A 71581-nucleotide genomic window follows, 5' to 3' on the forward strand; every position below is an offset into this window, starting at 1 on the left:
TTTCTGTGCTTCATTGTTGTATGAGGACTCTCCGCCTGAAGGAGTATTCTAGTGTTTTCAACTTCCTTAGATTAACAACCACATTGGTTGTAACCAAGTAAATATCTTGTGCCTCGTTATTTATGATTTTAATTATTACTTTGCTTTATTTATGCAAGTGTTAGCTTAAAGAGTTCGAGAATGGTGTTCTTGTTTTTGTTTTTTACAGGACTACTCAACAACCCCCTTCTAATCGGCCGCAACGGTTGTACAAGTGGTATCAGAGCAGAGTACGCCTCAGGAGGACTAACCGCCAATTGATGCAACAAAATGATGACCGGAGCTAGAGAATACCCACCAGCATTCGAGGGGGAGTTTTCTTTATGGAAGAAACAAATGGAGGTATACCTAAACACTGATTTTGGTATTTGTTTAATAATGAAATCTGGTTATGAAGCACCAAAGACAATGAATGGAGAAGAACTTGATAAACGCCTCTAGAACGAGAAGCAACGTAACGAGTATATGGCAAACGTTCGGGCGGAATTTCACCTTCTAACTGTAATACCAAATGAAGATATCGACAGAGTCGGAGAGTACGAAAGCACAAAAGAACTTTGGGAAAAGTTCTTGAAACTCTACGAAGAACCTTTGGAAGCCGACAACTCAATGGACACCGAGCCGCCGACAGAACAGCCCGAGAATGAGGAAACTGCCGAGACAGCCGAGCTCCATCCCGAGGACACGGAAAGCTCATCCCAGATGAGCATCGATGAAGGGGGAGGGACTTCAGAAGAAAGCAACTTGACAGGGGGAGAATCAACTGCTGACAAGATAAGTCAGGTATGGTCTCTACCTTCTGAACAATTAGTTAAATCAATCGAAAAGTCGCCGAAAGAATTTTGCAAATTAGAAATTGAATCATCGAAAGAATTTTTCGGATTAGAAAATCTTCTGTCAAATAAATTTTACAAATTACAAAATATTTTATCGAACAAATTTTGCAAATTAGAAATACTGTCGAAAAAATTTATCAAGTTAGAATTTATATTATCGAAATATTTTTTTGAATTAGAAATTCAAAATATAACAAAAAATATTAAGTCAAAAGAAATAGTTTGTCGATTAAAGAATCTCGACAAACTAATAATAGAAATTAACATGATATAATTTTTTGCATGTTTAATATTGGTTGCTTTAAATCTGAAAAAGTGTGATTTAAGAAGTTATGATAAATTAAAATGAAAATTTAAAACTTTCTATAAAAGCATTAGAATTAATATATATATATATATATATAAAATAAATGCATAGAAATTTGTTTTAATTTTTTTTAAATGTTCTCAATTTTTTTCATAAAGTTTTCGGCTTATAAAGTTCTTAATTCTTGATGACGAAAACTTAGAAATTTTTCAAAAGTTATGTTTGACTTAGAAATTTTTTCTTGACTTAAAAAAATTTTCTAGAAAATCATTGAAATAGAGTTTTATAATTATTCTAAGTGTCAACCCTTAGATTTTTCTTGCAACCCCAATTTTTTATGTGATCAAAGGGGGAGAAGAAAAAGTATAAGTCTAGAGGGAGGTAGAAATTGAAAATTAAAATTTTTTTGAAATTTAATTGTTCTATCTTGTTGCACGTTATTGAAATTGAAAATTAAAATTTTTTAAATTTAATTTTTCTATCTTGTTGCACATTATTGCAATATAAACTGTTTAATTCTCATGTCTATTTTTACCCTAGCTTAATTTGGGTTGATCACATCAAAAAAGGGGAGATTGTTGGAACCCCAAGGTTGTTTTGGTGTGATCGACAAGTTAAATTAGGTCATGTGTGTTTCTAACCCTGTGTCTAAGTGTGTAGGAACTTAGGAGCACAGGTAGTTGAGCAGAAGACGCAGTTAGCGAGAAGGACGGCACGCGGTGCATCCAAGGGACGAGGCGCTGCGGAAAAGTACCCCGGTGGACGAGAAGGAAGCGTGCGGTGGTTCTGAGGGACGAAAGCCAGAGCGGAAGATTGCTCGGGGAGCAAAAGACGCAGCTAGTGAGAAGGTCGACACGGGGTGTGACCAAGGGACGAAGACTGCGGATGAGTACGCTGGCGGACGAGAAGGAAGCACGTAACGATTCCAAGGGACGAGAAGTCGGAGCGGAAGCCTGCTCGAGAAGACCGGAACTTGGGTTCGGATGAACCTTTTTCCGGATGGCAGAGATCACCCAAGCGAACGGAGCAGAAGACCCGGGGCTGGAAAAAGTCAACGAGGTTGACTTTTCCCTCCGAGGCACCCGAAACGTACCGGGGCGCCCGGAAGTCGAAGTTTGACCAGAACGAGTCTTTTGCCATCTGGACGTTGGGGGATAAAGTTTTATCCCTCCCAGGGTGCCCGGAACCCTTCGGGGTGCCCCGACCAAGGCTATAAATATAGCCTTGGTCCAGAAGCTTTTTAACGAACTCACGAATTGTAATTCCAATACTTGTGTGCTTTAGTTTAGAGTTAAGCTTCTGTTTCTGCGCTTCATTGTTGTACGAGGTTTTTCCGCCTGAAGGAGTATTCTAGTGCTTTCAACTTCCTTGGATTAACAACCACATCAGTTGTAACCAAGTAAATATCTTGTGCCTCGTTCTTTATGATTTTAATTATTGCTTTGCTTTATTTATGCAAGCGTTAGCTTAAAGAGTTCGAGAAGGGTGTTCTTGTTTTTGTTTTTTACAGGACTACTCAACAATCCCCTTCTAGCCGGCCGCAATGGTCCTACAGTTTCCTTCTCTGCTTCTGATCGATTGAACTGTACCGAGTCATCAGTGTTCGGTTGATCGATCATATGATTCGGTCGACTGATCAATCTTTGATCAACTCTATTTTAGTCTGAACTTGTATCTGCTCTGAGTTGGCCTTGTTCAGTCGACCGATCCTTCGGTTCGATCGACCGATCAGGCCGAACATGCAAAACAGTATTAGACAATAATCCTACAAAACAGATGTTAGCACAGTAATAATACATCTAATGCATGAGTAAAAATAGACAGTTTAACTATCTTGATCTCAACTTAGAAGCCTTCCCGATTTCTTCAGTTGGATCAGCGACCTTAGGTTGTTCCCTTCAGGAACCCGACCTCACTGTCACTCCTCCAATTGTTTACCTCAACTTACCTGCCAAACATTGGTCCTCCAAACTTGTTTGGACTTTCTTTGCTCAGTGTCTGATCACTTGATCCACTAAGACTTTTCCTGCAATACTACATTAGCCAGCAGCAATAATAGTAATACAGAATACTATAGTAAAACTAAACTTAGAATCACCAAAATTCACTGGTCTTGTCAACCGCTCATGGTCGACCGGAAACCATCCGATCAACCTTGCTTGGAGTTCACTTCTCTAAGACTTCTCGTTACCTAAGGTTATCTCCCCCCTAGGATTTTCTCCATCTAACTTCACTCACCATAACCTAAGGTTACCACCCTTTAGGATTTTCTCCACCTGGCTTCATTCACCAAGACTCAGTATTCAGCTACCGAAGGATCAGGTCCTTCAGACCTATCCACCTGGCTTCCACGATCTACGGAGATTTCCCTTCCCTAGACTACCACTAGGACTCAGTATTCGACTACCCAGGGATCAGGTCCTCCAGACCTATCGAATCCACCTGACTTCCATGATCTATCAAAATTTTTCTTGTCTAGCCTACAACTAGGACTTTCCATGATAAGCTCTATTAAACATACTTAAATATATTTATCGGACATTAAAACCTTGGAGGTCGATTGCACCAACAAACTCGTATCTATTGGCGTTCGTGCTAATATAGTATCACCCTTAGTGAATTTTCAAGAATTATGTCCACATAATGATACTGACTAAGAATAAGTCCTTCTGTTGTTCTAAAATTTTATGTCAAATCTTGAGTTCAACATATCTTTAGTAGATTTGATTATCTTATCATTACTCCTAATGATAAGTATATCATCTACATATATGTACAAGATGACGTAGTCATTATTTATAGTTTTCATGTAGACACATTTATCACATTTATTAATATTAAATCCACATTCTTTCACGGCATTGTCAAATTTCTCATGTTATTGCTTTGATGCTTGTTTTAAGCCGTATAATGACTTCATCAATCTACAAACCTTGTTTTTCTATCCTGGCACAGAAAACCCCTTAGGTTGCTCCATGTAGATTTCATCTTCTAAATCCCTGTTTAGAAAAGTTGTCTTTACATTCATCTGATATATTTCGAGATTTCATAGAGCAGCTATAGCCAACAATACTCTTATAGAACTTATTCTTGACACCGGAGAATATGTATCAAAGTAATCAAGATCTTCTTGTTGTCTATATCCTTTGATTACCAATCTAACTTGTACTAATCAATTGTGCCATCTGATTTCATTTTCTTCTTGAAGATCCACTTGCACCCTAGTGGTTGACTTCCCGAAGGAAGATCCACAAGTTCCCAAGTGTGATTTTACAAGATAGACTCTATCTCAGATGCAATTGCCTCTCTCCAATGAGGTACATTAGAAGAGTTTACTACTTCTGAGTAACTTTGGGGCTCACTTTCCAACATGAAAGTGATAAAATCTAATCTGTAGAATTTTTATACCTGAACTCTTTTGGTCCATCTAAGCTCAACCTCAACTGGTTAATCATTATCTTCTTGGTTTTGTGTTTCATATGTCTATTTTGGAGAGCTAGCATCCTCTCGAGTCTTATACGGAAACACATGCTCGAAAAATGAGACATTTCTCGATTTTATTATCGAGTCCTTGTGTATATCCAGTATTTGTGACTCATACACAAAAAACTGATACACACTGTTATTATGTGCATATCTAATAAATATACAATCAACAGTCTTTGGTTCTATCTTAATACTTTTCAGATCAGACACCAATACTTTGGCAAAATACCCCCACATTTGTAAATATTTATAGGACAGTTATTTTTCATTCCACAACTCATAAGGGCTCTTATCTATCTTCTTTCGGGGCACCTTATTTAAAAGGTAATTAACTGTTAATACAGCTTCCCCCCATATGAACTTTGGCAGCCCAGAGCTCAATAGAAGAGCATTCATCATCTCTTTTAGAGTTCGGTTCTTCCGCTCAGCAACTCCATTTTGCTGAGTGTAAGGAGCTGTTGTTTCATGTCTAATCCCATGTTCAGCACACAACTCAGTCAACAGTGATACATATTCACCGCCTCAGTCACTTTGAACCACCTTAATCTTTCTATTAAGTTGGTTTTCAACCTCATTTTTATAGAGTATAAATTTCTCTATAGCTTCATCTTTACTTTTGAGAAGATACACATAACCATATTTTGTGATATCATCTACAAAAATGATGAAGTATTTATTCTCACCACGTGTTGGTGTACCTTTAAGGTCGCACATGTCGGTATGAATTAGCCCGAGTGGTTCGTTGCTTCTTTTAATATGTTGAAATGATGACCTTGATATTTTTACTTTAACACAAATCTCACACTTGTGCTTTGGGTCAAGATGGAATGTAGGTATACTTTACATATTTATTAATCTATGCAATATATCGTAATTAACATATCCTAGTGTATCATGCCACAAACAGGAAGACTCAAGCATATAAGTAAAAGAGCTTTTATCTTTATTTATCTTAGGTCTAATGACCATTATATTGAGCTTGAATAGCCCATCAGATAAGTCTCTTTCTGCGAACATTCCATTCTTAGACAGTACAACTCTAGCTGACTCAAAGATAATGTGAAAGTCATGCTTGCTTAATAGTGATCCGGATACTAGATTTTTTCGAATCTTCGGAATATGCAATACATTATTCAGAGTAAGGTTCTTGCCCAAGGTCACCTTCAACACTACTTTTCCTTGACCCATGATATCCGAGGTTGTTGAGTTCCCCATGAATAGCTTGTCTCCATTGACTTCTTCAAAGTTGTGGAGCAGCTCCTTATTACAGCAGACATATCTGGTGGCTCCAGTATCGATCCATCATTGTTGCAGCTTTGAACCCACCGGGTTCAACTTAGAGACCACAGGGCAGAGGTCGTCCATTTTTTTGTCCCTCGTTCAGATTGACCTCCTGATTCTTCTTTGGCTTTCTACATTCCAAAGATTTGTAATTGGCTCAGTCACAATTGAAGTACTTTCCAGAGAACTTTTTTTTGTTGATGCCTCCTCTGGATACCATCTTGGAAGACTTAGAGTTCTTCCGTTTCTAGCTTTGACCGTGCTCGACCACGTTGGCTTTCACAGTAGCCTGAAAGAACAGCTTTCTCTCTAAACCCTTTTTATCTTCTTCGATGCGAAGTCTAACAATGAATTCCTCCACATTCATCTCCTTCCACTTATGTTTCAAGTAGTTCTTGAAGTCCTTTCAGTTAGGGGGCAACTTCTCAATGATAGTAACCATCTGGAATGTTTCATTCAAAATCATCCCTTCTGAGTGGATCTCGTGTAAGATCACCTGAAACTCCTGGAACTTGGCTGATCACCGTCTTGGAGTCAACCATCTTGTAATCCAGAAATCAGCCCACGATGAACTTCTTGGCCCCTACGTCCTCCATCTTGTACTTCTTATACAGGGACTCACACGGCTCCTTAGCCGTTCTCTTTATGCTATACACAACGTACAACGAGTCGGTAAGACAATTGAGGATGTAATTTCGGCAAATCGAGGAATGCGATTGGACGGGCAGAAAGATCGATCGGGCGAATAGAGAGGCCGACCGAGTTAGCAAAGAGACCGACCGGATGGACAGAGAGACCTACCGGACAGGTAGGCCGTAGAGGCCGAGCGAGTGTGTGACTGGCGTGATAGTGAGGCCAAATGAAATAGCCAAGTAGGGTGGAGAACCAAGCGTTCGAACGGGCGAGTTCCAGTGATCGCACGAGCAGCCTAGCTACTCGTTAGCACACAGCCGCAACTCGCTTTTTCTCCTTCTCTGCGAGTTCTCTTTTTATTTTATTGTTTATAGAGATTTTTTTCCTAAAATGATTGATATTCTTTATCTTTGTTCCTAAGTAAATTAACCATTTATGATCATGACATCGTCCATTCAATCAGCTTTACGTGGCTTTATTTCTTTCTATTATTCTATGATCACGATAAGCACCATAAAAAAAACAAAACAAAAAATTATTGTAAATTTAGACCTGCAACTTTCTGTGATCGTTGCAGCCATTTTTGCGGCACGATAAGTTTTTATCCTGTAGTGCCGACACATAAATAATTAATTTAAAGTATTAAAAGAAATAGATGAATTGACAAAAAAGAAAAAGAAACTGGATCTGTAAGAATCGCCAAGTTGACTTAGAGATCAAATGGTGTTAGTTATTCGACTAAGCCAGGGATCTAATCAGTTCGCGAGTTTAGTTGACTTGCGAGTAAGGAGAAATAGTTGATTGAGAGATTGAAGGGGTCAAAAAAATATTCATGTAAACTAAAAAAAACATAATTTCGTTTTATTCTCGATCTATTTGAAGAACCATCTCACTCTTTCCAGACTATTCGGACAAGCACCCGACGGAGAGGGCATAATCCTCCCGCCGACCAGACTCTCCACAAAACCCACGTTTTAACGCGCCGTTTTTTATAAGCTTACATCTAGATTTTTTAGTGCGCCGCGTTCACACCGTGTCGGCCTGCGTCGGCCCGTCCCCACCGATGCGATACCCGCGTATTCCGCGCTGATCTGGCACCCTTCGCCATCGGCCACAGCGAGCTCCCAGCTACTCCTCGACGTCCGTCTCCTACATCCAGAATACATTTGTCCTCTTCTTGTATCGCTGCCGCCGTCGCACTCCATTAATTCACCTTCTCCCGTGGCTATAAATCCACCCTACCTCATTGTTCTTATCCCTTCAGAAAAGGAGAAGAAGAGCACGAACCCAAAAGAAATCACCAAATCTAAGACAAGGGATGGGTAATTGTAGTGGCCTGCAGAAGCCAGTGACATGGGTCGACGACGAGGAGGACGGCTGGGGAGTCACTGAGAGCTTGCTCTCGGTGAAGCTTCAAGAGGAGGAGGCAGCATCAAGGAACGCTAAGAAGAAGGTCGAGAGATCGACGGATGTCAGGATCAGGATCAGGATCAGCAAGAAGCAGTTGGAAGAGCTGCTTCACCAGGCGGACGTGCAGGGGTTGCCGCTGTGCCGTGTTCTCGCCGGTCTGGTCGGTAAGCCAGTGAGACTGGAAGAGATAGAAAATCATTGGAGGCCGAAGCTGCTCACTATACCGGAGGTCGCAGAGTTAGCTTATTGATGAAGATGATTATGCAGTAGAATGAGATATAAGTTTTGTTCCTCAATTTCTCCAGTTTTTTTTTTTTTTTTTTTTTGAAGTTGTGTTGATAGTAGATCAGGTTATGTAAGTCGATTAAGAGCAGAAATGATGGCAAAAATGTCCTTTTTGGAAATTTTTCTGTAAACGGAAGGTGCGAATCAGGAGAAGTGCTCAGTTTGTGATCTGCCTGTAAAGCGCATAAAGCAATCTAATTGACTGAGAAATGATTGGTTTCAACCAGAGTATCAGTACCATAAAGAAAACCTTGACGACCATCTTTTGTTATTACGTGTCTTGACTAAACTATAAACATGTTGACGTTATAAGATCTCCCTTAGTTCCATCAGCCCGTGCAAGAATCTTCTTTAGATTATCTAGATCTTTTCTTCGAATACTATGTTCATCATTGATATGGGATGTAATGAATAGATTAAGAGATGGCGAAGAGATGAAATTCAAGAAAAATAAATATTTTCCAAATGATTTTATTATTCGTCTAGCGCTAAGGTTTATAGTGTCAACCTAATCAGATTATAAGTCGTTCAGAATATGATCAACCGGCTCTTAAGTAGGTCGGACATAAAGAGTTTAATGCTCTACTCTTGAATTAGGAAGCTAGCATATTCGGTCATTCAAGACGACCGATTTTAAGGGATGTCCGACCCACCTCACAATTGATCGACCATAGGTCTGGTCGAGAGAAAGGTCAAACTCTTTACTCTGTAGGAGAGCTCTCTACACATGCCTGGTCAACCCTATTACTGGTCATCCCTATGAGTTACCACACGACAATATGCCTGTGTAGCCGTTCGATAATAAAATTGGACAGGTTTAGGTAGCCCTATTACCCGAGCCTGAGGCACTTATATATACTCAGTCGGATAAAAGGCTAATCGGATCTGAAACACTTAGTTTTATATTGCTTCCTAGATAGATTTCTAGCATGCAACGATTATCATATTGCTTCTTAAATGGATTTTCAGCATGTCTAAGGTAGGTTATTATTCTCCGAACATATTACTAACACCATTCAACACATAACTCATCATCTTAATGCAAGGACAAACATAAAGATGGTCAACCTTATAAGTCAGCCAAAATATACCCAGCAAGACAACGTGAGCAGGGAATTCAAACAACCTATTAAAATACTAAACATATGTCAAAGAATATTCTTCTAAAACTTTTCTCGGGGATTATCACATTTCTCATCAGCCAATCGCTTATGACAACATATTCCTTCAACTACTTCATCAATGGCATAAGTTATAAACGACAAAAGAGGTACACATGTGGGTAAGGGAAGATTTCTCGGATAATTATTGCACAGATTGTCCACTTTCCATTACCTAACAACCTCTGATATTCTTCACCACCTCATGATTACAAATGTTATGAGAGGTGATATATAAAGGGGGTTCTCTCCGTTGACAATGTATATTTTTCAAAATATCTCAAGCTTACTCTCGCACGAGCGATACTGTTCTTCATTCACCTGACCAGAATTCATATTGACTTGAGTGTCAGAGGAGTTCGTCAATGACTCCCTCTAATTTTTGGACACTGATATTTTATTTGCTCATTTTATTGTGCACGAGATTAAAGGAAAATCTTTCCTCAAAGTAAAAAGTCTTATTCCAATCAACAACTAAATCATCGTTACAAGCAGTCATTTCTTCGTTTTTCAGACAGGAACAATCATCCTCCTGGCCTTTGGGACATGGCTGCTATCCCAAAGTTAGTTTGCTTTAAATTATGCTATCACTTCTTCTGGTTGCATATTATGCCTTTTTTTTCTCCCTCAATATGCCACAAGCTTCTCTAATTATTGTGTATATTTCATCATGAAGAAAAAAAAAGCTTCTCTCAATTTTTAATTGAGAGATTTGTTCTCTTTTGGATACTTCAGTGCGGCTTCAAGTGACAGCTTCATAGCTACTGAACATAATTATTTTTTCATCCATTTTCCAATGCTTATTTAGCTATTTACACACGCTACAAAGTTTGATCTAAAGTCGTTTTCAAAGGCATGAATGCTTCCATCATATATATATATACAGCAGCAGCAGCACTCACTAATTAAATTTCTTCAGATGATCGATCGGCTTAATGAATCAACAGTTTACACCACTTAATAAATATTTTCTTTTAGCCTATTCATTTAGACTTCAACTCCTATTAATTTAGTCTACTATTTCAACCTCCAACTCAATCTGTAATCTAACACATGCTTATTATCCTTGACATCAAGGTTTTAAACTTCAATCTATTCGTGTACTGGTGAAACTTATCATTCCACAAGAGAAGCTATCGTGCTCTCGGTATGTGAGTGGAGGACAGAGGGTCGAATTGAGGGCATCTTCTACTATTCCTCATGAGTGTCTTTCTCAATCGTGTCTTCCTCAAATATGCTGATGCAATTTTGCAGAAGACTGTGACTCTGAGTACATGAAATAGCAATTTCAGATTGACATATTTATATTTAAAATATTAAAATGGAAACCTTCTCATACAGTGAAGGCATATTTCAGTGGGTGCTATTGCTGTTCTACAAATACAAATCATATATTGTCGTTGACTTCAAGAAAACTACAAAGAACATGACTGCATGCGTGGCCCATCGAATCCTTTTTCTTTTTGACAATTGCATCACTGATCACACCAATTATATGTTTAATCATTTGCTTTAAAGAACTCGTAATTGTGGCTCTTTCTCTTCTCCCTCTATATGTAGCTAGCTCCATGAGTCTGTATTCTATTCAGAAATCGAATTATTTTCTTTTACCTCATCAATGGGTGTCTTGAGGGGTCATTTCTCTTACGCGAAACTCAACGAGGAAGACTCCGAAGAAATGCAGCACCTGAAAGCAAGCTTTCTGATACACAAGATGTTGGAAGAAGCTGAGGCACAGCAGAGGAGATCGCATTCTGCAAGGCTGAGGGTGTTCAGAGTGAAGAGAAGGATTGGGGTGAGGTTGAGGAGGCTGAGAGTTGCCATCTCCAAAGCTAGACGCTGTGTCTGCTACCAGATCTTGAAGCAACTCAGGCACTTGAAGCTTGTTCTCCTCACCAGCTAGGAAGCAAAATGGCGCTGCAGCCAGCAGCTTGAAAGACCACTCCTGTTCTTGCAGTGTTCGAGTACCACCACTGAATATAATCAATCAGTGGCGAAGTTGGATCAAAAGATTTCGTGATCTTCTTTTCCTGTTCCTGTCCTCAATCTGGCCACTTTTTGTAGGTGTGTGTAGATTTTCGACCTTGCATCCTGTCTCTGTGAGTGTTTTTGTGGGTAGGAGGTGGCTTGACTTTGTTGTTTGTGTGCAAATCTTCCATTCTTCTTGGATCCTCTGAGTTGACTTTGTGATAATTAATTGCTGGAATTTTATTGACTTCGGTTATGATGTGATTCATCGACAATTTAAACAATACATTTAAAATTAAATCCCGAAGTGATAATATTCATGATGATTCTTAGGGACGTTTATGGATTTATGCGGTGAGAGATTTTTAAAGAGATTTGTAAATGAAGAAGTTGAAAAAAACTTTAATCATATGGACGAAAGTTTTGAAGTGTCTAGTTTAAGAATGACAGTTAAATTTTAAATATACTCTTTTATTTTAAAATTAATAATATGGATGAGATCAATAATAATTAATGATGTATAAAAAATTGATAATATAGAGATTATATAAATATTATAGAGAGATTTTTTTATGACAGAGAATGATAATTTTTTATATTTTTTATGCAAAGTTGAGATGGTATATTGAAAAAAAATTATATAGAATTCTAACTATCGAACATGGCCATGATAAATCTGGTATTGAGCATAGAATTTGTAAAATTTTCCCTTCCAACGATGGTAAAAGATGAATATATTCATTCTCAGCGCTCCTGCTAATCCATCTCAAGGTCAATACGGAGGAGGTAAATCACGGACGACTACTAGCCTTTGGAATAGTGACTAGTACATAAGGAAGATATTTATCTCGACTTTACCGAGATTTAAACCTCAGACCTCATAGTGACAACATCTCATGCGCTACAACGAGATGACTAGCTACTAGATCGAGGGGACAAAATTTCCCCTTCCAGTGATGGCAAAAAAGACGAATATGTTCGCCTCCAGTACCCCTGTTAACCCGTCTCAGGGCCAACATGGAGGAGGTAAATCACGGACGACTACTAACTTTTAGAATAGTGACTAGCACATAAGGGAGACATTTACCTCGGTTTTACCGAGATTCAAACTCCAGATCTTATGATGACAACATCTCATGCACTAATCACTAGACCCATCGAGTGGACAAACAAAAATTTTGTCATAGAATTAGTTTTTAAAAAAAAATTAATATTTAAACGTGTTGAAGAAAAAATATCCTAATAAAAAATAGGAGATAATTTTTAAAATGGTTAATTTTTGGAGTTTTTTGGAAAATTATCCTATTGAAGATCCGGGATGAAGGAGACCAAAGTGGACTGGCGGATGGAGTTTATTGGGGCGACGATTCTTCTCGTGTTCTTGTGTCCGTCGGCGATCGGAGGCCGGAGCGGTGAGGACTATGTCCGGCCGCTACCTCGCGAAACCCTAAGCCTTCCGTGGAGGCCTGTGCGCTCCTCCGATCCGCAACAGGTGATTGTAGGACTGATTTGTTCTGCTTCAGATTACTCTCTCTTTTTCGGAGGAGCTTTAGTTTATTGCCTTTATCTTTCCTGATCTCCTGTTGCTCTTCGTCTTTAACTTCATTTCCTTGAGCGGATTTTTAATTGATGGCTCAAGTTTCCCACTTCTTTTTCACTTGTATTATTGATGTTCGTTTACGCAAGGTAAATATTGAGTGCTCGAGATGGGAATTGTTTCTAGGGATTTTAGATTTCACTTTTGATTCTTTTGACTGATGTAGAGAAAGGCCTTTTGTTAAGTAGTGTCCAAGTAAAATTGGTACATGCATTGCTAGGGTTTGGAATGCTATGAATCAGCAGCAAACCGATTTATAAATTTTAAAAAGTAAAATAAACGGCTCCCTTTTCTCCAGGGACAATAGTAATCAATAATTTTCATGCCATACTTTGAATGCCTGCTTGCATGTTTAGTTCAGAGTTTCAAATAGAGGAATTTCCTTTCTTTGATCTAAAGTATATTAAATCTTGACTAAATGGTTTTGGTTTGATTTCATCCTACTCAGCTTAATTTTAGTCACAGCAAATTTGTACTCGGATAAATGTTCTAAAAATTGCTATGTGAAAGGATATCATTGTTCCCTGCACAATTACACCAACAAGGACATGTTAACTCCAACTACTTGTGTCAATTAGTTTTACTTGTAGGAATCTCTTCTTTATCCATATTAACTATTCTCTTATTTCTTACTTCTCATATATTTAATTTTATTTACACAACTTAAAACTGTCAATTTGTAAAATTTCTTTCTTAATCCGAACTTGAAAAACACCGAGGTAGTTTATTCTGAATATGAGTGATAATGAAAGGCTCATCTAGTTGTAATGTGAAAAAAGAAAAGTCCATAGAGATCTAACTCTAGAAACTAAATTATTATAGATGTTCTTTTATCATATTGATGTAATTTTTAAAAATTCATTTCTTTAAAAAAAAAACCATCAAATAAGAAGTATCTTGAAACTCTGCTTCTTTGTTCTATATTTTACATTTTGGTTGTGCGCCAATTTGTTGGACCATGTGTTAATATTCATAAAAGGACGGATCTTCTGTCTATACCAATTTTTTCTTATTGCAAATAAGAATGTAATAATGGTAACTTGTAAGACCTAGCAAAAGAAATTTCAACTTATTTCATGTGCTAGACTGGGCTCCTCGATAGATTACTTTAAATTTGTAATTTGGAATTTTATTATTTCTACTCTTATTCTCCTCTCAATTATCCTTTCCCAATGTTCTAAAGTATTGCTTCATAACTTAATTTTCTATAATTAGAACTATATTGTGTGCTATCATTATTGTAAATTGCTGCTATTTTTTTTCATCCACTCATATCACATTTTATAAGACTTTTGTGTAATATTTTTACTAAACAAATTAATTTTTTGAACTCCTAAACTTTTCAACATTCAATAGGAAAATCATACTGGCATACATTTTGCATGTCTTTATTTTTCAATCTTTCTTTAATCTCGTTTGTTCAAATACTATGAATAATTCAATAATGCATAGAAATATCATAATTTTTAGTCTCTAAAATTATATTTTTCGAGATATTTCATTAAATAGATTATAAAAATCGGTAATTTTTTTCTTCTCTCCTAGATTAATTATTTTGACCAGTAAAAATCTTTTACCTTTGTAGGTTCATATCTCTTTGGCAGGGATAAATCACATGCGAATAACATGGATCACCGATAACAAATCTTCTCCATCTATAGTCAAGTATGGAACTTCACCGGGAGAGTACACTTCCTCATCTCAAGGGGAGAGTACATCGTACAAATATTTATTTTATAACTCAGGGAAGATACATCATGTTGTTATTGGACCCCTTGAGAGTAACACGACTTACTTCTACCAATGTGGGGAACAAGGTCCAGAGTTCCAGCTTAAAACCCCACCTGCAGAGTTTCCCATAACGTTTGCAGTTGTTGGTGACCTTGGTCAAACAGGCTGGACAAAATCAACTCTAGATCACATAAGTCAATGCAAATATGATCTACATCTTCTCCCTGGGGATCTCTCCTATGCCGACTACCAGCAGCATTTGTGGGATTCTTTTGGAGCACTGGTGCAGCCACTTGCTAGTACTAGACCATGGATGGTGACCGAAGGAAACCATGAGAAGGAGAGTATATTGTTTTTTGAATCGAGATTTCAAGCATATAACGCAAGGTGGAAGATGCCTTATCAAGAGAGTGGTTCGACATCCAATCTGTATTACTCATTTGAGGTGGCAGGGGCTCACATTATTATGCTTGGTTCTTACACAGATTATGATGAGAATTCAGAACAATATGCTTGGTTAAAGGTCAGTCAGCTGTTTAGTTATTGTCACTCAAGTTTAAACTCCAAACACTTAATACTTCACTCATCCTTAGTAATAATTAGCGATTCTTTTTTAGTAGTTTTTAACCGTGCATGAATGTTAAAATAAACTATTAAAATAGGATCATCAATTTAAGAATGCAATACAAACTTTATAACTACCATACAATTAAAAAGTTAAATTGATGAAAATAAATATTAACATTGAATTTTAAATCAATTTAATTTTTCAATATTTTTACGATTAACCAATATCTAATAATTTCTTGATGGAATTTCAATGGTTGAAATTTAATTTTCAAAGATACTTTTATATAATTTTCTTTAGAATTTTTATATTGATTAAAAATATTGAATTCTATCAAATTAAGATTAAATAATTGATTTTTAGTTCTTTGTATACGATCAATAATTTTAGCTTTCCATTTCAGAAATAACCAATGATTTTGATTTAAAATCACTTCAACATGTTAATATTATATATCTAAATCTGTGAAACTTTAAAATTAATTCATCACATTAATATTTGAAAAGTTACTATTTTGGAAAACTTAATTCTTACTGACTTCCAAATTTTATAATTTTAAATTTGTATATAATTTATATTGTATCTTTTTAATATTAATATCACTTAAGGTTTTTTGTTAATTTTATTGTTTCTTATATGGAAATCAATACTTATTCAATTTTAAATATGTGAATGGAATTATCGAACAGAAATTTAGGAAGGATTTCATTCACAGCAACATGCGACATGACTTCATGAAGTCCATGAGGTTTTGCGTGCTTTAATAATATTGCATAGTAGCTTTGCCTGAATAATATTAATTATACCTGCATGCATAGTAACTACCTTCACAATGTACTTTTATAATTGACTTGGATATTTTGGATTTCAGAGTCCTTTTGCAGCCTGCAAATTCATCTTCTTAATGGTAGTTATTAATATTGGAAATGACTTTTTGAACTAATCTGTGGGGTTTTTTCCATTTAAATCTCATTATACGATGTACAGATTGAAATATTGTAGCTCAGTTGTCCTACATAATTAGTATGCTTCTGAAGAGCATAGATGTTTAAATCTTTTGTTATCAGAATTTATACTTTGATCTTGAATGTTTAACTTCTGCTGTTTGTTGGCTTGCATTAAGTTTCTAAACCTATTATGTTGTCCAGCAGCCCAAGTGTTTTGTTTGGTTTTTGCAGGCTGATCTTGCCAAGGTAGACAGGGAAAAGACACCGTGGCTACTAGTTCTATTACATGCACCGTGGTATAACAGCAACTGGGCGCATCAAGGCGAAGGAGAAGCCATGATGGCTTCCATGGAGTCATTGCTTTATGCTGCTGGGGTAGACATATTTATCGCAGGCCATGTGCATGCTTACGAGAGAATGGTAAACTGATAGATCTAAGCATTGTGTAATTTCTATGATATTTATATGACATAATGGCATTCTTTGCTCAATCGACTTGTATGCATTATACTAGGAGCGGGTCTTTAATGGAAGAGTAGATCCTTGTGGCCCTGTGCACATAACCATCGGAGATGGGGGTAACAGGGAAGGTTTAGCTCAAAGGTACACTTTTTAATTACTCAATACGATACCTTGTGAGTGATCGAGCATATCCATTTATATTTACTTGGATCCAAACATGCAGATTTTTTAAGCCAAAGCCAGAGTGGTCAGTTTTCAGGGAAGCAAGCTTTGGTCACGGGAAACTGAAGATTGTGAACTCAACTCACGCATTTTGGAGTTGGCACCGAAATGACAATGATGAATCAGTTAACTCAGATGAGTTTTGGATCACTTCATTATCCACTTCAGGATGCATTGTCAGGAAGGGCTGGAAAATTCTGATGTCACCTTAAATCATTCCAGTCTGAGAGCTGTTTGGTTTGGAAGTGTTGGTGTAGATAAGAAATCAAATCACAGTACGCTAATGTGTGCAAAGGTTGTTATGCATGAATGCGTTGCTTAGTCAATTGGTGGTGTTGGTGTCACGATCGTATCTGTGTGATGTGCATTATGGTTTCAGAACTACTCAGGACACCACCAGTATTTCGTCACTGTAACTTGATAGATATGATTCACGGAATAAAAGGATACTCTGTTTTTTGTTTGATTATGTGGTTAACACAAGCTTGTCATTTTGGTTAATAGTAAGATCATGTTAATAGAAAAGGTTTAGTTTACCGTGGACGTTTAGTTTAAATCTCATTACACAGCAGTGGATAAAATTTCAAGTTCCATCCAAATTGGAAAATCAAATATGAACTAATCTGTAAATTTAGATTTTCTAAATTTCAAGTTAGGTTCTAGAAACAATATTAGATGCCACAAGTTAAATAATACAAATTATTAATACGACACGTACATAAATAAACAATAGAAATTAAATAAACTCTAATAAATTTCAGTGTTTGCATAAAATTTTGAAACATTGTTAATTATCTATTATATAGAATTATTTTTAGAATTAAATAATTACTACAAGTAGAACGATGCCTAGATGAAACGACAATTGAAGATTGAATATTTACGCAATGGAACTGAACAGCAAAATGTTACTGAAAATCAAGACAGGGACAACTTGATAAACAATGGCACGATCCAGTAAAAACTAGTTATTGTAAATATCCAGCAACAATTAGCTATTACACACCGATTTACTACTAACACCAAACCTAATCAGTGTGCATATTTAGAACTTAACAAGCTCGTAAACAAGACTAGAAATTTTCTTCAGACCAGGTTAGAGTGTAGCTTATTTAGAACTTAACAAGCTGTTAAACACGACTAGAGAATTTCTTAGCACAACTGAAATATCATACTTATGGATCATGATTATCCAATATTAATTGGAGAAGGTTTACAGCATCTCCGTGCCTGCGGACAGCCTCATCCTTTCTGCCGGCTTGAGCAGCATTCCTAAAATAGTTGAGGTAATAAAGTGTTAAGAAAAAAAAAACATCAGAAGAACGATGGGGAAATCATCCATTCGATTACCTCTTTTGCAGCTCTGACTTCCTTTCAAGATCATGTGCAAGAACCTTGAGTCTTCGTATATGACCTGGCAAATTACGGATTGTTTCACAACCTTGAGGAGTTGAGCATAGGCACTTAAGAAGGTCGCAGGCAATAAAATATCCTTCATTTTTGTTCCTGCATGAAAGAAGACGAACCATATAGAAATCTCCAGTTAATGGACTTGCGAATACAATGGGAAATATGCAGCAACACCGCAAGCAATTTGCGTAAAATTTGTACGTATTCATTGCGTATATAAGGCATATGTGCAGATAGAAATAGATCATTTAAGGCTACATATCTATACTAAGTTTGATAATATGTTACTAGGCAAACTAACCTTAGGACTTCTTGGAATATTATCTCTGCCGACCGAGATGTATCTACAAAAGCTCGCAAGAGTCGTGGATGTTTAACAATGTTCCTCAAAATTGATAATACGTGCTTTAAAACTTCTTGATCTGGAAACCCACGATTCAGTGCACCAATTTGCTTGAGCAAAATGTCAATTGCACCAGCAGCGACCAATGCTTCACAGTTTCCCTGAGAATGCTGTGTGGCATTACCTGTTTTCCATGAAAATAACTGTTTATTGCCTCTGAAAGAGCCATGTCATCTATTTACAAATTTAAATTAAAGTGAAAATACTAATCATAGATCTAAAAAATGTACACAATCATTATCCGAAAGATTTCGAAGTACTAAATATGTATATGATAACTGTGTGGATTTATCTTCCGTGGAAACAATATTTAAGTAAAAGAAAACACAGAAAATATGATAAATAGCGGAATCCAACTGATATAATTGATAGAGGTCATTTGCATAATTATTTTTTTTAAAAAAAAAGGCAATGCTCGGTGATAATGAAAACAAACTTACTCAGCATTGCACAGATATGACGCAGATTACTAATAGTTCTACAAGCAAACAGTTCCGGAAGTGCTGCTACAAGTCTGTTAATTGGTTGCACACAGCCTTTGACGTGTGCATTGCCAATATTTAACTCGCACCGTAGGTCAAATATTTGCTGCTTTAAACGTTTCCTTGCTAAATAGCCCTTCCAATATGACTGCAAAACCAAACATTACGTGATATGAAAGAAACTGAGGGAAGAAGCATCAGGTACAGTTTGCAACAAAATCTAAAAATACTAGTAGTTGTATTGTAGACATTTCTCTTGCAAATAAATATATTATCCAACAATTTAGTTTGATCTTTACACAAAAACTATCTTAGGTTTCACAGATCATGAGACAGTACAATGTATCAATTAGCTAAAGTGATAATACATAGAAATAAATTCAAAGAAATACAATTATTTTTGTCATCTTGTATAATTTCCATAATCATATTATCATTTTAATTTTTAAAATTGCAACACAATTCCTAGCAAAAAAAAGTATAATTTTCTTGATAAATTTGCACTGACACATAATTAATTGTTATCATAATTATAATCCAGAAATATAGTTGATTTTTAAGAGCTTGTTAACTCAACTGTGAGCTAAAATACCTATTGGTATAAAATACAACAAACATAATTTTTAAAATTTTGAAATAATATAATGCTCAAATTAAATTATAAAGAATAAATATATAATAAATAAGTAATTTAGTGAACATGCATCTTCACTTTTGCCTTTAAAAATATAGAAAGGAGAAAAATTCTGTTTACTTGTACAAGGACAATGTAGTATTTGGTTCGACTAGTGGTCTTTCGGATAATCCAACCACGAACATGAGCCTGAATAATGATTGTTGATCTTCTCCTTGATTCATGAAATAAAATATCTCTCCACCACCTCTGTAGTTTAAAGATCTTTATTAAAACAACGGCCTAAAATGCAAACATACAAGCTTTAAAAAAAAAAAATGGAATACCTGAATGATGAAAATGCTATGACACAATTCATTAGAAGCTTTCTTGGCATGCCAACGACGAATGAAGGATTGAATAAATATAACCGCCCTCAGTTGTCTTCTCTCAAGCAAAATTTGCTTCCACCATCTTTGTATCGTTAAAACTGCATACTTAACTATTTTCAGTTCGTGATGTTTTATTGTACCAGAGATAGGCACATTGGGTAGCCCAAAAGATCTCCTGTATCGAAGAGAGGAAGCACCTGTATTGATTAAAATGTAATTATTCAAACTTTGTACAACATATTGCTTGCATAGAACAATTTCTGCATGCTTCATTTACCAAAAATGAACTGAACTGTTTCAGAGAAATATGAAATAGAAATTCAAAAAAAGTATAGTCTGGGGTATAGAAACTATTATTTAACGAAATTACCTAAGTTTAAACATTAATATTCTATGAGAAAAACTTAAAGTGTATGAAAAACACTATGCCACAATCCAGTGCTACCTTTGTAACGCCCGAAAATTCTCAAACTTGCAATAGAATTATTCTATGATTTTTCTGGAATTTTTCCGAGTAGCGGAAGTAGCAAAAATAATTAGAACCGCAAAATAGCTTAGGCGGGAATCGAACCCGAGACCTATGGTGTAAGGGATAATGCTAGTAACCAGTTGAACCCAGCAGGGTCGTGCTGAAAGAAGAGGGAATCAATTATATTTATAATTGATTTTTGGATGAATTAATTAGTAAATATAAATAAGGATTTAAGTGAGAAGTTTTAGATTATTTCTCACCGTAGTTTTTCCTCACCCGAAACCTAAAACCGCCGCACCTCTCTTCTTCTCCTCTTCCTCACGCACGGCACACCAAGCCAAGGGTCAAGGGAACATCTTCCAGCGACGACTCCAACACAAAAAAGGTTCTTCTCCGCGAGAGGAACGCGAGGACGTAAGCGGTTCGTCGAACGGAGCAGTTTCCCGGAAAACCTAGCGGATAGAATCGTAAGAAAACCTTGCGATTGAGGTAAGAAACCCCTCACATGCAGTATAATTGCTCTCGCTTGTTAGTTTCGGCGTTAGTTCAGTAGTTTTACAGTTTTCAGTTATAAGGTGTGCTCTCAGTGCACACCAAGCATTCGGTAGAATGCCCAGTTCAGAAGGATGCACCAGTAGGCGTCCTAACAGCATGTAAAATGTATTAGAAACATTTTATTCAGTTTATTATCAGTTATTACAGCTATATGGATCAGATATCCATTGGGTGGGCTCCCACAGTAGCCTCTAGGTTCAGATAACCTAGAACAGCGAAGTAAAATAAAACAGTATTCAATATTTTACTTTTATTCAGTTGGCAATGTATTTGGATCAGATATCCATGGGCTGGACTCCCACAGTCGTCCCTAGGTTCAGATAACCTAGTAACCCTGCTGGATTCGGAACTTGCAATCCCGGGTCTCGTAGGGATGCGCGCACAGTAAGTACAGTTGTCAGGGCCCCAACAGCATGTTTAGTATTTTCATCTATTATATGTATAGTTTTCAAATTTGAAACCAGTGATGAGAACACTAATTTAGCTTTCAGTTCAGTTCAAGTTCAGTTTACATGATTTGAGTTCATGTACAGATTTAGATATATGCATGACTAGTTCAGTTTCATGCTCAATTCATAAGTATGCCATGTTCAGTTTAAAGCATGTTTAATTTATATGTTATGCCATGTTTCAGTTCCAGTTTATGTTTTTATATGCCATGCCATGTTGTCATGCTCAGCTCGGTTTTCAAATAGCATGTTTTAAAAGTCATGAAATGCATCGTTGCATGTTTTTGTGAGGTAGATGGTTTCTTACTAAGCTTAAAGCTTACAGATACTATTTTCCTTATACTGCAGATACAGGAAAAAGGAAAATGGATTAGCAGTGGAGGCTGGAGGTCAATGCAGATGAGGATGTGTGTGGAAGGAACTGGAATAAAAGACCCTCTGGGGATTTAGCATTTACTTTAGCACTTTTCAGTTTATTAGTTTAGTTTCATGTTTTAAGCAATTAGAACTTTTAGAAATTCATACCTTCATGCACTTTAAGTTGTTAAAATGCCATGAACTAGTAAACCTTGCTTTAGCTTAAGTTTAGAATTGTTACTACATGTTGCTAGAATGTTTATTATGCATTAGATAGTGGTAGTGTGAGGTTTTGGCACGAATCAGTGCTGGAAATCAGAAATTCTGATTTCGTTTCAGACTATCAGAACCTGGATCGGTCAGCAGACCGATCCAGTGCCATCCAGATGGATACAGTAGCCTACTGTATCTCCCTGGATCGGTCAGCCGACCAATCCAGCATCGAACAGAAGGTATCCCAGCGTCTCCAGGTGCCTGGATCGGTCTGCAGACCGATCCAGACACACCTGGATCGATCTGGCCGACCGATCCAGCAGGGCACAGAAGCAGGGCAAGTTTGATCGATCCGTGGATCGAACAGCAGCTAGCTGGGAAGTTAGATTCGAGTTCTAGCTCAGATGGGAGGTCAAGTATCCTCCTTAGCACATATACCCCAACCGGAAAGGTCTTGAACCCTTCCTTATAACAGCATGGGTGTACCAGTTGTCAGTTTAATAGAGTCAACTAGTGAAATTTTATTTTACCCAGTTTCCGCACAGTAGCATCAGTAGTTAATGTAGTGATCCGGCTCACAGCTTAGTACCTAGGAGTTGGGTCGTTACAACCTTAGTTCACAAATGTTAAGTCAAAATTTTAGGCTGCTTAAGTTCATGACACAATTTAAGCTATGCTGCTCTTCAACATACAATAGATCCATAAGTTCAAGAATTGTAGTCAACTTAGCTCTCCATCAAAAAATTGTCAAAGAAAATAGAGAGAGAATATGGAAGGGTGAAAATAAATTCCCCACATCAAGGGGAAATAGGTGATGTAAGTTAAAACTTTTATTATGCCAATTAGGACCATTGTGATTATCCTCCTCAAGCCGAGCAGAAAATTTCAATAAATTTGAACTGTATGTGCATATGGGGCATTGCCAACAAGTGTTGTGACTATGACTTCTATAAAATTAATGTAACAAAACTGAAAACAATATAAAATTCAAATCAGACTATACTTTGATAATATAACCAATTGACCAACAACATTCTAAAATCTAACAGATAAACAGTTGGCATGTTACTCATAGGCACATGTAAATGCACAAGGCAAAGACTTTAATTTGTAATAGATTGTTTTTCTGTCCATATATTAGGAAACAAAGCAATAGAATCCTTACTAGCAAAATAACTGAAGTTAGTTATTAAAGCTTGAAATAAAGATATACCTAAAAGCTTATTTCGAGCAAGGTGTCCCCTGACAAATTGTTGAATTACAGTAGTTGCAAGCCTACAGCAGTTCAATTGCTTCATGCATAGCATACAACGGATAGAAGCTTGTATTTTGATGACAGATTTACGCTTTCTGTAGAAATTCATCCTTATGCGCCAGGCACGCCAATGGCTCTGAATTTTAATTGTAGAACATCTTTTAACCAAAAGATGTCTCCACAAAATAAATCCTCTCCAAGCATTCTGTATCTTAGTAGCAGCCATCGTTTGCTGATGAAGAATGTCCAATTCGACAGATAGGGCCTGTCTCTTAAATTCTCTCCATGCACTTTGTATCTTGATAGCAGCCATCGTTTGCTGCTGAAGAATGCCCAATTCTGCAGATAGGGTCTGCCTCTTAAATCCTCTCCATGCATTTTGTATCTTGTTAGCAGCCATCGTCCGCTCCTGAAGAATGTCCAATCTTGCAGATAGGACCTGTCTCTTAAATCCTCTCCATGCATTTTGTATCTTGATGGCAGACATCGTTTGCAGCTGAAGAATGTCCAATCTTGCAGATAGAGCCTGTCTCTGCAGCGAGTAAGACAATTTATGGGATAATATGTAGCACCGCTTTATCATAATTTAAACATTTTTCACTACAGCAACATAGACCAAGTTACATTTAGGGAAACTGTTGCAATTCCTGAAGGAGCTTTGGTTCTCTGATGTCTCTGCATGATCCAAGCTCTTACAGCACATTGTATTAGTTGCACTGATTTCTTTATGTGGACAAACTTGTGTCTTTCGACCATGAGCTTCTTATGCCTATTGTACTGTCCTGAAAACATCTTGATGCACTTCCAATTAGAATTATATGATTTTGTCTTTCTAAGACATTAAATATTATAGATTTCCTTACCAGGAAACAAAAGTGACTCAGAGCAACCAGTTTGAACAACAGAATTTTTTCTGACAAGTACCACAGTTTGCCAAGCACGAATATAAGATTGCAGAATACATGTTGCTTTTTTCAACTCTAGAAACTTCTTCCTCTCAATAATTCTTCTAAAATGAGCCTGTATGACTTTTGCAGCCCATTCTGTTGAGACAAAATATTCCAAGCGCATCAAATGAAAATTTAACAGTTTTATTAGGCCATTTTTGAATTACAAGATTGATATAAGGCGCCAACAAATGATTTGAGTTAAATTGGCTCCGAGAACTGTAAAGAAGCATGCTTGTAAGTTATAGAGAGCCCGATAAGAATAAACTAGAAAATAAAATCCATAACTAAAATTATACTGAAAATAGCACCATAGAAGTAAAATGAACAGCTGTACATTATGAAAATCATCTATTAACAAAATGGTCTATCACATGGACACATTGGTTTCGTTTATGCCGCATCCATACAGGAAAACAATTTTTTGATCTAACACCTTTCCAGCTGCTCCTCATATCTATCGAAGTTAGATGGTATAAATTAATTTGTGGATTATATTTACTCAAAATCACATATAAGGGAACTGCTAGAAATCTTTGAAAACGTTCTCAGGATTCCACCTTGCTATAAGCTCATAGTGTTTATTTAAGAAAACGATCAAATAATTACATTTTAGGATCCATTATGAAGAAACCTAGGCATTTGTCTAATTCCTCAATCATGAATACATCTCAAATTCTTGCATTGCTTATGAATCCTTTTAGTCAATTTAGTAGTATGGTTGTTTTCTATGTGCCTATGGATCACTCCAGCTATAAATTTCATTCTAAGGAAAAAAGGAACATGAGATGTATTGACAATCTGAGGCCAAAACTAAAGCACAAACCTCCATTATCATATGTGTCTAGGCATCTGTTTTTCAAGGGAGATGAAACTTTGGCAATGTTGATTCTCCGAAGCTTTGATTTGGTAGATAGACCATTATCAAAAAGTGTACCCAATGGAGTTACACAAAGTGTACTGTCTATGTTCCAATTCCACTTCATGAGGTTGTACATTTTTCCTGTATCCTAAAGACCGATCATTTAGTCATGCATAGCTAAGTCCAATTGAACCTTTTCAAGGACAGATGTGGAACTATCAAATATGAAATCTTACCAAATCTTTCCTGGAAGTAAATAGAGATGCAAGAAACACTAGAAGAATGATTATGCTTCTTTTATCAAAGTATGTTTCATCATCCAATAAGTCACTTAGCTGTAACACCTGTTAAATATATAAAAGCAGATTAAAATATTATATAGAAACAAAGAAAGAAAATGAATGCTACCTCAGGAAAGTTCCCCATTATTTTGGTGATGCGTTGAACCAAAACTAAGTTTTGACCTGCAGTTCGACCAATCTCAAAGCGCCTACAAAATTTGATATGCACATCTTGATTTTCCTGGATAGACAACACTAAGGAATTTGATGGGAGCCGTTTTGAAGATTTATTATGATTGAGCATTATATTCTTCCTGACCTTAGATGATAAAAGTCCATTATCTTCAGCATCTGAGTAATGGTGGATCAAACAACAAAGAGCTTTCCCATCAACAAGAGAAGATAAACCACCAACTTCTATGTCATATCCTTCACAAACAACCTGTAAAGATACTAATGCAGATAAGACAATCAAGCATAATAGACTCCTATAGTAAGTAGACGAAATTGGTGAGAGCAACAAAGTAAAACATGGGATAAAATTTCATCAGGTTCAAAAATAATTTCACACTACAAAGGATTGCTGCTGAGAGCCACTTTGTGCCTAAAACTAGATTCCAATGCATCTTTAGAAAAAAAAAAACTAAAAAAGAATTAGGAGGAAACAAAACTTTTAAAAGTAGGATCCTCATCTGATTCACAAGTCTTTACACCAATGTGGTGTGGGGACACTTCCTGGTTAAAGACCAAGAAATTACACAATATTATGCTCAGCCATTTGATAAACTTTAACAATAATCTGTGTTCTAGTGCTTTTGCAGTTGGATATAATACAATTATTGAACACTCCACAAAGTCCTTGAAGCTTTTGTTCTAAAGTTATCAACCACTTGGTAGAGAATCCCTCAACAACAACAACAAAATCGTACAAAAAGAGCTTGTTACATTCTGAATTTTACTGGAATCTAAATCAAGTTGAAAAATGCTAGATAATCAAGCAATTATGGATTAAATTTTGCATGGTAATATGATTCTAGCTTTGAATCAATGAAGAATTTTCTTTCTATCATGCAATTTGGATATTTTAGGTTATATATTTTTATCATTTTTTTCTGCAGTTGTGTTGCTTTGGAGAAATCAAGAAAAGTTCATCGTGAGATATCATCCATGTGAAAAAGCATGAACAATCTGCACTTGAGAACCGAAGTGACTCCTGTAAATGTTGTTACTTCCATTTCTCTCTTTTTTTTTCTCTTTTTACTTGCCACAATTTAATGACAACAATTGTTTAACAAACTTGCCGCTATTTTTTTCAAAATTACATTGAATATTTCTATGATATAAAATAGTATTGGCAGTTAGAAGAAAGAAGCATATAGGGAAATTAGCTCCTAAATAACAAATCAAACAGACAACAAAGTACCTGGATCCACTCGAAAAGCAAACCCATGATTGCCATCGAACTGTAGTATGAATCATCCTAATATGATGATGCAAAGAGATGATCAACGAAAAGATACATGAGGCAAAAAAATTTGTGACTTAAGTTTATATATAAAACTGTCAGAAGATTAATTTGAGTTGCAATCCTTCATATCTAACTTACCAAATTGCCATTCATGCAATAAATGCAAATTGGAAATCAAACTGAATGAACATACAAATTAGTTGAGTGGAAAATGCTAAGACAGTTTAACATAATCCCAAGTGCATATTGCTACCTTATGATGTTTCTTCAATTTAATAACCTCGCTGACCAAAGAAGCTTTGTCAATTAACAGAGGGACCTACAAGACAAAATAAGAAGGCGGAGAAAATCTACAATTAATAATCAACTAAGAAAATAATAGAAAATAAAAAATAATCCTCAACAGAATTAATAATTTGGCACAATATAAAACAGAAGCAATGACAACAGCACAATTTATTGAAGTCAAACCCAGTGGTTAGGCAGAAGTGAAAAGAGAAAGTAATAGGAAGAAAGAGTCAAATCTAAACCATGAGCTGTTTAATACCTGCAAGCTCACAAACAAATTCCAAAGTACACAGAGTGTTAACTCTTTATCACCATTTGCAATGTCTTCAGCAAGAATTTGGGTTCCATCAGCATCGCACATGGATACACCGGCCTGCTTTAGATACTTCACCACATTAATACAATTCTGCAACTTCTTTTTACTTGTGTTTGGAGGAACCATTAATTTCTGTTGAAATCAATCACAAAGAAATTTTAGTTGAAGACTTGAAGTAGGAAAATATCTGTTAACAAGTTACTAATATGAAGACTCTTACTGATAGTATAGATGCATCATTTCGCAAGAGCTGAATAGCCCTAGAAAGCAGTACACCATCCTGAATTTCTTCAGATAAATCTTTCACATTAAACTCATATTCTGAAATTGGATTCTGTTAGTAAAGAGATGTTTGTTAATCATACAAAGCACACATATGAGAAGTGTAAACAAAAAATGGAACTGCATAACAAAAAATAGCTGAAAGAATTTTCAAAAGATGGCTATGAAATTGGGTGAACAAGAAACCATATTACCTGCTGGTGATTCACTTTGTAACCTAGAGTGAGAAGATGTGCCAGAAGATTACCTTCCCCATGCATTATTTCTGATAGAAACTCTGAAAATTGTCAAAGGAAAAAGAACAATCAGAGCAATAAAGAAATAAGAATAGACATCTCTCTACATTAAATTAATAGAAAATAATGATTAGTGATATCTGCTCTTTCTATTTCAGAAACCTACCATTGATAACTTGCTGACTTGATTTTAAATGGGAGTGAAGAATAAACAACAGAGGAGAACCACCATCAATACTATCAATCCCATATTTAGTAGGAAGAGTGCACTCAGACTTAGCTTTGTCAAGTGAAACAACGAGCAACAAAAATCTCTTCAAGATCACACTTCCCAAAGCTTCATGATAACCTGGCTTATACAGGCCCTCAACCAGCTTATTATATGCAAAAGATCTTGCAAGTTCCACCTGAGAAAAGAATTGTGTTTCTATTACCATCTTGAGGAACAGAAACTCTTGATCTGATTTTCCTTCTTCATTAGAAAGAAAAGAGTCGCCACCAAATATTATATGCAATCCAACACGGAGCCACGTTGGATTATAGCTCATTAAGGTTCTAATTGCATTTTCCTTCAACCTGAGATCAGTTACAAGTGGGCAGCTTGCTTTCATTTTCAGCCTTCCTTCATCTATGCTCTGAATAATGAAATATGAAATATGAAATGAGAAATCTGTCTTTAGCAATAACAATTTCTTTAACATATAAGAATCACCAGCAAACTTCAAAAGAAACACACTGATGATGTTTTAAGAAGTACATATGATATATTAACTAAGCTGCAAACTCTACATACAATGATTACATCAAGATTAAATTAAGTAACCATTATAATTGCTTCCATAACGTTCCAGCCAAGGCACAGTACAAAGGACAAGGATTGCAGCTGATGATTATTCATCAAGCAAACAATATGTTGGTCTTTGAGAAACTAATAATCGGGAAGCCACAACAACATGTGAGGATAAATTGAGCCTTACACAAAGTTCAATAAACAGTAAAATGTGAATGCAACAAGGGGGTTAATGAATAAGCTGAAAGGTTTCAGTTGCTGCTAACCTTGCAAACTTGACTCATCATAATGAGGACCTCCTTGCAACTTTTCTGGCTCATATAGAGCTCCATTCTCTCCATCAAATCTTCCAGGCTACACACTTCCTTCAACGATGATTTTAGCGATGATACCATAACTGATGCCTTCCGCTCAACATCATCACCGGACGTCCCTCGCCAGGAGCAATCCCTCTGGCGCTTCGGACTCCTCCACCTGCCACCTGCCCCAAACCCTCGAACATCATCTCCATCGAAACTCTCGCGCTTCCCATTAGAAACCACACCACCCTGCCTGTCCCGGGACCACAACGGAACTTGGCAGCCGCAGTAACTTGGACTTCTGAAAAGAAAATTGAGCCAAGCCGAGATCGAACCCGAGAACGACTTGAGAGCCCTCTCGCGCCGATCCTGGTTCTTACGCGAAGAACGGGACTGCTCGAGCTCGAGGGTCTTAACGCGGCGACGGGCGGTGGCGGCGCCGGGCGTCCCACGGCGTCGGCTGGAGACGGATGCGAAGGAATAAGGGGTAGTTTTGGAGGCGGTGTAGAAGGCAGGTAGAGGGGTGCATGGGGGACGAGGGTTAGGGTTCAGGTGGAGGGACTTCGGAGTCTTGTAGTTGGAGCAATCGCGGAGGAAATGGGAGGGGGTTGAAGCCAGCGGAGGAGGAGGGGAGGTAGGATCGCGATCCGGCCGCCGCCGACGATCCATTTTGCTTTGGCTTCAGATTGGAGCGGCTGCGGCCGTAAATTGTAGCACGGTAATGAAGAAGAAGAAGATAATTCCAAATCAATGAGCGACTTTTTGGGCGGGAAAGCGGTCTGTTTGAAATGAAGCGAGTAGGGTTATCGGATCCGGGTTGTGTAGAATCCGATGGCAATGTCTAAATAAGACCAATAGTCGAAATTGTTTGCAATTTTCTGGAGGTCACAGTTATTGCTTATCGTTACAGCGTAAGAAATCTGGCGTATGAATTTGCCCTTTTCTTTCTTCTCGGCGTCACTCTCTCTGGACTATGCATTCGATCTCTCTCTTATATGGCAGGGTTCTGTTTGGCCCATGAATATATTTTTTTGAATTTGTCAATGCAGCTATTTATTTGGGTTTTTATCTAATTCTAATTGTCCGATATTCAAGATTGATTTTAACCTATCCAGCTTGATAAATGAGAGTGATGCTCTGGTCATTAGTAAATCATAATTGGTCGACTTTGAAACATAAAGTTTTTAGATTTCAATTTAGAATTAGCATCACAGACGCTCACTTGCTGATTAAAATATTTCTTATGCTTATCGTGGTGAATCAGTTGGTTTGGTTGGTCGCCTTGACAATAGTGCAATCTCTGCAACTGGAGGTTGATGTCCACGGATGGTAGTTCTTAGAGTTGCCTCAATGCTTTGTAGGATCGAAAGCGTGGGAGGATGAATAGCGTTCGGAGCTATTTTGTTCGTTAGAATAAAATACGTAGTAAAAAAATAAAAATAATATTTGAACATCAAGAGTTTTACTTGGTTCGGAGCCTGTAGCGACTCCTACTCTAAGGCTCACACTCGTTGAGTATTTACTTTGGGCAATCACTATTAATTCGAAATATTACAACTTTAAGTATAGTTAATTAAATACAGTAAAATATGCCGACGGTTAAAATCAGTAAACTTGAAGCTTTTGGTCATCGGAGTCGAGTTACAGCTTTGTCAGATCGTTCTTTGAGCAGCACACGGAACAAGGATCGCAAGTTCAAGTGTCATATCAGCTGCTACTCGAACCAAGCTTAAATAGCTCGTTGAGGGCGCCTCCAAGCCTGCCGAAATCGCAAAGTCGATAAGCTCCTGCATCTTCGCTACTTATCCGCCCGAGGGCGCCTTCCATCCAGCGTCCAGGGTGCCTGCAAACTCCATGGAGGGCGCCCTCGTGCCTTACTGCGAGGCTGTCGACCAGGACACCCGAGGCGCCTTCAAGCTCCATGTAAGGTGCCTCGGGACTGTTCATCCGAGACTTTTCTTATGCATTTTCCTTCCTGCAAAGCATATTAGTTTACAAACAAAGTATACTCTGCAAAACAAAGTCAGTACAATAAAATACAACAAATATAAGTATTTGACAGTCATCGGACTGTCCGGTTCTGACTTCGGATTTCCTACGGAAATTCTAGGTCGAATCGACGTCTACTGTTCCCTCACCGAGGAATGCGTCATTACCTACTCCTCTCAAGAGAGTTTACCTATTGCCAAATTGATCCTCGAGATCAACTGGACTTTTACTCAGCGTCCGAAGCTTTCGGTCTTCATGCTGGCCGTCCGCTCCACGACCCGTCCAGTCTTTCACCCGATTCGCGACACCAGGATTTCAACCTAGAGTCCCCGACTTTAGAGTTTTGCCCGAAACCTTCAACTCGCCAAGACTTTCCGCCTAGGGTTACCGCCCCCTAAGATTTTCCACCTGTCTAACCGCAGCTAGGACTTTTCATCACCTAGGGTTACCACCCCCTAGGGTTTTCCACCTGCCTAGAATCCACTAGGACTTTTGCCTAAGACAACTTAGGATTTTTCCTGCAATCTCATTCAAACTTATTAGTTTATGAGACAACTTAACTTTGGACCCTTTGACATAATAATAACTCAGGTTCGATCGTCGGATGTTTCCCGCACTAACAATTTCCCCCTTTTTTATTATGGCAACACAGTTCAAAGTTAAGTAAAACATAACAATAAATAAAGAAATTTAAGCATGAGCATAAATACAATAATTTGAAGAAAAAAAACTCCCTTATGCTCCCCTTTTATAAAAATTATGTTTAAATTCTTAAATTGTTTAAATTCTTAACTTTGACTTTTCTCTCCCCTTTGACATAAATCAAAAAATAATACTAAGTAGAGAGAAGGTTGTAAAAAAAATATATTCTATTTAACTTTAAGCTCTCCTGAAAGGTAGCATTCAGTAAAATTTAGCTTTTAAAATAATTTCTTTGAAAAAATACTTAGCTAAATTAGAGATTTTTTTAAAATACTTAACTTTTTCAATAAAAACTTAGATTTTTTTTTAACAAAGACTTGGCTAAACTTTGAAAATAATTATTTTGTCAAGTACTTAGCTTTCAAAAAGAAGTTGATTAAAAACTTAGCTTTAAAAAGATTTTGTACTTAGCTTTAAAAATAAAGGTTTTGAAAAAAACTTTGTTAGAAGTACTCAACTTAAAAATGATTTTGATAAAAGCTTTAGCTTTAAAAAATATTTTAATAAAAACTTAACTTTAAAAATATTTTTTTGCAAAAATACTTAAAAGTATTTTAGCAAATACTTAGTGTCTGTCTTTTCAAAGATAATTCATTTTTCTTTTAAAACAAAATAAATTTTCTTTTTCAGAAATATTTTGAACTTTTGAAAAAATTAACTTTGAAAAACAATGCTTTAACAAAATAAAAATAAAAATTAATGTCTTAAATTTCTTTCCACTCCCCCGTAATTAATGCCAAAATAAATTTGTAGGGTCCTAGAGTCCAAGCATGTAAATAAAAAACATACAAGTTATTATTTATTTTCCTGATTTTTCATCTCACTCATTCTATGTTATCAAGAAGGGAGCCTTAATAGTTTTGTGAGATGGTTAATTTAATATTCAATTTAAATTCCAATCTAAGGATTGATTTACAATTGAGTTAGACTAAGGTTTTACAGTTAGTCAATTAAATATTTATTTCAATGATTGGCTTCCAGGCTGTGGTGAGGCACTAAGCTTTCTTGGGTATGAGATCTTCCACTACTTCTAGACAAAGCCTTTCAAAAAAAATTGAATATTTAATTTCCTTTCTGAAACTCCTCGGCCTAACTAGTCAAGTGTGAATGAAGCCTAGGTCCTTATCTATTCTAGTCTAAGCATGAATAATAAAAAGTAGTAAATCAAACATCAGACAATTCTATTTTATAATAAAAATGGTCCTTTTATTGGCTCCCCCTGGATCATAGCCTCAATAAGGTCTATCAAGGTAATGAATATGATCTTTGGGGATCCAATCTTATCCTTGATTAATCTGATTGTTGAGGTTGCAAGGTCCAAACATAGTCCCACATTAAAAACACATGGGAAAGATCATGGGTTTATAAGAATCTAGATATCTCCACAATGACATGATATTGTCCACTTTGGGCCTAAGCCTTCATGGCTTTGCTCTTGGGCTCTCCCCAAAAGGTCTCATGCCAATGGAGATATCTTTTTCTTATAAATCAATGATCTTTCCCATGTGTTTTCAATGTGTCACTATGTTTGCAACCTTGCAACCCCAATAATCTCCCCCCCCCCCTCAAACAAAGGACCACAAGCTTGCAACGTCCGATCCTAGACCCACCAGGTCTTCCTACCCCTCGGTTCACCCGACCTACTAGGACTTCCTGCTTGGTGTCTGGTCCTCTTGATCTGAACATAGGAGCCTCCACTTTCTTTGTTCAATGTCAATATTGTACTCACATGGCTCAATCAGACCATAACTCTTGTGCATAGTTGGCGGTTAAACCTTCTAGCAGTCCGAGCTCTGATACCAATTGTAGGATTTAAAGCACTAGAGGGGGGTGAATAGCGTTTGTGACTATTTCGTTCGTTAGAGTAAAACACGTAGTGGAAAAATAAAAACAATACTCGAACACCAAGAGTTTTTCTTAGTTCGGAGTCTATGGCGACTCCTATTCCAAGGTCTACACTCATTGAGTGTTTACTTTAGCCAATCACTATCAATTCAAAATATTACAACTTTAAGTACAGTTAATTAAATGCAGTAAAATATACCAACGGCTAAAATAAGTAAACTTAAAGCTTCTGGTCGTCAGAGTCAAGTTACAGCTTTGTCTGATCGTTCTTTGAGCAACACACGGAAGAAGAATCACAAGTTCAAGTGTTGTATTAGCTGCTGCTCGAACCAGGCTTAAATAGCCCGTTGAGGGTGCCTCTAACCACATGGAGGGCGCCTCCAAGTCTGCCGAAATCGCAGCATCAATAAACTCCTGCATTTTCGCTGCTTATCCACCCGAGGGTGCCTCCAAGCTCCATAGAGGGCACCCTCCATCCAGCGTCCAGGGTGCCTCCAAACTCCATAGAGGGTGCCCTCGCACCTTGCTGTGAGGTTGTCGACCAGGACACCTGTGTTGGTGCAGAAAACATCTGACGATCAAATCTAAGTTTTTATAATGACAAAGGGTTCAAAGTTAAGGTTATTTGGATCTAATGTGTTTGAATGAGGTTGCAGGAAAGTCCTAAGTGTACTTAAACAAAAGTCCTAACTGCGGCTAGGCAGGTGAAAAATCCTAGGGGGTGATAACCCTAGGTGGAAAGTCTTAGCGGGTCGAAGACTTCGGACAAAAGTCCTAGAGTCGAGGACTCTAGGTGGAAAGTCCTGGTGTCGCGAACCAGGTGAAAGACTAGGCGGGTTGTTGAGCGGACGTCCAGCGGAAAGTCTTGGAGTTTCGGGCGTTGAGCAAAAGTCTAATTGATCTAGAGGATCAACTGGCAATAAGTAAACTCTCCTGAGTGGAGTATGTGAGGACGCGTTCCCTGGTGAGAAAACAGTAGACATCGATTCGACTAAGGTTTCCGGTTGGGAATCCGAAGTCAGAATCAGGCAATCCGATGATTGCCAAATACTTTATTTTACATATCTATATTGTGCTAACTTTGTTTTGCAGGGTATAGTTAGATTGTTAGACTAATGTATCTTGTAAGAAACAAATTGGACAACTTTGCCTCGGGTCGCATGTGGAGACTGCCTCGCAGTTTGGCGCGAGGGCGCCCTCATGGAGCTTGAGGGCACCTTGGACACTAGCATGAGGGTGCCCTTATGGAGGTTGAGGGCGCCCTCAGGCGGATAGGCTGTGACCAGGTCGGAGCTTATCTACGCTGCGGATTCGGCGCAGATGAGGGCGCCCTCCATGTTGTTGATGTTAGGATCCTTCGTACTCGGCTAGAGAGGGGGGGTGTGAATAGCCGACCCCAAACTTTCGCGTTTCTTCCTACGATTAGGTTAGTGCAGCGGAAATACAACGTAGAAAGAAAACAAGAGAAGAAAGACAGACCATATAACGAGGTTCGGAGATGAACTCCTACTCCTCGGCGTGTCCGTAAGGTGGACGAAGCCTATCAATCCGTCGGTGGATGAGTCCCCGGAAAACCGGCTAACAAGAACTCCTTATGGGTGGAGAAACCTCGCTACAATCTTTTGCAAAAGCAATACAGGAGATACAAAGAAGAGCAAGAACAATATGAATGTAAAACAAACAAGCTTGCCTCCTCGTCTGGAGTCCATTGATAAAGCAGCAGCTTCACGGATGCCAGCAGCTAGAAAACCAGCACGAAGCTCACGCGAAGCTTCAGCAAAGAGGAGCTCAGCAAAGCTCAAATCGCAGTGTCGTGAGGAAGAGAGTTGTTATCTTCTTCGTCTCCTGTAGAGGTCTTATACCGCACTGCGAAGAAGACACGAAGACAGAATCTAGCGCCAGTCGGCTGGTGTGTGGACCGATCGGCATCACCGATCGGGGTAATCGATCGGTCGTGGGGACCGATCGGGCTCTATGCTGATCGGTCCCCGGACCGACTAGTAGCGGGTTCTAGCGTGCCAGGCTGACCTGATCGGTCCGTGGACCGATCAGGCTTCTGATCGGTCATGGGGACCGATCGGGCCCGATCGATCGGTCCCGGACGATCCCACCTCAGACGAGGTGGGCGTATCTGCTCAACTCTTCCGATCGGTCTCGGACCGATCGATGTCTTGAGAACCCTTCATTTTGTTATCCGATCGATCACCGGATCGATCGGTAAGCCTGATCGATCGATCTGCAGACCGATCCAGAGCTTGGTTTTTGCTCAAACCAAGTCCCAAGTCTCCTAAACCAACATCCGGTCAACCTTGACCTGTTGGTACATCATGCTTAGCATCCGGTCAGTCCCTTGACCTGCTAAGACTCTCCACCAAGTGTCCGGTCAATTCCTTTGACCCACTTGGACTTTTCTCTACACCAGATGTCCGATCATCCCTGATCCATCTGGATTTTCCCTTGCCTGGCTTCACTCACCAGGACTTTCACCTGGCTTCACTCACCAGGACTTTCCAACTGCCTAACATCCCAGTTAGGACTTTCTCACTGCCTGGCTTCACTCACCAGGACTTTCCAACTGCCTAACATCCCAATTAGGACTTTCCCACTGCCTGGCTTCACTCAACAGGACTTTTCCACACTGCCTAACATCCCAGTTAGGACTTTCCCACTGCCTGGCTTCACTCACCAGGACTTTTCCACTGCCAAGTCTCCATACTTGGACTTTTCCCGTGCCAAGTCTCCATACTTGGACTTTTCGCGTGCCAAGCTCCCTGCTTGGACTTTTCCAGTGCCAAGTCTCCATACTTGGACTTTTCCAGTGCCAAGCTCCCTGCTTGGACTTTTCAGGTCAACCAGATCAACCTTGACCTATGGTTGCACCAACAATCTCCCAAGTTTGTATTCTTGTCAACACATCAGAATACAACTTTTCTACTCTCGTCAAACATTGTCAAACATCAAAATACAACTCGAGTCAGGTCACCCTTTACCAACTCGAGTCAGGTCAACCAAGTCAACCTTGACCTAAGGTTGCACCAACAGTTGAGGGTGCCCTCCACGAGCTTTATAAGCAGGTCTCGAGCAGCAGCTTAGTATAACAATGAAATCACAATCTGTCTTCTCCGTGCTGCTCAAAAGACGATCCAGAAAAGCTATAGCAAGACCCCGACGACTAGGAGCTTCGAACTTATTATTTTTTGTTATCGGTATAAATTCTACTATTGCTCTAATATTGTACTTAAATTGTAAATAACTTCTGTTCTTATAGTGATTGCCCAAAGTAAACGCTCAACGAGAGTGAGCCTTGGAGTAGGAGTCGCCTAGGCTCCGAACCAAGTAAATCTTAGTGTTCGTGTGTTTGTTTTTATTATTTCTGCTACATGTTTTATTTCTGATTCTTCCGAAATGAAAGTGAAAGTCACAAGTGTTATTCACCCCCCTCTACCACTTTTGATCCAACAATTGGTATCAGAGTGGGGTCTCTTCGAATTGTTGAAATCATCATTCATGCAATCTTTTTCTTTCTTTCGTGGTAATTTTTTGATTTTTCGGAGTCAACCGGAATCGGTATAATTGCTGCCTCTGATCCATTTTTTCGCAATTGAAATTTCTGCTTGAAGCTGATGCAACACCACTCGAGTTCGTGTTTTAATTTCTTAATCCCGCACTACTAATCCAAGACTAAGTCTTTGAACAAGTTTTTTTTTTTTTATGCGTGATTTCCTTTGCTATAATGGCTCATCAAGAAGGTTACAGCACAGCCTGCCCTCTTCTCTTCACCAATGAGGACTTCGACTACTGGAAGGATCGAATGGAGTCATACCTCCAAACCCAGTTCGAGATGTGAATGATCGTCAAGACTGGGATTACACTTCCACTTGACGGCTCGGGAAACCCGATATCATGCAAAGATTAGGACACTAGCATAATTAAAAAAAAGTCGAGGCCAACATCAAAGCAACCTACACCCTCCAATGTGGACTAACAAAAGACGAGCTGAACCGAGTCAGCCCATTCTCAAGCGCGAAAGAGCTGTGGGAAAAACTGATCGAGCTGGACGAGGGCACGCCCGACACAAAGGTAAGTAAGCGTGATCTACTCTTTAATAAATTATATAACATCAAAATGCAGGAAGGAGAGACAACGAGATAGCTTAACGCGTGAATTCAAGACTTGCTGAACTGACTCCACGCGATCAGACAGAAAACAGAGAACCGCGACGTCATAAGGTATGCACTTAATGTCTTTCCGAGGAACACTTTGTGAGCATCCATGGTTGATGCTTACATAGTATCCAAGGATCTCTCTCAAATTAAGTTAGACAAACTTTTCTCTGAATTTGAATTGCACGAACAGACTAATGCATGTTCGGCCGAGAAAGTTGTTGCATTATTTGCAAGTACAAGCAAGACAAAGGAGGCAAGAAAGAACATCAAATCGAACCCGAGTCTGAAGAAGAACCGGACTCAAATAATGACGACGACGAGATAGAAGCTGAACTCGTCAACCTAGTACGCAAGCTCTACAGAAAGAAGAAAGGGCTCACAAAGAAGGATATCAAGAAGGTGGTTCAGTCCAAAAAGGTGCAAACAAGTCCAAAGGTAAAGTTCGAAGTAACCCGCCTTGTAATCAAAAGGTACACGTCAAGGCCAATTGTCCGAACCTAAAAGAAGCAAAGAAGCAGAGGAAAAAGAAAGCACTACAAGCCATATGGGATGAGTCCTCGTCAGAAGATTCTGAGGAAGAGCTCGAGCAGATGAGCTTTCTTGCACTAAGGGTCCGGTAACACATTGACGAATCGAAGACTGAGAATGAATCGGAAGCTGAGTCCGAGCGAAGCCACGGATTCGTATCCGTTTCCGAAGGGCCTAAACCCGTTGTAAGTGCTTGTCGAATAGATAAATTGTGTAATTTAGTTAATTATTTATTGCGTAAGTTAGCTAAATCAAATGTCTGGGTCAAGTCACTTCAAAACGAGGTAACATTCCTTAAAGAAGTGACTAACCCTAGCTCCTTGACTGATCCCATTCAGACTGGAACCTCAACTCAAGTTCAAAAGCTTGAGGAAGAGAATTCTAGCATGAAAAATCAAGTCAAGGAACTAAAGGACACGTTGGAACGGTTTACTCTGGGTTCTAAGAATCTTGATCTGATTCTTGGAAAACAACGAGTCGTTTACAACAGATCCGGACTTGGATTAAAACTAAGCGCAAATACAAGTCTTATTTATCCCTCGTTAACAGAACAAATAGCGAATTAGTCCAAGCATGGGTCCCCAAGTCGAACTTGGTTAATCAAATTGGACTTGGACAATATTGAGTTCCCAAGGATCAAATTCATTACCTTGATAGACCATATCGAGGCTATGATCCAGGGGGAGCCAATAGGAAGACCATTTTTAGAATTGTTTGATGATTGCCTTTATTACTTTCACTATACATGCTTAGATTAGGCTAGACAAGGACCTGAGCATAATTTATACTTAACTAGTTAGACCTAGGGGGTTCGAAAGGAAAATTGAATATTCAATTTCTTTAAAAGACTTTGTCTATAAGTGGTGGATGATCTTATACCCAAGAAGGCCTGGTGCCTCGTCACAGTCTGGAAGTCAATCTTCGAAATGTGTATTTAATTGACTAATTGAAAAACCTAAGTCTAACCCAAATGTAAATTAATCCTTAGACATAATTTAAATCAAAGATAAAATTAACCATCTTACAAAATCTATAAGGTTCCCTGATTGATAATTTAGAAAAAAAAAATGTGAGATGAACTTAGGTAAATTTTAGATCTAATTAATTTAACTTAATCAAATTAATTTAATTTAACTTAGCCTAATTTAACCTAACAAGTTTAACTTAATTAATAAAATTAATTAATCAATATTAACTTAATTAATTAAATCAACTAAATCAATTTTAACTCAATTAATTAATCAATTAACTTATTTAATAAAATCAATTAATAAATCAATTTAACTTAATAAATCAATTTAACATAATAAATAAATTTAACTTAATAAATCAATGTAACTAATTAAACCTAATCAATTTAAAGTAATTAATAAAACAATTTAACCTAATCAATTTAAATTAATAAATAAATCAATCAATTTTAATCTAAATAACAAATAAATAAATAAATAAAAGTTTAAAAAATAAAAATTTACTCGCATAGGGCGCCTCACGAAGACGACTCCAAATAAAAGGAGGCGTCCTCGTGAGCGGCGGGAAAATTTCCGCCGAAACCCTGGAGGACGCCTCCCACCAATCGAAGGTGAAGGCAGTGGAAATTTCGTTCTGTGTAAATCTCTTGTACAAAAAATTGTACAAGCACAGAACCTTTCCTAGCAACCCACATGCTCAATCAGACATGTGTTTGATCAATCAAGCAAGTTCTTAATTAATCAAAGGGCACCTTGATCGAAACACAAGATCACTGGCCTCTTGTGTTGGTGCTCAGGATCCATACAAAGAAAAACAAACCAATTGTGCTGCGAAATAAGAACTAGTTGTGTATTTCCTCGTATGCTAAGACCTCTTGATCTTCTGCTGTATTCCTCTCCTCTTCTTGAACGTCGTGTGGACGACGATCTACCAAGACAAAACACCTAAACCTTTTCTTTCTTTCCAAGCTGCCTACCACCAAAGAATGCAAAACAAAAGGGGTGCCTCCTTCTTCTTAAAGCCTCCGGGCACCAAGGTGAAAGCAAGGATTACCACCGGCCCTATGGGTTGAAGGTGGATGTTGCCTCTTCTCCTTTCTCTCTTCTCTTCCTCTTGTCTTCTTGCCACCGACCACAAAAGATATGGAGGCTAGAATTTCCGTCGGCCCTAGCAAAAACAACTAGATGTCGTCGGCCCTAGAGGGATTGAGGAGAATTGTGTAGAGGAGAGATTAGAGATTAGGTTATATTTTAGGGAGAACCTCCTACTATTCTTTTATAATCTTTGCTGGCGGCTAAAAGGAAAGATTCTAACAAAATTTTGTTTTTAAATAAAATTTCTTTTTTATTATTCCTATCATGGATGGTTGCAAAAAGGAAATATTTTAACAAAATTAAAATCTCTCTTTTAAACCATTGTAAATAGTTATAAAAGAAAATAATTTTTAACAAAATTCTATTTTAAATAAAATCTTCCTTTTATTACTATTATGGTCGACCCCTTGCTTGGGCACCAAGCAAGGCTTGGCTGGCCCTCATCTTGGGCACCAAGCAAGGCTTGGCCGACCCCTTGCTTGGGCACCAAGCAAGGATGTGGTTGGCCCCTTTCTTGGGCAGGAAGCAAAACAAAAACGGATGAATGCGAGGCTTTATAGAGGCTACAACAGGGATCAAGAGGAGGAATTGATTTTGGCCTCCTAATGGACTTGAGCTTCCTGTGTTCGACCCGAACACCCAACTCAAGTTCATCAATAATAACTCATACCACTAAAGGATCATTATTGAACTACCGCACCAATCTCATATTACAATATGGGCTTCTACTTATCATGAGTGTGTTAATCTCCCTATGTTTAAGATATCGTATGTCCGTTAATTAAATGAGTTACTGACAACTCACTTAATTAACATCCGACTCCAAGAGTAGTACCACTCAACTTTATTATCATGTCGGACTAAGTCCATCTGCAGGGTTTACATGATAATCCTTATGAGCTCCTCAAGGGGACATCATCAACCTAAATAAATAGGACACAGTTTCCCTTTATAATCAACAACACACCATATAAATGATACCATCTCCCAACTTATCGGATCTATTGATTTAACGAATAAATCTCACTCATTGATAAGTTAAAGAAATAAATACTAAGTATATGTGTTTGTTATTATATCGGGATTAAGAATACGCACATCCATAATAATAGAGGTTTTGTTCTTTTATGCAGTCAGTATAAATTGAACAACCTCAAATGGTCCTGTTCAACACACACACACAGTATACTAGTGTAATTATATAGCCAAGACAAACTAATATCAAATTACACTACAACTATTCCAATGGTTTATCTCTATCCATTTTGGTTGTGAGCTACTATTTATAATTTATAAGGAACCGATAACATGATCTTTTGTGTGACACAACACACTATGTTATCTACAATATAAATTAAATGGACAATTGCATTGACATATATATAAATATAAAATACAAACATTTGACCAAAGTGATTCTCATTTTAAAATATCTTAAAAATAGATGTTCATACAAAAGCTAGACTCATAGTATACATCCCAACAGAAGGCACCCTCCATAACCCGTTGAGGGCGCCCTCCATGTTGTTGAGGGCGCCCTGAACGCTATTTTTTCCAGCGAATAGAAAGGTTTCTGTTCGTGTTTTTCACGGTCCAACCATGAAATAATTTACACTGAGGCGCCCTCCTCGACTAGATTCTCTCCCTTTCGACCCCAAAATGCCTCCTAGGTATACCCTATTTCGTCTTATTGCTTCAATATGTTTTTTTTTTATACTTTTTGTTATATATTTGCTTGTGTAAAAATAGGAAGAGAAGGAATGTAGGCACTGCTTCTAGTAGCACACCATCCAGGGATCCTAGATTTCCCTCTACGCGGCATATGATAGGATTCCTTAGGCATAAATTTACTCCATTAAAATGTCGTTATTTAAGCAGATTCTTTTTTATTAGATATTGTCCATCTATCATCTAGATGTTTGAGCACTACCAACTAGATAAGCTGGTTTACTGTAGTCATGAAGTTAATCATGACCTATGTGCACAGTTTTATAATAATCTAGATAGAGTAGATGATTTGACTTACTCCACCAGAGTGGTAGAAGGGACTTTCAGTTTTCTCTCACTCTTTTATGCACTAGTCTAGGACTTAGGTCATCCACATGTTCCTTTTTGTACTACCCTAGTAGGGACTTGTCATTTGATGAGACCTACTCCCATATCACCCTAGATACTATCTATATGTATCTTTTTGGGGAGGAGAGACCACCTGTAGTGACTGACTTCAGGTCACTCTCTCTTAGGGTTCAGGACTATATTATGTACCGAGTCCTAACTTCTTGCATTTTGCCGATCGCATCTCGGAACGTTCCTAAGATGTGCCCTTCTCATTCCTTCTTATATGCCCTTTGTCAGCGGTTGAACATAGATATAGTTTTACATATGTTCCATAACATTATACATGCCTCCGGTCTCGTCACTTGGCTCGAGATCCATATGCCCTATTGTTATGTATTGACATATATGTTTTTGACCCTAGAGATAGACACTACCCATGGGAGGGTTACTTCCCTTAGTCCTTATAATGAGTTCGGATAGCGTCAGTTAGCCCTAGTCCATGTAGATATTACCGCTCAGGGGATCCTAGTCTGGAGAGGTGGGCCATAGCCAGCTGCTCCAGCAGGAGATGATTTTTATGCCCCTACCGAGGGAGACGAGTAGTTAGAGTTTACAGAGGCAGATCTCTTTGAGGATCCTCCTCCAGCACAACCCTCGACCTCGACCTGGCCCTCAACTTCACTGTTCGTCGAGGATCGTCTCGAGGAGTCCTCCCTGCATTTACAGCAGTCAGCCTCGGATGGCTTCAGCACACTCCGGGGAGAGATGACTGCTCTCCGGGATGACGTGACCTCTAAACTTGACCAGATTCTTCAGACTCTGCGGGGCCCTGATCGATCATTACCACCACCTACTGACGATGCTCCTACTTGATCAGTCCATATATTCCTCTATGCTTTGTATATGTTTGGCATACTTTCTATAGACAGTTTGTTCTAGTTTGTTTGATAAAACTTGCTTTATAGACTTAGATTTGTTTTACCTTCCAAACTACTATTTTAGTCTGTTACTTAGTTTCAAATTATAGGAAAAATATTTTCAAAATTCTAAATTTATTAGTTTTTCAAAATATTGGATTTAGCCTAGGAATTTACCCCTAGAAAGCATGCACCCCTAGTTTTCAGCCAGAGTGTCTCACAAGTACACTAGGATCACCTTGCTTGTGAATAAAAAATACTTAGAATGGTGTGAGATGCATAGGGTACTGCCTGGACTTCAGAATACTTATGTCTGTGCATCGACATAAGTCTAGGTAATAAATACAAAATTCATATTAATCAAATTAAGTAATCCATATTTAGTCAAAACTAACTAGAACACTTACTTAATTTGACTAACCAAGTGAAAGCTACTATCTCTTGGTTGTTGGTTGCTACTCGAAATATAATACTGGTTCTCTTGTACAAAAATTTTGTACAAGTCCTGAACCATTCCTAACAACCTATTGTGTTCTTTAGAAATTAAATTTGGAATCGCAAACAGAACTTAACATTATTGATTCCAAATTCAACTTATCTGTTCTTAGAGGTTTAGACTTGGATTACAAACGATGCTTAACATTATTAATCCAAATCCACCTATGTTACAAATTTGATTAAATATTTATTTCAGAAATTGGCTTCCAGGTTAAACATGGCGAGGCACTAGGCCTTCTTGGTTATGAGACATCCTCCACTTCCTAGACAAAGCCTTTCAACGAAATTCAATATTTAATCTCCTTATAGTAACCCTAGGTTTAACCATTAAGAACAATCAAATCACAAGATCGAAAAAATAAAAGAAACACAAACTCGAATCATAAATTCGAAACCTAGAAACGTTAGCCTCTTGCGTTTGGTATTTCAAGATCTAAACAAAAAGATGAACTAGTTATTATGCGAAAACTAATAACTAGTTATACCTTTTGTAGCTTATAGATCTCACGATCTTCTGTCGTATTTCTCTTCTTATCTCGGACGTCGTGTGGGCGACGATCTACCGAGACGAGAATCCATCCAAGTTTCCTTCTTCTCCAAGCAAGTTTCGGCCACCACCAATTTTCAAGAGATGAAGAACTTTTAGCCACCAACCAAGCTCCAAGGGATGCTAAGAAATAAAGCCTCCTATCTCTCCTTCTTCCTCTAACAAGATCCGGCCACCACCAAGCTCCTTGAGATAAAGATGCCGCCGGCCACACAAGAAAGAAGAATAGGAGAGGAAGAGGAAGAGAGGGCCGACCACCACCAAGGAAGAGAGGAATAATAGAAGATTTATTGTTGTCTTATGAGGTGAGACACCTCTGTCATCTCTTTTATATTCCTTGGTCTTGGCAAATAAGGAAAGTTTTAATAAAAATTTTCTTATTTTCTTTGCCATTGAAAGAAAATTTTAATTGAAAAAAAATTCCTTTTCTTCTATTAATAGCCGGCCACCACCATCTTCTCCAAACAAGGAAAGTTTTAAACATAAAATTAAAACTTCCTAATTTGTTTTCAAAAATTTTTAAAATAAAAATTTTTCTTTAAAAAATTCCCTTCATGGTTGGTTATAAAAGGAAACTTTTATAAATTAAAATCTCTCTATTAAAACATGTGGATGATTACAATAAGGAAAATTTTCTTCAAAATTAAAATCGTACTTTCAATCTACAAATAAGGAAAGATATCAAATCTTTCTCTTAATCTTTTGTAGAAAGCGATAAAAGGAAAGATTTAAATTTTAAAACTCTCTTTTAAAAATATGAGAATGGTTACAAAAAAGAAAAGTTTTATCAAAAATTAAAATCTTCCTTTTAACTACAAATAAGAAAAAATATTAAATCTTTTTCTTAATCTTTTGTAGAAAGTTATAAAAGGAAAGATTTAAATTTTAAACTCTCTTTTAAAATCATGGCTTCCACATAAGGAAAGATTTTAAAATAAAATTATTTTAATTTTATTGTGGTCGGCCACCCTTGCTTGGACTCCAAGCTAGGGCCGGCCACAACTTGATCCATCCAAGACTTGATTTGGCCAGCCCTTGCTTGGGCTCCAAGCTAGGCTTGGTCGACCACCTAAGGATGGGTAAGAAGGTGGGTATAGATGAGTATAAGTCTTTATAAATAAGAGGCTACGACAGGTACCGATAGGAGGAATTGATTTTGGTCTCCCGATAAATTTGAGCTTCCCGTGTTCGCCCTAAACACCCAACTCGAGTTCATCAATAATATCTCATTCCACTAAAGAGTTATTATTGAAATACCGTACCAATCCCATATTACTATATGAGCTCCTTCTTATCACGAGTGTGTTAATCTCCCTGTATTTAAGATATTGAATGCCCATTAATTAAATGAGTTACTGACAACTTACTTTAATTAATATCTAGCTCCAAGAGTAGTACCACTCAACCTTATCATTATGTCGGACTAAGTCCACCTGCAGGGTTTACATGACAATCCTTATGAGCTCCTCTTGGGGGCATTATTAACCTAGATTACTAGGATACAGTTTCATTCTATAATCAATAACACACCATATAAATAATATCATTTCCCAACTTATCGGACCTATTGATTTATCGAACTAAATCACATCCTTTGATAAATTAAAGAAATGAATATTGAGTATATGTGTTTGTTATTATATCATGATTAAGAGCACACACTTCCATAATAACAAAGGTCTTATTCTTTTATGCAGTCAGTATAAAAAGAACTTACCTTAAATGATCCTACTCAATCACTCAGAGTGTACTAGTGTAATTTTATAGTCAAGATAAACTAATATCAATTTACACTGCGACTATTCCAATGGTTTATTCCTATCCATCTTAGTCGTGAGCTACTGTTTATAATTTATAAGGAACTGATAACATGATCTTCTGTGTGTGACACCACACACCATGTTATTTACAATATAAATTAATTGAACAACTACACTTAGCATATAAATGTAGACATTTGACCAATGTGATTCTTTATTTCAAAATAAATGTTTACAAAAAGCTAGGCTTTTAGTATACACTCTAACATTGGTAAATAGCTAGTAACTAAATGTTAGACATTTGTTTGAAAGTAGAATTTTTTGTTATTCATGCTTGGACTCTAGGACTTTAAATTTTTATTAAATTGACTGACATGAATCAAGGGGGAGTGAAAAAGTTTTTTTTAACCAAGTTGTTTTCTTCTTAAATAAAATTATTTTAAAATAAAATTATTTTTGACTTCGATTTGAAATTATTTTTAACTTGGATTTAAAATAAAATTAGTTTTGACTTAAATTTAAAATAAAATTAGTTTTGACTTGGATTTAAAATAGAATTATTTTTACTTGGAAATAAAATTATTTTTAACTTGGCTTTGAAATATTTTTGACTTATTTATGCTTAAGGTTGGATTAAATTATTTTGAATTGAAGTCTGAATTAAAATTGAAAGGTTAAGCCTAGTATTTTTGAAATTTTAAATACTTGCTAAAATTTCAAAGTTTTAAATTAGCTTGGTTTTAAAACTTAAATTTAATTTATTAACTTAACTTGCAAACCTATTATTTTAACTAGATATTATTAGCTAAGTCTTGATTTTTTTAACAGTTACTATTTTCAAGTAACAAAGATTCCTTTCAGGGGGAGCAAACTATCATTTCTTTCCATCCCTTTCTTTACTTTATATTTTTTTGATATATGGTAAAAGGGGAGAGGAAAGTGAATATTAAGAAAGAGAAAGTTAATGAATAAAGCTAGAACATTTTGCTCAATTTGTTCCAATTACTTAACGTGCTCTAGTTATTGCATTGACTTGATTCTTAATATATTGTGTACTCTTGTTTTTGCTTAACTTTGAATTTTGTTACCATAATCAAAAAGGGGGAGATTGTTGATATATAAAGCATCCGACGATTAAATCCAAGTTTTGATAATGACAAAGGGTTCAAAGTTAAGGTTATTTGCGATCTAATGCGTTTGAATGAGCTTGCAGGAAAGTCCTAAGTGTACTTAGACAAAAGTCCTAATTGCGGTTAGGCAGGTGGAAAATCCTAGGGGGTGGTAACCCTAGGTCATAGGGGGTGATAACCCTAGGTCATAGGGGGTGATAACCCTAGGTCATAGGTGTTGGTGCGGGTAGCACTAACGGTCTAACCCAGGTTTTGATGAATGACAAATAGGTTAAGTTAGTTGTGTTGTTGTCTGACACTTTGATCAAGTGTGCAGGAAAAGTCCAGCTAGGTCGACGGGCTGACCGGATAGCTGGCGAGAAGTCCAAGCGGGTCGACGGGCTGACCGGACGCTTGGCAAGAAGTCCAGCTAGGTCGACGGGCTGACCGGATAGCTGGCGAGAAGTCCAAGCGGGTCGACGGGCTGACCAGACGCTTGGCGAGAAGTCCAGACGGGTCGACGGGCTGACCGGACGTCTGGCAGGTAAGTGAGGTAAGTCACTGGAGGGGAGTGACTGTGAGGACGCGTTCCCGGGAAGGGGACATTAGGTGTCAATCCGGCTTAGATCCATTTCGGATGTCTAAGTCGAGATCGTGACTAGATTCCGGTCTCGGAAAGACGGAATCTAAGTCATACTCTCTTTATCTATCTGTTGAACTTTAACTGTGCTAACCATTTGTTTAACAGGATATATATTTGCCTCGGACTAACCTTGTTTTGCAGGAAAAAGGAGTCTTTCTGGAACAAGGTGATCCGGGCGCCCGGAGGTCCGGGCGCTCGGAAGGGATCCGGGCGCCCAGAAGGCGAATTTTATCCAGACAACTCGTCGCTACGTGGAGCATCTTGATTTGAGCAGTTACGTCACACTCCAGGCGCCCGGAACAGCATATAAAAGAAGCCCCAGACAGGAGCTTCAGAATCAACTTTGACTGAGAACTCTTCTGCTGATCTTGCTGCTCGACGTTCAAGTGCGACGTCAACAACGCTCCGACAAAAGTGCTCTTCCGGTTTTTGCTTAATTTTCTCTTTGTCGGTATTGCTTTATTATTACTAGCATCTCCTGTACTTTTTCTGTAATCATATTTCGACTTGCTAGTGATTGTCCAACGAAAGTGGTCAAGGACCACGGGCCTTCGAGTAGGAGTCGTCACAGGCTCCGAACGAAGTAAAAATATTTGTGTCTACTTTATCTTTTTCCGCTGCGTTTATACTCGTCTCTATCGAATCTAACGGTCCTACAAGTGGTATCAAAGCAGGTACCGCTCTGATTTGGTGCAACCACCAATCAGACAGGGGTGAATTTTTTTAATTAATTTTAAAAACTGGTGTTTCGTTAACTTAATATTTCACTAATCAATTTAAATTAGTTCAACACGAATTTAGATTTCTTTTTCTATCTTTTTCTTCCCGCACTACTAATCCAAGACCAAGTCTTGGGATATTTTTTGGTTATTTACCTGTGCACAGAATGTCCCAACAAGAAGGATTCAGCACAGTGCGACCTCCACTCTTCAACGGGGACGACTTCCCTTACTGGAAGAAGCGCATGGAGGTCTACCTCAAAACAGACTTCGACCAGTGGATGAGTATTACGAAACCTTACAAAATTCCAGTGGACAACGCCGGGAATCTAGTGGATCCTGAAGACTGGACAGCAGATCTCAAGAAAAAAGCATCAACAGAAAATAAAGCGATCAACACTCTACAGTGTGGATTGACAAGAGAAGAACTGAACAGAGTCGGTCCACACAAAAACGCTAAAAACCTATGTGACAAACTCATCGATCTGCAACGAGCGACGCTAAGGTAACAAAACGAGACCTGCTTCTAAACAAAATCTTTAATATAAAAATGCAGGAAGGAGAAACAGCGAATCAACTACACGCGAGGATCAAGGACATCCTCAACGGGCTTCATGCAATAGGCCACCAAATGGAGAACAGAGACCTAATAAGGTACGCTTTAAACGCTTTTCCACGTAATAGTTTGTGGGCATCAATAGTGGATGCCTACAAAATTTCTAAGAATCTTTCTAACTTAAAATTAGACGAGCTGTTTTGTGAATTAGAATTACACGAACAAACTAATGCCGGAGCCGAGAAAGGTATAGCACTATTTACAGGTTCCTCCAAAGAAAAGAAAGGCAAGCTTGAACTTGAAGAAGACTCCGACCAAGACTCCGAAAACGAAGAACACCTGGTGAACTTGGTAAGAAAAATGTTCACCAGGAAAAAGAGGAGCTTCAGCAAAAAGGATCTTCAAAAGATCAGCTCTCCCTCAGAACAAAAGAACGTGACTTGCTACGGCTGCAACAAAAAGGGACATTACAAGAATGAATGTCCAAAACAAAAGTTCGACAAACCAAAGCCAACCAAAAAGAAGGCACTCAAAGCAACGTGGGACGACTCCTCGGACGAATCGGAGGAAGAAGAGCAGAAACATCAAAGCCACCTCGCACTGATGGCCCGCGAAGATGAAACAGAAGACGGAAGATGACGACGGGTCTGAACCCGAAACAAGCCACGAGTCCGTACTCGTTTCCGAAGGCCCGAATGAGGTATACTTTAATTTAAACAAATTTTTTTTTAGAATTATTTCCTGTCTAAATAGTAAATTAACTAAATTAGAAAATTAAAACAAATCACTTCTTGAGGAAAATCAAAACCTCAAGGAACAATTAAAGAATTCAAATCCAACTCAAGATCTAACACTTGAGGAGGAGAATTTATCATTAAAAAATGAAATAAACAACTTAAAAGAGATGTTAGAAAAATTTACAACAAGATCAAAAAATTTAGATTTAATCCTAAATAATCAAAAAGCATGTTATAATAAAACCGGACTAGGATATAAGTCGAATTCAAATAAAACCTTCAAATCATTAATAACCCAATACAAGTCAACCAATCTAGCTTGAGTTCCGAAAGCGTGTCTGACCACGCAAGTAGGACTTAATCAATATTATATACCTAAAGAAAAAATACATTATATAAAATCAAATAAACCAAACCAAAATCCAAAATACAAACCTAAATCAAATTCAAAATCTAAACAGAATTATCACCAAGTTAACTATAACTATAAAAAGAATCGACACAAGCCTAAAATCAAAACTTAAATTAATGGCCAATAATTCAGGGGCTCCGAATAGCTGGCACCTCCAAAACTAACTTACCCGATAGGGTAACCTAAAATTTACCAACCCGGCAGGGTAGGATTAGTTAAAAAGAGACCAAGTTTAACTTGAAACATGGTATTGGTGAAATTTTTGGATGATAGTACGTTAGGGAAACTTGGGCATCGCATGTCTAGAAAGATATGGTTTCGATCTGGTGCATTTGGCCAAGTGGAACTGACCGAAGCTACCCTTAAACGAATCCTAACCAGTTAGACCAAGATTTAGTACTAAGTTCCGTGGATAGGACTATTCGAAAAACCTCGAAAGGTTGGTTACTTCTAATGATGTCCTTGTGACTCACCAAACTTAGAAGTTTATCCGAAGAATGCCTATTTGTGGAAACCAAAGCTAAGTCTGAATCTAACACTAGTTAAACCAAAACTCTGTAATCAAACCAATTTCATCTCACAAAACCATAGGATTCCCTGATTGATAATATAGATCGGGTGAGATGAATAAGGCTTAAAAATTAATTTTAATTTTAAACTTAAAAAATTATTTTCAATTTTTTTAATTAATTTCAAAATTTTAATTTTAAAACTTAAATTAATCTCAAAATTTTAAACTTAAAAAATTATCTTCAAAATTTTAATTTTAAAACTTAAATTAATTTCAAAATTTAATTTTAAACTTAAAAATTTTAAAATTTAATTTTAAACTTAAAAAATTAACTTCAAAATTTTAAGTTTTAAAAAACTTAAATTAATTTCAAAATTTAATTTTAAACTTAAAAATTTTAAAATTTAATTTTAAACTTAAAAAATTAACTTCAAAATTTTAAGTTTTAAAAAACTTAAATTAATTTCAAAATTTAATTTTAAACTTAAAAATTTTAAAATTTAATTTTAAACTTAAAAAATTAACTTCAAAATTTTAAGTTTAAAAAAAAAAAACTTAAATTAATTTCAAAATTTAATTTTAAACTTAAAAAAAAAAAAATTAACTTCAAAATTTTAATTTTAAAAACTTAAATTAATTTCAAAATTTAATTTTAAACTTAAAAAATTTAACTTAAAATTTTTTATTTTTAAAACTTAAATTAATTTCAAAACTTAAAAAATTAATTTTAAACTTAAAAAAAATTTAACTTCAAAATTTTAATTGTTAAAACTTAAATTAATTTCAACATTTTAAAACTTAAATTAATTTCAAAATTTAATTTTAAACTTAAAAAATTAACTTCAAAATTTTAATTGTTAAAACTTAAATTAATTTCAACATTTTAATTTTTAAAACTTAAATTAATTTCAAAATTTAATTTTAAACATTAAAAAAAAAAAAAAAAAAAGGTCAAAAACCAGGGGCGGGCGCCCCTGGTATTCTCCTCGGGGGCGCCCGGAAGGGGTTCCGGGCGCCCCGCCCCAGCAACCCCAGGCGCCCGGAAGGGATCCGGGCGCCCGGAGTCCCCTATAAATAAGGGGCAGCAGGCGCCCCCAACCTCTGCCCCACTCATTCTCACTTTTGCCAAGGTTCACTTTGAACCTCAGTGCGAAAGTACTCTAAATCAAAATTTTCTTACGGTGAAGACGCTGTTGCGATTCAACCGAGGTCGTCAAATCTATATTTTTCGATGGCTCCTCGGTAAAAAATTCTTCCCCTCTCTAAAATTGTATTTTTTTTCTTCTCAATTTTTTTTGAATATTCTTTTATTTATATACAGTAGGAAACGAACAAATACTGGTGCTGGACCCTCCAATGCTAGTACAGACCCTAGGTTTCCCACAGACGAACTTAGGGTTAAATTTGAGTCCACCATTTATAAGGCCATTAGGACTACCTGCATAGATAGATCGTTCTTCCTAAGGTCATGTCCCTCTGCCTTAGAGGTTATAGGCCACTATAATTTAAGGAACCTTGTCGAATGTACCAGTCCAATAAACATAAGTCTGTGTGCCGAATTTTGCAATAACCTAGTAAAAGTAGACGATTTCACCTATACCACTAGGGCAGCAGGCACCGATATCGTATTTTCCCCTACGACTATGACTTTTTAGAGTTGTGTCCATCTACTTGCTCCTTTTGTGCTATCCTCCGAGGGATCTACCGTTCAAGATCCCTACTCACATATTACTCTCGATACGATGTATTCGTATTTTTGAGGAGAGAGAGATCCTACTGTGACACAGTTTAGGTCGATAGAACTTCGAGTCCAGGACTACGCTCTTTATAGGGTTGTAGTTCTTTGCATTTTACCACTGACTACTCGGGACATCGCTGTGATGCGCCCATTCTATTCGTTCTTACTTTATGCCCTGATTCATAGGTTAGAAATTGACATCAGCCTACATATCTTCTCCACCATCATCTACTCAGCTACAATCGAGTCCATATGCCATTTGGTCACATTCTGACAGCCTATATGTCCTCGTTGCACATTGATGTCACTAGAGGAGACGTTGCCCATATGACCGAGTTCGATGTTATATCCTCTCGAAACTTTTCCTTAGCCGGCATCCAGATAGATAGAGATGACGGGACTATGTCTTGGCGGAGGGGGGCACAACACCAGCCCGATCCACACGCACAGGTGGACGAGTTCATGCTCGCACTATTTCCGGAGGAAGCCGCACCGGCTCCACCACCACCCCCAGCTCGAGCACCACGACACGGTCCCCGCACTCTAGCCGATCCGGACTAGAGAGAGCTATGGCGAGTCTCCAGCAGGAGAACTCTGATTTTCATCGGGACATACGGCGAGAGGTTGCCGAGTTACGAGCTGCCGGGGACACCCGACACACTGAGCTGATGACACTTCTTCGATCCTTGGGATCTGGACCACCCCCTTCATCATCTCAGTAGCTTTAGTGATGACCTACTTCTGTAGCTACACTACTTGTAAAATATTATGGATTTATCTAGTAGCATTTCAACCTTACACTGAATATGTTCTATCTTAATAGACTAGAATCTTTCAAAAATACTTTCAACATTGATTTTACCAACTTATAGGCTAAACTTGTTTGTTTTCAAACTTTCCATTTTTTAGACTTTCGAAAACAGTTTTGGCCTTAGACTAGTTTTACATCCTTAGAAAATATGTACCCATAGGACTAGTTTTTTTAGCATCTCACCAACACCTTAGGTTTACCTTGCTTGTGTTTGATAAATATAGAAAGGGGTGAGATGCATAGGCCAACTGTCTGGACTTAAAATGCTTATTTCAGTGCATCAGCATAAGTCTGGACGTTAAATACAATTCAAATATTAATCAGATTAAAGTTCATCAGTCAAGTCAAACACTGACTGATTATAATTAACTTAATCTGACTAACCAAGTGAAAGCTACTATCTTTTGATAGTTAGTTAGTACCTAATTGGTTAGACAGCCGGTTAAAGTTAAGTATCAAATTCAGGGGGAGAAATAAAACTACTTTAGTTTTCCAAATTGAATTTTAAACTTAATTTTGAAAATCAAAGTTTAAAAATAACTTGTTTAAAATTGTGAAATTTTTTACAAAAATTTGAAAGTTTGAAAGGTTTTGAATCTAATACTTTTAAACTTTGAAAATTTGATTTTGAAAAACAAATTTTACAAAAACATTCTAAAAATATGATCTTACTTTTACCAAACTCCTTTGAAAACTAAAAGTAAAGATTTAAATTTAATTTAACTTTACTTTGAAAATTATCCTGAATCTAGTTCTTAAAATTTGATTTTACTTAATTTTGACATTTTGATTTGAAGGTTAAATTTTACAATTTTTTTTTTTTTTTTACAAACTAAGCTTCTCAAACTCATTTTCCTTGATTTTGAAAATTGAATCTTTTACAAACTTAGTGTTGAAAAATAAATTTCAATTAGTTTTGAAAAATAGATTCTTTCAAACTTAGTTTTGGAATTTTGGTTTTGAAAACTTATGTTTGAAAAGCATTTCAAAGTTGAAACTTGTTTTGAATATTTATTTATGTTTGCAAATTAAAACTTAGCAATTTTTCTAAAAGGTCCTGCTTTATACAAGTTTTCAAAACTTTATACTCCCCCAAGTCAACTTGATCTTTTCTTGGATTTAAAAATTGTACTTTTTCCCCTTGAAGTCTGAACCAAACTCAGTTATTTTTTAAGATTAAGTGTTATTGTTTTCAGTAACTCTACACTATGATTGTTTCCCTTGTTTTTTTTGATGAATGCCAAAGGGGGAGGAGGGTTAGGTGGTTAAGTTAGCTAAACCAATTTGAAAACACAAACTAACTTTGAAACCACACAAATGCATGTTGTTTCGTACATATGCTTTCACTAACTTAACCAGGTTGTCATTCCATCAAAAAGGGGGAGATTGTTGGTGCGGGTAGCACTAACGGTCTAACCCAGGTTTTGATGAATGACAAATAGGTTAAGTTAGTTGTGTTGTTGTCTGACACTTTGATCAAGTGTGCAGGAAAAGTCCAGCTAGGTCGACGGGCTGACCGGATAGCTGGCGAGAAGTCCAAGCGGGTCGACGGGCTGACCGGACGCTTGGCGAGAAGTCCAGCTAGGTCGACGGGCTGACCGGATAGCTGGCGAGAAGTCCAAGCGGGTCGACGGGCTGACCGGACGCTTGGCGAGAAGTCCAGACGGGTCGACGGGCTGACCGGACGTCTGGCAGGTAAGTGAGGTAAGTCACTGGAGGGGAGTGACTGTGAGGACGCGTTCCCGGGAAGGGGACATTAGGCGTCGATCCGGCTTAGATCCATTTCGGATGTCTAAGTCGAGATCGTGACTAGATTCCGGTCTCGGAAAGACGGAATCTAAGTCATACTCTCTTTATCTATCTGTTGAACTTTAACTGTGCTAACCATTTGTTTAACAGGATATATATTTACCTCGGACTAACCTTGTTTTGCAGGAAAAAGGAGTCTTTCTGGAACAAGGTGGTCCGGGCGCCCGGAAGGCGAATTTTATCCAGACAACTCGTCGCTACATGGAGCATCTTGATTTGAGCAGTTACGTCACACTCCAGGCGCCCGGAAGGGATCCAGGCGCCCGGAACAGCATATAAAAGAAGCCCCAGACAGGAGCTTCAGAATCAACTTTGACTGAGAACTCTTCTGCTGATCTTGCTGCTCGACGTTCAAGTGCGACGTCAACAATGCTCCGACAAAAGTGCTCTTCCGGTTTTTGCTTAATTTTCTCTTTGTCGGTATTGCTTTATTATTACTAGCATCTCCTGTACTTTTTCTGTAATCATATTTCGACTTGCTAGTGATTGTCCAACGAAAGTGGTCAAGGACCACGGGCCTTCGAGTAGGAGTCGTCACAGGCTCCGAACGAAGTAAAAATATTTGTGTCTACTTTATCTTTTTCCGCTGCGTTTATACTCGTCTCTTTCGAATCGATATTCACCCCCCCCTCTATCGAATCTAACGGTCCTACAATAGGGGGTGATAACCCTAGGTGGAAAGTCTTGGCGGGTCGAAAGCTTCGGGCAAAAGTCTTAGAGTCGAGGACTTTAGGTGGAAAGTCCTGATGTCGCGAATCAGGTGAAAGATTGGGCGGGTCGTTGAGTGGACGTCCAGCGGAAAGTCTTGGAGTTTCGGCCGCTGAGCAAAATTCCAGTTGATCTGGAGGATCAACTGGCAATAGGTAAACTCTCCTGAGTGGAGTAGGTGAGGACGCGTTCCCCGGTGAGGAAACAGTAGGTGTCGGTTCGACCTAGGGTTTCCGGTTGGGAATCCGAAATCAGAACCAGACAGTCCGATGACTGTCAAATACTTTATTTTACATGTCTATATTGTGCTAACTTTGCTTTGCAGGGTATAGTTAGTTTGTTAGATTAATGTATCTTGTAGGAAACAAATTGGACAACTTTGTCTCGGGTCGCATGTGGAGACTGCCTCGTAGCTTGGCGCGAGGGCGCCCTCATGAAGCTAGAGGGCGCCCAGGACACTAGCACGAGGGTGCCATTATGGAGGTTGAGGGCGCCCTCAGGTGGATAGGCTGTGACTGGGTCGAAGCTCATCCATGCTACGGATTCGGCGCGGATGAGGGCGCCCTCCATGCTGTTGAGGGCACCCTCCACAAGCTTTATAAGCAGGTCTCGAGCAACATCTTAGCATAACAATGAAATCGTAATATGTCTTCTCCGTGCTGCTCAAAAGATGATCCAGAAAAGCTATAGCAAGACCCCGACGACCAGGAGCTTCAAACTTATTGTTTTTTTGTTGTCTGTATAAATTCTTCTATTGCTCTAATATTGCACTTAAATTGTAAAGAACTTCCGTGCTTATAGTGATTGCCCAAAGTAAATGCTCAACAAGCGTGAACCTTGGAGTATGAGTCGCCCCAGGCTCCGAACCAAGTAAATCTTGGTGTTCGTGTGTTTGTTTTTATTATTTCCACTGTATGTTTTATTTCTGATTCTTCTGAAACGAAAGTGAAAGCAACGAGCCCTATTCACCTCCTCTAGCACTTTCGATCCAACAACTCGAGGCACCTCTAAAGTCCATGGAGGGCACCTCGGGACTGTTCATCCGAAGCTTTTCTTGTGCATTTTCCTTCCTACAAGGCATATTAGTCTACAAACAAAGTATACCCTACAAAACAAAGTCAATACAATAAAATACAACAAATATAAGTATTTGACAGTCATCGGATTGTCTGGTTCTGATTTCGGATTTCCTCCGGAAATCCTAGGTCGACCTGACGTCTACTGTTCCTTCACCAGGGAATGTGTCATCACCTACTCGTCTCAGGAGAGTTTACCTGCTGCCAGATTGATCCTCCAGATCAACTGGACTTTTGCTCAGCGTCCGAAGCTTCCGGTCTTCATGCTGGACGTCCGCTCCATGACCCGTTCAGTTTTCACCCGATTCGCGACAACAGGATTTCAACCTAGTGTCCCCAACTCTAGGGTTTTGCCCGAAACCTTCGACCTGTCAAGACTTTCCGTCTAAGGTTACCATCCCCTAGGACCTAGGATTACCGTCCGCTAGGGTTTTCCACTTGCCTAACCGCAACTAGGACTTTTCATCACATAGGGTTACCATCCCCTACGATATAGGGTTACCACCCCTAAAGTTTTCCAGCTACCTAGAATCCACTAGGACTTTTGCCTAAGAAAACTTAGGACTTTTCCTGCAAACTCATTCAAACTTGTTAGTTCATAAGACAACTTAACTTTAGACTCTTTGATATAATCAAAACCTAGGTTCGATTGTCGGATGTTTTCCACACCAACAAGTTCTTTTATCGAGAAGAAAAGGTGAAGCTCCAATCTGATCTATGAGGAAAATGAACAATTAATGCAGGCAAGAACACCACAACAGAACAGATCAGGAAGTTCCTTGGTAGTCTGGGCTATCACCATTGTACCCGGCATGGCACAGATGCTCACTACCCAAAGGATTATATTAGTTCAAGAATTTCTAGCCAAAATGTCTTCATCACAAGCTATAAGTGAGTGGGATATAAATTTTTGTTGCAGCAACCATGCAAAACCTTTAAAAGGCTGCGAATCATAATATAATTATAACTCCATTGATGTTGGGTTTGCACAAAACCTTTAAAAGTCTTCTTGTGATAAATCCACTGCAATATGTATTATCCAAGTTAACTTCTGTAACCTTTAGCATTTTGTGAAGGCAGTCACGAGTAATCATCTCATTGCACTTTGGACAACAGCATCATTGTCTTTGCCGCCCCTCTCGATGGCGAGAAGCCTTTTACTTTATCTGAAGTTTCTTTATTCAGTAGGACACGTACTTTATCTACCAAATTATGCTTATCTGATCAGTTTTTTAATGTAGCTATACTTTGTTTCATCTGAAGTGCCTTCGAGTTTAGCTACCAGATTGTTAAATATTATCCATTACCGAAGTGGCAAAAATAGATTGCAGGCAAGAAGTCCCATTCACTCCGAAATATAAATTGACTGCAATTTGCAGTTGGTACAGAAAGCAACATCTCACTTTCCTCCATTATAATACTTTTAGGTGGTCAGCAATTTGCGAGCATCGTCATATCCTCTCTTTGCAAAGATGCCTACTTAATTTTGGTGCCACTTGGTATGAAACATAAACAACTCCTCTTTTTTAGGACAGTTGATTTCAGCTTCCACAAACTTCAAACAAAGAAAGAAAGTCATGACCTACACATGAAGAATTGGAAGCTAAGGAAACTTTTTCGTAATTTACCTTGTTAATTAACTTGATAAGGTTTTATAAAACAGACGTGTAAAGGGTATAATTATTCTTGCTTTATTATAATAAAGCTGCTGCAGGCTTCTCTTATGGAAAACCCACAGCTGCAGGATGGGGATAGGCATCTTCCAACCTCCTTTAACAACGAGAGTTTGCGAAATTTCAAAGTGACTTTTTTTTCAGAGGGAACAAGTGGCCTCAATGATTGTTCTTTGTGTTAGCTTATTGTTCAAAATGTGAAGTATCTTGTAAGCCTTTAGTCTACGTTGTTCGTATCAAAGCATCTTTCAGTGTTAAGAATGTGACAAAGATATCGCATCTGAAAGATTGAAATCCTAGTTTCTAATCAGAAGTCAAAATTCAGATCTAGTCGGAATTAATGTTTTCGACAGATTGTGAAAATTGCTAAAGATTCCTCTATTAATTAGCATTATAGAGTGCCGCTCTAGTAGTAATCTGTACAAGACATAATTCATAATAAATTCGCTCATAATTTCTTGTCTGCAGCTGCTCTGATGACTCTTTTGTTCTTCCATGATATTATAATTGTGTGGACTCGTTCCTTCTACATTTTTATTCCTATATCATATTATTTTATTTTATTTTTTTGCAATTTCCAAACGAAGTTTTACAAAAACGACCCTCTGAACCACCTTTTAAATTATTATTATCTTCATGTCGGTGCCCTTTCTTTTGTTGGATTTTTTAATATCATAAAACGCTAATTTTGCAGAAAGTGTTTGTTTTTGGCTGAAAGAAGAATCATTCAACAGGTTTTGACAAAATCTCTGCAATTAAATACTGCAAAACATAGACGACTAAATCTAAACGACGCCATGCATTTTTTTTTTCAGTTTGTTTATATTAATTATGTAATTTATTTTCTTAGGTAGAAAAAGAACACTCCAACGTAAAACTCGTGATTTTTTAAGCCGTTCATCAGTTTCTTTCAGAACACATCCAACGTCAACTTCAGTAGTTATATACTTTACCCTCATGAACTATTAAACCTTTTACTTTACGCTGCTGATCAGACAAAGTACAGTAATTAGTGCATGGTCAATTTAACCTAATTTAATGAACAATTTTTATAGGGCTGTTATTGAGTTAGATAGATTATTAAAAAAAGCCATGGTTAACCAAACGTGGTCAAAGGGAGTCTTCTAAATTTTGTCCTGCATTTAGTCAACTGTCCAATGTGTCACCCTTCACGCACCACCCGGTCGTTGCCACGTACCCACCAAAACACAAAAGTCCACCGCACGAATCGACAAGAAAGAACAGCCCAATTATATAGCATCACCGCCACCATGACCATCCAGCCCCCTCCCCTGTTCCTCCTCTCCATGGCCGCCGCCGCTTCTGCCGCCGCCGCCGCCGCCGGAGCATTGCCATGACTCGCCTCGGCCAGACTCTGGCCCACGTCGAAGCCCGATGGTTCGGCCTCGTCCGCAGATTGTTCCACGTCGTATGGACCCACCTCCTTTCCTGCTCCGGCGGCGACGGCAACGACCGCCGCTACCGGCAACTCAAGCCAGCTGCTCCGACCTCCGCCGCCGCTGCCCCTCCGGAAGATGAAGGAGCCGCCGCAGTGAACTCCACCGTCGAGGCGGAGGCGGAGGCGGAGGAGGTGCTGTCGCTGAAGATTAGCCTCCTCGGCGACTGCCAAATTGGGAAAACTAGCTTCATGGTACTCGAAACGCCCAATTCCGATACCAATTATCAGTAATATAAATAAACTCTGATTAGATCTTATTCTCGTATCAACACGTTATCAGATCAAGTACGTGGGAGATTTGGAAGAACAGAAGGGCCTGGAAATGACAGGTTTGAATCTGATGGATAAAATCTTTGTGATCAAGGGAGCCACGATCGCGTTTAGGATTTGGGATGTTGCAGGTGATTAATAACTAAGCACTAGATCTAATTGTCCTCTCACTACCTGTAATTAAAGCCTAACTAATCTCTGTATTTGCAGGAGATGAGCAATCTCTGGATCAAGTTCCAATCGCATGCAAAGATGCCGTGGCAATTCTCATAATGTTTGATCTTACCAGTCGTTGTACACTGAACAAGTAAGCGTTCTTGAGAAAACAATCAATTATCTCGGTAAACATGCTGAAATGTCTAATAATTCATAAAAAAGCTAAAGAAAATAATTTTGTCTCTGTGTGTGCGTGTGGTTTTCTTCCTTTGTCAGTGTGATTTGTTGGCATCAACGAGCAAGAAAATGGAATAAGGTATTCATCATGTACCATTTACTTTTCATACTTAGAGATTTAAATCGATCATTCTCTAATATGTATCTGTTTTTTCTTTTCTGTTTATTTAGACAGCAATTCCTATTCTGATAGGGACTAAGTTTGACAATTTTGCTGAACTTCCTCTCGAAATGCAATGGATGATCGTTAATCAAGTAATCCATCTTCCACCATCACAATCTTATATAGAGTTCAAGCAAAGGACAAAATGATATATTGACTATTCTAGTTCATTTGAATATTAGTTGATGACTTGAGAAATGTCTTTTGTGTTGTTTTTCATAGGCCAGGGCATGTGCAAGAGCAATGAAGGCGACACTGTTTTTTTCGAGCACGACGCACAACATCAATGTGAACAAGATTTTTAAGTTCATCGCGGCTAAGTTGTTCAATTTGCCATGGACGATTGAGAGAAATTTAACTATCGGAGAACCTATCATTGATTTTTAGTCTTTTATTTTCTTTTTTGATGGCATCACTGCCACAAGAGTGTATATATTAATCTCATAAGTTCCAAAACTAATCATTTTTATTTTGAGTAATCAATCAACGAGAGTTGAGATTGGTTGAGTTGATTAGGCCAGTCTATTAGATAATTTCGATTTAGCCCAATCACGGTGAACCAGTTTAGCATATCCTGAGTATGATCGACCCAATCAATTCAATCGACTTGCTTGGTCCAATCGACGGCAGTTAGCTCGCCCTTCGGTCATTCTAATCTGGTTCATGTTGGGCTCATGAAGCTCGAGAACGAGGCCCAACTGAAGCCCATGATAGATTGGAGTTGAAAACCCTAAGCTTCGTTGGTCGGCCTCCCGTATAAGTTAGCCGCTGCTCCGGATTTCACTTACCAAGTTGCTCTGGAGGCGTAGCGCGGTAACGGAATCATGGTAATGCGTTTTTTTGTGGTTTTTTTTTACCAGTAAATGTGCTTGAGAAACTTTGCGCTCGTTATCTCGCTGGTCGTTCTCGATTTCGTTGTTGTTCTCGTTAAACAAAAGTTCCAAACTTGAAATTTTTAGTTTCTAGATCTCTTTTCTTTTTGTTGGAGAAAGATGCTGGAGTGCTTGTATCTGATATTGTCTTTTCTTATTTCCATCATTTTAGATTGTTTTCTGAGTTATCAGATTATGTTCGCTCACCTACGCGCTTCTGAAACTGTTCAATATAGCTGCTCAAGTAATGTTGACACTCCCTACTTCTTTAGTGACTCGGATTTGTGCTTAGAGAATAATAAAGCTTCTGCTATGAAGTTAGGCATGGATTCAATTTTGCTGCTATCATAAGATGCTCCATTATTGCAGCGGAAATCCTCGTCGTGTTAGGTTTACGGCATCTAGCTGAGCCCATGATCAGGCTGTTTGCAACATCCATATTTATTTCCTTGATTTTATCATAGTGATTTTCTTGTTGGTATGCCAGCAAACCAATAATGTACAAATAAATAGGGAGTGTAGATATTATAAGCCTTAGACAGTTTCTTATATCTGTTTATGCAAAGCTCACGCCCCAAGTGGACTGTTTTGCCATGGCTAGAATCACACACTCCATTAATGTGGCAAGTTCATTGGTTGCACAGTCTTTGTGCTGGTCAAAGGGTTGTGCATCTTAGAGTTGAAGTTGTTTATTGATTATGGACGTGCAAATACACAAGCAAACCACTATTTGGTTAATTCTTCCTGTTGATTAATCCCTTTTGGTTGATCCTCTAGCTCGATGGTCTTACACTAACAATGGGACACTAACAATGGGTGGGAGGTTTTCCTACCTCAAAAAGGAGATTTGTTGACAATAAAAATATATGTAAAATCATTTATCTCCCTATAAATTGTGTCCCTTAAATAAAGAATGAGAGTTTTAGGAGCCTTCAATTGGAAAATGAACTTAATCATTTCTATATTCCTTCCCAACTTACCAAGTCACTACCTAGAACCCAATTCAAAATGATTGTTTGATGTCTAATACACGCAGCCTCATGGAGCTTCTATGTGAAATGATGCTTGTTTTCATCACTGAACAATAGTTTAGGAAATGTTCCTTAAATAGAGAAACAATGGCATGGAAAGAGAAGCAATTGTAGGCCTATCACATGGAGAAGAAAAACACTATGAGAAGCAAATGTAGCTTGTCACAAGGAGAAGAACACCAGACTCATTGGTGTGGAACCCCTCCGTCCCCATTATTTGCCTGTGCACAAAGGCAACAATTGGATCTTCCCATTGCTTGCTGAGCAGTCCTTGATATGAGAGGATGGTGATTGGCCATTGATTATTGATATGTCTTGCAAAGTGACTTAGGATAAGGGATCTCGTGATGAGGAATCACAAAGCTGTGAGAACAAGTAGATATACAGGCAGGGAGGTTTCACTTTCGGACATGATAATTTCTAAGATTACCTTCCAAATCTGTTCTGACGGAGCTCCATGTCAAATCAAGGCAACAATATAAGCAGATTCCTTTCTAAATCCAACTCCTCTTCCAAGTTAGGGAGAGAAGATAGTTAAAATTTTCTAATCAGAGAAAGCGGATGCTAGGTAGCTAGTTGACTTTCCCAGTCAGGATATATTTTTTTTGCGTGTACTCATGATTTTATCATGCAGGTGAACGTTCCCAAGACAAAGAAGACTTACTGCAAGAATAAAGCTTGCAAGAAGCACACACTTCATAAGGTTACACAGTACAAGAAAGGAAAAGATAGACTTTCTGCACAAGGGAAGCGCCGTTATGACAGGAAACAATCAGGTTATGGTGGACAGACAAAACCTGTTTTTCACAAGAAGGTACTACTCCCTGTTTTATGATTGTATAAATGGAAGATATATTTACTGATGCAAAAATTCATACCTTCTGTTTTGCATTGATGTAATAGTAATATTTATCTCTTCCTTTCCAACTTTTTTTCCCATCTTTTATGAATGCTGTGTTTTCACTATCATTAGACTTCCTAAATTGTCTGTTTTAGATTTAATCTTCTCCAACATGCTCCATTGTCCTAGAATTTACTAAAAGCAGTAAGAAGATTTATAATTGATTGGGCTTTTCGGATTCCAGGCAAAAACAACTAAGAAGATTGTTTTGAAGCTTCAGTGTCAGAGCTGCAAGCACTATTCGCAGCATCCTATAAAAGTTAGTAGTGATCGTATGCTACTTGCTTTGTAATGTTTTTTCCACCCGAAGCTAATATCATTTTTGATTTGTCTCAGAGATGCAAGCATTTTGAGATTGGTGGAGACAAGAAGGGCAAGGGCACTTCACTCTTCTAGTCTGTTTTCTCAACATTTCAGCCGTTTTTGTTTTCGCTGGATGCTTCAGTAATTTGGTGTCTTGAATTGGATAATTATTTGCAATGACATCTACATTTTTATTGTTGGAGATAATATTTTGTTTATAACATCTATCTCTTAGCTGCTTGTGTTTGTTCAGTCCGTCTATAATCTTCAACGATTCGACATTTTGGACCTCCTTCCTTCCCTTGCCTCATCCATATAGAGTATGTGTTGGGCAACTAATTTTGAAGCCAGGATACTTACCACTTAGTGTTTATCTGATTTCTTATCTGATTAATCCTAGCATCATTCTTATCTGACTAATCTTGGAGGTGACTGATTCAGTTTTATAGAAATGTTTTTATCAGTCTAGAATATTTCAGGAGGTGACTGATTCAGTTTTATAGAAATATTTTTATCAGTCTAGAATATTTCAGGAAGTGCAAATAAGTTTTGATAGACACAATCCAGTGCCACAAGTAATGCAAACACTTTAGATGTAATGTGTTTCAGATAAAATTCAAATTCTACTGTTAAGGTGTGTTTGGTTTAAGTGATGTATAATCTTGATTATATGATTACTAGATAATCATATAATCAAGATTATAAGAAATTAAACATAATCTAATGTTATTTGATTTAACTTAGTTAATATAATAAAAATTTATTTGTTTATAAATGTAATGTGTAACTTAGTTTAATATTTTACTATACAAAACTAACAATACATATCATTTTTTTTTCATTTTAAACTTTACGTTTTTTTAAACTTTAAGTTTTTTTAAACTTTCCATATATATAATTTTTTTTTTAAAAAATAAAATGTCACGTATTTTTATTTTTTATTTAGTTTTTATAATTTAAAATAAAATTTTTATTATAAAAATTTTAAGAGCATTTTTGTTCTAAAGTGTAAATATTGGAGGATATTATTGTCTAAAAAAATTTCATTAATTTCGGAATTAAGAAAAATTTAATTTTTTCGAGGTTTTTTAATTTCAAATTGTATGTCCTTTTTACCTATGTATTATGTATGATGGATCATTACTTGGGAATCATCGATTATCTAAATCAAATAGGATTTTTATTGATAACTTTAGATGGATAACTAAGATTATCAAAAATAATCCTGAACCAAATTTACTGACTGCATGGATTCAAGAGGCAGGATCTCCTGGATCACTTTTTGTGGTCCAGGGGATGTGTCACTCGTATTTGCGGTCGGATCGTGATCGCGATCCAACCGTAAATGGTTGCGATCCCTTCTTGAGTTCATCGTCCCCATCATATTATAGTTTTTGTTCGGAGCAAGCGGTCGGAGGCCGCCCGGAGGACATCCTCGCTCAGCGCCTAGTAACCTGGCCATTTATCCACCACTGGAGGCCTCCGAACGGCCTCCGGCCGTCCGCTTCGAACAAAAACTATAACTTGGTGGGGACGGTGAACCTAGGAAGGGATCACAATCATTTGCGATCGGATCGCCACCGTGATCCGACCGTAAATACGAGTGACATATCCCCTAGACCACAAAAAAGTGGTCCAAGAGATCTGTGCTCTAGATTCAATGGATGGGGAAGAAGGATTCATTTAGTATGCTTCAAATGGTTTGGACAAATGAGTTCATGATGGTTTGGACAAATGAGTCAATGATTGATGATGTGTGGAATGGTTCATGGGATAATATGCACTTGCCAGCTCAATTTATTTTTAAAAAAATAATAATATACTCAGAAAATGAGGAAGAAATAATATCTTTTACACAAAAGAATAGGTACAAAGCTCTCTTGTTTATAGAGAGAATTTACACTAGAAAGGAAATTAAATAATCAGGAAACTAATTAATGTTAATATTTGACATATTTTCTTTTCCTTGATCCGCATATCTTTGACTTTAATGATAGAATTTTCAATATTCCCCCTCAAGTTGGTTTATAGATATTTTCCATAGCCAGCTTGCTAGTCAGCTTATCGAATTATTTTTTTGTGTTGTCCCTTTATTAATACATTAGTTGATTGTTCATTTGTTAGAAGATATGTTATGCATATAATTTCAGTGTTGATTTTCCTCTTGATGAAATGTTTATCTACTTCTATACGTTTTGTGTGATTATAAAGAACAGGATTATGAGGTATGGAAATAGTAGCTTTGTTAAACCTTTATAGGAGTTGAGTAAGAAAGTTTCAATTCCTCAAGAATTCTTTTGATTCACATCACCTCACAGATTCCATGGGCAACAACTCTGAATTCTATTTCAGTACTACTTCTAGCTACCTCATTTTATTTTTTTACTTTGCCACGTAATTAGATTCCCACCAACAAAGGAACAGTAGCCTAATATTAATCTCCTATCCATAACACTCCCAGCCCAGTCTGCATCTGTGGAGACTTCAACTTGAAGATGTCCATGTTTCTTGAATAATAAATCTCTCCCTGGAGTCCCTTTCAAATATCTCAATATCTTATAGACGGTCTCGAAATGTTTTGCTCTTGGTGAGTGCATGAACTGACTTACCATGCTAACTGCGAAAGTGATATCAGACCACGTATGAGACAAGTAGATCAATTTTCCTATGAGTCTTTGATAAAGGTCCCTGTTCTTCTTCAGCCCTAGTAGCTTTTAACTTCAAGTTAAGCTCAATCGAAGTCTCAACCATTTTACATCTTGGCAAACCTGTTTTTTCGAGCACTACAAGAAAAAAGCTAATAGACAACGCTTTTAAAGCGTTGTCTTTGTGCTTGAAAAAGCGTTGTTAAAGGCACTGTTGTTAAAAGTCTGCTCAACGACAACGCTTTTAAAGCGTTGTCGTTTGTACCAAAGACAACGCTTTTGCAACGCTTTAAAAGCGTTGTCGTTTTATGCAAAGGCAGCGTTTTGCAACGCTTTTAAAGCGTTGTTTTTGGTAGAAAAGACAACGCTTTTGCAATGCTTTAAAAGCGTAGTCATATTTTACAAAGACAACACTATTACAACGCTTTAAAAGCGTTGTTGTTTTTTTTACAAAGACAACACTTTTTGCAACACTTTAAAAGCGTTGTCGTTTTAAAGAAAAAAAAAATTATTTAAAAATCATTATTTTTATATTTACGAAACTATTATTTTTCTTATTATTTTTATTTTACCATGTCTAGATTCGAATTTTACATATAATCAACTCAGTTAATGATTTCAAACTCATCAAAATAATAGAAATATGACGTTGAAGTAAATTAGTATTTAATTACATGAGAAGCTAGTAAATATCAAAATTAACACTAATTTTGTTTCAGAGTATATAGTGATATTCACATATAAAACAAAAGAGCACAAAAAATCTGTTTTGAACAGCTACAATCTACTTACTTCTAAGAAGTAGCTACTGAATACTGAATACTGAAGAAGTAGCCAACAATCTGTTTACTCAAAACAGTACAGTAGTTACTGAATCCAGACGCTTAGTGTACTGATCAATTACTGAATCCAGACGCTCCTTAGTGTACTGATCTCGACTGTCCTATATCCACCTACAAAAGTAACAATAATATATTTCAAGTCCATATATGAGAATTACTGATGGCTCTTAAAAGAAACAAAACAATCATTGGAGACGAATGAATGAATACTCACAACCAATATTAGATGAACAATCATTGGAGAACTAGTATTAGATGCTAAAATTGCATAAACTTTTGAAATCCTATCAAGTTCTGAAAATAACTACTTTTTTTTTTTACTTCAGATTCCACAATGGCTTCAATTATGACATCTGCACTTTTAAGATCTTCTAAACTTGATGTGTATCTCGAGTGGTTCAACAAATCAGTACCTACAAGCCATAACACAGATGCAACAAGTGCTGGAAAATGGAAGCTTATAAGCTCTCATTTGCAGCAGCATAGTATCAAGCCATTAATGGTTGGGCAGCATGAAGGAGAGGGACTATCTAATGCATACATGTTTAATAAGGCTGAGAAAACAAGGACAATGGTGGAGTCATTACAGATTAGTATGGAGGATAGTAGGTTTCTCAATTTTTGCACTGCAGTTCAGATGTGTAGTTTCAGAAATCAGATTACTGTCCTGGCAACAGATACAATATAAGAATATTGTACAATTTGGAAATGGAAACAACAGATACAAGATTCAAAATTGTTGGAAGGTGAGATAAGGGAAAGACCTAAAGATGTTTGTGTGGTGTTGTTCACAAAACTAGGCTACTGTGAAACTAGGACTGGTTGCCATAGTGATGTTTTCCACTGCCAGACTTGTATCTCTTTTCAATTCCAGTGGATGAGCATGATCAAAACCTAATGTAGCATGTTCTTAAAGAACTTCCTAGATGACTTCTTAATAAAGATTATAACTTGAATCATGAATTTATAGATGAATCTCTTTTCTAACAATTCACACTGCAGGAACAAGTTACTACGTGATTTGCTAGCATAAGGTAACCCCAAAATCCAGCTTTTTGTTGACAATAACCATGCTCATAGTTACTACGTGATTTGCTAGCATTTTTGTTTCTATTTGTTGCATTCAAAGTTACAGGTATATCTACTACAACATCTTCTTTAAGGAATGCATTTGCCTCGTCATTTTCAGTGGCACACTTTCCATACATCCAACAACCATAAGCAGATATCACACTAGCAATATGTAAGCATGTAAAATTGCACATACATAAGCAAGTCATATAACAAAACAAAGCATATGTCCAACCTTATCCATGTTCAAAAACCCCATAAGAAATATTAATGATATGAGCAAAATGCATCCAACTATACTGCGTTAGCAAATATTGCATATAGAATATAATCACAGATAGATGGGAAAAGAAGTTAGGAAATAAAACAAAAGTCCAAAAAAAAAAGGAGCCGGAACATACCAGGAAATAGATGATCACTAACAAAAATGTCCACCTGCAGGCACCAAATTTAAATAGTCAGTAGCTGGCTTGGAAGCTAACAACAAAAATATAGAGTTGTCATGAATTTCTTTCACAAGAACCATTTAGTTACTAACTGAAATGATAAATTTAGAAACCTCTTTCCACAGTTGATGTTCTAGCTTGAACTAGTTAGATACATTGTCGTAATGGGAAGCAATTCATACAAGGAGAAACTTAACGAAATACTACATATATTTCGACGCACTCAATCAGCTCATGACCAGACACCTAAACCAGAATCAGAAAGAGGGAACCTATGAGCACATCCGCAGCAACCATAGAATCGAATTTTATTCTTGAAGAAATTTCCCCGAAATCCTAATAAAACATTTTATGTTCGATCGAAGCAAAAAAGAAACAAGAAAAAACAGGATTTTTGAGCAAACATTCGACCACACGATGCAAACAATTCAACTAAAAAGGGCTTACTGAGTATAGAAATAGAAGGCGAAGACGCCGTCAAGGAGAAGCACCTGCCACAACAAAAAGTAGAAGATCGATAGAGAAACAACTCGAAATCCTAGAAGCCAAAAGCGGCAGGCCTTCTTCCAGCACGAGAGCCAGAGATCGGAGGATCTGAGGGGGTCAGCCCTGCCCGACGAGATCACGGACACCGACACGGCGGCAGGGATAGCCAGAACCACGAGGCATAGAGCCACTTTCCACCGCAGCCAGTAGGCTAGTCCTTGCTCCGCCTCGCCGACCGCCATGAGCGCAGGTGCGACGAGGGAGATCGAGACTGCAGATACGATTGACCCGTTGGCGTGTACCTTAAGTAAACTGAGTAAGTTCACGTGTCCCATCCGTTTCCACCAATCGTGCATCCCACCCATTTGTTCGCTGAAGTTGCCTTCGTTCAGGGTTCTTCTTCCGTCCGGATGACGGAGGCGAAGAGATTAATCCCGCGGTCTTGACGGAGAGGAGTTCGGAGAAGTGATTCGCGGAGAGGGGTTCGTCAGAGAGAGGTTTGCCGGAGAGGGGTTTGCGGAGAGGAGTTGGATGGCCACGTGAGATGAGGAGTTGGGAGAAGGGTTCGGGATAAAAAATGATCGTAAGATAGGAGTTGGGAGAAGAGTTCGGGTTTTCTACTCCTTACTTAGATCCAACGGTTTGTATTAATCAAGATTTAGATGAGAACTTCACAATAGACAACACTTTTTAAAAAACGTTGTCGTAGACACTAAAAAAATGCTAATAGACAACGCTTTTAACGAAGCGTTGTCTTTGACCCGTAAAAATCACTAATAGACAACGGTTTTTAGAAAAGCGTTGTCTATTAATAAGAAAATAATGAAATAGACAACGCTTTTCACTAAAAGCGTTGTTAAAAAAAAAAAGACAACGCTTTTTATAAAAAGCGTTGTCGTTTAAGTGTTGTAGAATCCCAATTTTCTTGTAGTGATCAAGAATATATTTTCTTTGATTAACAAATATACCTTCTTGGATTTTGCAAATTCCATTCCGAGGAAATACTTGAGGACTCCCAGATCTTTAATTTGAAACTCTTGTGTGAATCTCTTCTTTAGGACTGTTAATTCTATTTCATCATTGCCAATTAAGATAATATCATCAACATAAACAATCAAAACAAAATTTTACCATTTTTTGAATGTTTATAAAATATTGTGTGGTCTGCTTGACTCTGCAAGAAGTCATAATTGACAACAACCTTTCTAAAGTGTCCAAATCATGCTTTTGGTGAGTTCATATAATGCCTTGTTTAATTTGCACACTTTTTCACTGCTAAGTCTCTTCTCAAATCTTAGCGATAGACTCATGAACACCTTTTCTAGATCACCATTGAGAAATACGTTTTTAATGTGAAGTTGATGTAGAGGCCAATTTGAATTTACTGCAAGAAATAATAGAATTCTGATAGAGTTTACATTAACAACTGGAGCAAAAGTTTCTTGATAGTCAATCTCATAAGTCTGAATGAAGCCTTTAGTCACTAGTTTAACCTTATACCTTTCAATGCTTCCATCAGCTTTACATTTTATTATAAACACCCATTTACACCCAACTCATTTTTTTGCCTTTGGGTAGATCAACTATCTCCCAAGTGTCACTTCTCCTTAAAGCACTCATCTCTTCCATGATTGCTAAATTCCAACTTGGATCATCCAATGCTCCCTGTATATTCCATGGAACAAACAAGTGTTAAATCCTAGAAGTGAAAGCTTTATGATTTGTTGACAGTCTTTGATAGGAAAGATAATTTGCAATAGGATGATTAGTGCAATTTCAGACTTCTTTTCTAATTGTTATAGGAACTTCAAGATCAGGA

At 37.6% G+C, this 71581-nt stretch overlaps 5 protein-coding genes across 6 annotated transcripts; 3 read left to right on the forward strand and 2 right to left on the reverse strand.

Moving 5' to 3' along the window:
- The first annotated feature begins 12704 nt into the window (after positions 1-12704).
- LOC122006354 (purple acid phosphatase 18-like) lies at positions 12705-17398 on the forward strand. Its single transcript, XM_042561825.1, has 5 exons — positions 12705-12897; positions 14588-15256; positions 16480-16668; positions 16763-16851; positions 16934-17398. The coding sequence occupies exons 1-5, from the start codon at positions 12724-12726 to the stop codon at positions 17142-17144; spliced, it is 1332 nt and encodes a 443-aa protein (XP_042417759.1). The 5' UTR covers positions 12705-12723; the 3' UTR covers positions 17145-17398.
- Positions 17399-17870: 472 nt separating this feature from the next.
- On the reverse strand, positions 17871-30055 carry LOC122006355 (abnormal spindle-like microcephaly-associated protein homolog). Of its 2 annotated transcripts, XM_042561826.1 has the most exons (20): positions 29270-30055; positions 28380-28848; positions 28172-28254; positions 27916-28029; positions 27639-27827; positions 27345-27410; positions 27047-27103; positions 25943-26065; positions 25751-25864; positions 25579-25686; positions 25307-25490; positions 24397-24576; positions 24158-24315; positions 23492-24065; positions 20188-20429; positions 19982-20110; positions 19186-19375; positions 18644-18869; positions 18283-18438; positions 17871-18204 (listed from the first exon to the last, which is right to left on the reverse strand). In XM_042561826.1, exons 1-20 carry the CDS (start codon positions 29969-29971, stop codon positions 18108-18110), a joined length of 4161 nt encoding a protein of 1386 aa, XP_042417760.1. In that variant the 5' UTR covers positions 29972-30055; the 3' UTR covers positions 17871-18107. The 2 variants fall into 2 exon arrangements, with proteins under 2 accessions (XP_042417760.1, XP_042417761.1); XM_042561827.1 differs by lacking the exon at positions 19982-20110.
- A 30112-nt stretch (positions 30056-60167) lies between these two features.
- Positions 60168-61672, forward strand: LOC122006356 (septum-promoting GTP-binding protein 1-like). Its single transcript, XM_042561828.1, has 6 exons — positions 60168-60531; positions 60620-60740; positions 60820-60916; positions 61042-61081; positions 61174-61257; positions 61388-61672. Exons 1-6 carry the CDS (start codon positions 60235-60237, stop codon positions 61550-61552), a joined length of 804 nt encoding a protein of 267 aa, XP_042417762.1. The 5' UTR covers positions 60168-60234; the 3' UTR covers positions 61553-61672.
- A 169-nt stretch (positions 61673-61841) lies between these two features.
- LOC122006358 (60S ribosomal protein L36a) lies at positions 61842-64479 on the forward strand. Its single transcript, XM_042561829.1, has 4 exons — positions 61842-61992; positions 63703-63882; positions 64154-64228; positions 64306-64479. The coding sequence occupies exons 1-4, from the start codon at positions 61990-61992 to the stop codon at positions 64363-64365; spliced, it is 318 nt and encodes a 105-aa protein (XP_042417763.1). The 5' UTR covers positions 61842-61989; the 3' UTR covers positions 64366-64479.
- A 4263-nt stretch (positions 64480-68742) lies between these two features.
- LOC122004557 lies at positions 68743-70127 on the reverse strand. The gene is made up of 3 exons (XM_042559423.1): positions 69724-70127; positions 69232-69265; positions 68743-69000 (listed from the first exon to the last, which is right to left on the reverse strand). The coding sequence occupies exons 1-3, from the start codon at positions 70125-70127 to the stop codon at positions 68743-68745; spliced, it is 696 nt and encodes a 231-aa protein (XP_042415357.1).
- Between the last annotated feature and the right edge of the window lie 1454 nt (positions 70128-71581).

The sequence above is a fragment of the Zingiber officinale genome, chromosome 7B, assembly GCF_018446385.1.
Source record: "Zingiber officinale cultivar Zhangliang chromosome 7B, Zo_v1.1, whole genome shotgun sequence".
NCBI classification, from domain to species: domain Eukaryota; kingdom Viridiplantae; phylum Streptophyta; class Magnoliopsida; order Zingiberales; family Zingiberaceae; genus Zingiber; species Zingiber officinale.

Bases quoted from the DNA above. Each gene is read 5' to 3' on its own strand.
- LOC122006354 (XM_042561825.1), top strand. From the start codon at position 12,724: ATGAAGGAGACCAAAGTGGACTGGCGGATGGAGTTTATTGGGGCGACG. The intron at 16,669-16,762 runs GTAAACTGATAG...GCATTATACTAG, and splicing joins TGCATGCTTACGAGAGAATG to GAGCGGGTCTTTAATGGAAG. The intron at 16,852-16,933 runs GTACACTTTTTA...CCAAACATGCAG, and splicing joins AGGGAAGGTTTAGCTCAAAG to ATTTTTTAAGCCAAAGCCAG.
- LOC122006355 (XM_042561826.1), bottom strand. From the start codon at position 29,971: ATGGATCGTCGGCGGCGGCCGGATCGCGATCCTACCTCCCCTCCTCCT. The intron at 27,828-27,915 runs GTAAGAGTCTTC...TGATTTCAACAG, and splicing joins ATGATGCATCTATACTATCA to AAATTAATGGTTCCTCCAAA. The intron at 27,411-27,638 runs GTATTAAACAGC...TTTGTCTTGTAG, and splicing joins ATTTGTTTGTGAGCTTGCAG to GTCCCTCTGTTAATTGACAA.
- LOC122006356 (XM_042561828.1), top strand. From the start codon at position 60,235: ATGACTCGCCTCGGCCAGACTCTGGCCCACGTCGAAGCCCGATGGTTC. The intron at 60,917-61,041 runs GTAAGCGTTCTT...TTCCTTTGTCAG, and splicing joins AGTCGTTGTACACTGAACAA to TGTGATTTGTTGGCATCAAC. The intron at 61,258-61,387 runs GTAATCCATCTT...TGTTTTTCATAG, and splicing joins AATGGATGATCGTTAATCAA to GCCAGGGCATGTGCAAGAGC.
- LOC122006358 (XM_042561829.1), top strand. The intron at 63,883-64,153 runs GTACTACTCCCT...TTCGGATTCCAG, and splicing joins AACCTGTTTTTCACAAGAAG to GCAAAAACAACTAAGAAGAT. The intron at 64,229-64,305 runs GTTAGTAGTGAT...GATTTGTCTCAG, and splicing joins ATTCGCAGCATCCTATAAAA to AGATGCAAGCATTTTGAGAT.
- LOC122004557 (XM_042559423.1), bottom strand. From the start codon at position 70,127: ATGGGTGGGATGCACGATTGGTGGAAACGGATGGGACACGTGAACTTA. The intron at 69,266-69,723 runs GTAAGCCCTTTT...TGGTGCCTGCAG, and splicing joins GCCTTCTATTTCTATACTCA to GTGGACATTTTTGTTAGTGA. The intron at 69,001-69,231 runs GTATGTTCCGGC...ACATGCTTACAT, and splicing joins TAGTGATCATCTATTTCCTG to ATTGCTAGTGTGATATCTGC.